General features: G+C 39.2%; 1 protein-coding gene across 1 annotated transcript; it reads left to right on the forward strand.

Moving 5' to 3' along the window:
• The first annotated feature begins 24,067 nt into the window (after positions 1-24,067).
• On the forward strand, positions 24,068-60,486 carry Satl1 (spermidine/spermine N1-acetyl transferase like 1). Its single transcript, XM_048417850.3, has 6 exons — positions 24,068-26,488; positions 39,188-39,239; positions 58,176-58,256; positions 58,642-58,743; positions 59,403-59,443; positions 60,214-60,486. The coding sequence occupies exons 1-6, from the start codon at positions 24,410-24,412 to the stop codon at positions 60,382-60,384; spliced, it is 2,526 nt and encodes an 841-aa protein (XP_048273807.1). The 5' UTR covers positions 24,068-24,409; the 3' UTR covers positions 60,385-60,486.
• Positions 60,487-60,948: the final 462 nt, after the last annotated feature.

The raw sequence follows: 60,948 nt of genomic DNA on the forward strand, positions 1-60,948 counted from the left end.
TTAAAAAATCTTCAGAGATAAAAATTTGATGTACTGGTCCATAGATTTTAAATGCTGGATAAGAGCACTCATTATTTCAAAAGACCAAGGTTTGATTACCAGAACCCACATGGTTACTCATAGACACCCATAACTCAAGTTCCAGGGGGTCCCACATTCTCTCCTGATCTGTGTGGGCACCATGCTCTCATGTAGTATACTGACAAACATGCCAGAAAAACATACATAAATTAAAATAAAAATTAAAGTTTTAAAAGTAATAAAACATTTTACTAATTATTTTTTGTACTTTTTGTTTATTAGACTAACATACAGTCATTAAAAATAAAAAAGGATTACAATTAGACATGTTGAGATTTTCAGAGTCTGTATATAAGAGCTCAAATTTACAAACAGCTTTCAGCATTTAACTTTAGACTCGGTTCTTAAACTAGACAATACTGTCACCTTGTGGCAGAGACTGGCTATGGAAACTTTTGGTTAAGCAAATTGAAAACTGTTTATCACCTGATTGTGTATCAATAATAGTGGGATTTTAAATGATTGACAGATGTAATATCATCCAGTATTTCTAAGGTGGGGTAAATTGCACTAAGTAATTTTCTGTGAGAACATATAGCAGTTTATTTTTCAATTCCATTCAGTTGCAAAGTATTCAAACCTACTTTTCCAAAAAAAGGGGAATTGAACAACTAAAATAATTATACATTGCTTATTTTCCTTGCAATGCTAGCTGTGTGACATATGTCAAGTTATTTAGTCTCTCTGAATCTTAATTTCGTTGTCCTCACAATGCAGATATTAATATTGCCTACATATTGGATTGTGAGAATATAGTATTTCTTCTTCAAACTGTATCTGAAAAAAGAAGCATTTATTTTATTTTAACTCTTATTTGTATTACAAAATAGTAAGAAATAAAGTAGATAAACATTAGTAATATACTTATATTTAAATTTTATTAAGTTTTGCATAATTCTGTAGTATGATTCAACTGACGTTCCAGACCAGAGTCAACTATCTAGGTACCAGCAGAAGCTTTATGATATATGGACTCGTTTTACTTAACTCTTCCATTTATAAAATGGGTCTTGAACACCAGTCACATTTCAGCATTTACTAGACTTGTGGAAATCAGTTAGTATTCCTAAGCTTTACATTATGACAACATGAAAACAGTATGTCTAAAAAAGAAATGGTATGATGATTGAAATAATTCATATGGAATTTTTAGAACAGTAGGAGACTTCAACTATTTGAAGTAAGTTTCTCTGATATATAAAAATAAGTTTCGTCAACAATGTTATTAATAACTGTTATATAATATGCACAGCTGAAGTGATAAGCCAGAATATTACATAATGAGAGAAGGAATACTGTGGCAATTTTGGGTGATAGAACAGGTTTGGCCTCACAGATGTGAATTTGAAGAATTGGTAATGTGTTCGAGTAAGGAAAGTGTTGGTTGTAAAGATCCTGAAAAAAGAATAAGTGGCCTGGATTTGAGTTCAGCCCCTCTGACAGTTTCCATGAGGCTTTTGTTTATGTCACCAAAACTTTGACTGACTCTCTGAAACTATAGATGAGTCCCTAATTAAATACTTCTTCTTATAAGTTGCCTAGGTCATGGTGTCTCTTCACAACAATAGAAAAGTAGCTAAGACATTACCTGAAGCTATTTTTTTAAAAAAATATATGGTTATTTTCTGCATCCACAATTTGATTATCTATTAGGGGGCGCCTTTTCAAGCATTGTAGTTTTTTATATGCAAAAAAGAAAAAAGATACAGCAGATATAGGAAATAAATTATTCACTTGGGAAAAATTAGCCAATTGGGGCAGATGTCTTTTAACTAGTTAGTAAAATCAACAGTAACACTCAGGGGTATAGGCTTGAGAACCTTCCCAGCCTCTTTCTTCTTTTTTCTTTAATCATTCAAGCTCTGTTTTACTGAAAATTTAAACATTCTGATCATGATGTCCTCCCTGATTCTCCACATATTTCACCCATCCACTCCAATCCTTCTTTCTTTCTCTCCTTAGAAAACCAACAGGCAAATAAAAATCAAACAAACCATAATTTTAAAAATTAGGAAAAAAACACAATAAATAAAATCAGAATCAGAAACCATAATATATAAGCAAAATGTCAGTAATATAAAAAAAACCCAAACATGCCCAAACAAAGTAATATGAGATAATAAAAGTCTCCAAAGAGACCACTGAGTTTGTTATTTGTTAACCATCTACTTTTGGGTATGAATCCCATCATTAAATATGGTTTACATAACCAGGAAGACTCCATCAAATAAAATTAAATTTTCCTTTACAAGTGGTTATTTGTGGAGATAACTTCTTAGCTAGCTAGGGATGGTAGCTCATGTCCACTTCCCCCAGGCACTGGGACCCCCCCGTTTAACTTAACTGTGGGGTCCGTACATGCTGCCATAGTCTCTGTGAGTTCACATGAGCATCAGTCCTGTTGTGTCTGGAAGATGCTGCTGCTTTGGTATCATCCATCTTTTCTGGCCCTTAGACTCATTCTGCCTCCTCTTTGGCGTAGCTCCCTATGCACTGAGGGGAAGAAGGGTTTGATGAAGACAGAAACCCCATTTAGTACTATTAGAAGGTCTCTCACTCTCTTCACATAGTCCAGATGTAGGTCTCTGTAATAATTCCCATCTACTGCAAGAGGAAATTTCTCTCATAATGAATAAGCAAGGCACTGATCTATTGCTACAGCTGAATGTTCTTAGGAGCCATTTTATTGCTATATTCCTTTAGCAGAACAGTAGAATTTGGTTTTTCCCTAGACCCATAGCCTATCTAGTTTCAGCTTCTTTGCAGTGTTGTGCATAGGTTTCATCTCATGGAGTAGACATCAAATCCAGTCAGATAATGGTTAGTTACTCCCAAAATATTTGTGCCACTATGTCACCAGTATATCATGCAGACAAGTCAAATTTGTAGATCACAGTGTTTGTAGAAGAGTTGGTGGATACATTTCTACTATGGTAGTGTAGAGTTGGCAGACCTTCCTGTACCACTGACACTAGTCAGTAGGGGTGAAGACTCTAGTTAGGTGCCAACTTAACTTCTTTGTGTTCAAGGAGATAGGTAAATGTTGTCTTCAGCAATAGAACCTTACCATCAGTTTGCAGAGAGAAATCAAATAGCTGTGTTAAGAGCCTGAGTTACTGCGGGTTTCTATGAAGCTCAATTGGCCAACAACTCAATTGGATATAATGCAGTCCTGGGATTAGTGATGAAAAGATGTGTGGTTGGGGCCTTCTCTCCCCCATTATTTGGTAACTCCATTTAGATTTCTTCTACATATGTACATATTTTAAGAGGTTTATAAAACAGTATGTTTTTATATGACCTTCAAAATGGCCCTAGTGTTACTTGACCCCCCACACACCATATTTCCTCGCTTACCTACTTTCCATCCCCCTCCCTGTTTAATATTCCTATTGCAGCCTGTTCTCTGTCTTTCCACAACTATATATTCTATTCACCTTCCTTGGAGGATCCTCCCCTCCTTACTAGTCCTATACTCTCTGTGTAAGTTCTGTGATTATATGTATTTTAGTGTGCCTATTAAAGGCTTAAAAGCTGACATTCACATATAAGAAGAATATTTGTCTTTTGGGGCCTGGGTTACCTTGCTCAGGATGATTTATTTTTCATGATACATCAGTTTATCTACAAATTTTATGACTTTTAAGAAATGAATAATATTCAATTATGTAAATGTACCACATTTTCTTCATTCATTTGTTGTTAAAATATAGGATGTTTCCAATTAGTAACTATTCTAAAGAGAGCAGCAATGAACATAGATGGGAAAGTGTCTCTGAAGTAACATATAGAGTTCTTTGAGTACATGTCAAAGAATGGGATATCAGAATCTTGAGATAGATCTATTGTCAGCATCAGCAATGGATGAATATTCTCCTTACTCCACATCCTCTCCAAGATGAGTTGTCATTTGCCTTATTGAACTTGGCCATTCTAACTAGTGTAAGATAAAATCACAAAGTAGTTTTGATATGCATTTCCATGATGACTAACGATATTAAACATTTCGTTAAATCCTTCTTGACCATGTTTCCTCTTTTGAGAATTCTTTTTAGATATGTATACAAATTTTAAATTTGGTTATTTTTTATGTTCTATTTTGAGTTCTTCATACATTTTATGTTATCCCTCAACCAAATGTGTAAAAATCTTTTTCCAATCTATAACTTTTGCTTTTGTCAAATAATAGTGTTCCTTGTTATTGTGGTGGCTTGAAAAACATGCTCCCAAAAGGAAGTGACACTATTAAGAGGTGTGGCCTTGTGGAAAAGGTGAGGTTTTCTTAGAGGAAGTATGTCACAATGGAGACAGGTTTTGAGATCTCATATTTGCTCAAGGTTATCATTTAATATCTCAGTCCACTTCCTATTGTCTGAAAGATATGTAACTCTCAGCTTCCTCTCTAGCACCATGTCTGTCTGCATGCCTCCATGTCCCAACATGCTGCTAATGGACTGAAATACTGAACTATAAGTGAGCCACCACAATGAAACACTTTCCAATTATAGGACTTGCTATAGCCATGGTGTCTCTTCACAGTAGTAGAAACCCTGAGATAGAAGTTGGTACCAGGAACTGTGGTATTGATGTTATAGGCCTGGCCATTCTTTTGTTTGGAGAAATTTGGACTTTGGGAGCTTGGTTTAGGAAAGCAGTGGAATGCTTTAAGTGTTGTTTTATGGGTCACACTAGTAGAAACATGGAAAACAATGGTGCTGAGGATAATTTGAACTATGAGGACCTGACTTGAGATTTCAGAAGAGAAGAATTTTAGTATGTGATCAAGAGATTATTCTTATAATATTTTGTTGAATAATGTGACTGCTTTGGGCTCTTGTCCAAAGTATCTGCCTGGGACTAAATTGAAGAGATTTGGATTAATTCTTTTGACAGAGGAAATCTCAAAACAGCAAAGTATGTACTCTATCTAGTGGTATATTAATGCTAACTCTATTGAAGATTTGTAATGAAACAGAACAAGCTGAGCAAGGAAAATACAATATATATGATTTGTGGAGGGAAAGAGAATCAGGAAGTGGAATGGAGATAAATCCTATATTCAAGAAGATAAATGGATTAAAAACTGGAAAAAAGGGAGTGGTGACCTCAGTGCAAGATCCCATCCAGCTATCTTTCCAATTTGTGAAAAGGAGTTAAACAAAAGCTTAAAAGTTGGTGTGCTGGTGCACACCTTTAATCGCAACATTCCAGAGGCAGGGGCTGGAAGTTCTCTGAGTTTGAGGCCAGCCTGGTGGACAGATCCAGTTTCAGGCAGTGAAGGAAACCACCAAAAACAGAAAGTTGGTGACGATGTAATTGAATTGAGGGTACCATGTTCCAGCCCCAGTAAGCAGCAGAACATGGCAGCTTTGGCCATGTGGTTCTGAAGGATAGAAGAAAAGGGGCTATGAAATATGCCTTTGTGACTAAGGAAAGCTGCTTAGGCCAGGTATGTGTCAGGTAGGTCTCTGAATAGAGAACTAGATAGTGCATTGTGTGAAGTTTTGAAGGTGAAGCCTGGATTGCCTTGAAGACTCCAAGATGTTGGAGATGCCAGAACCAGGCGATACTTTCTAAGGAGCGCTGCTAACAGAGAGTGGAACCAGTTCAAGAGAAAGAAGTGTGTTGTAGTCAACAAAGTTGAAAGGATTTGAAGATTTTAAGAGTGCTTTAACCTGAAACATTGAGATATAGAGATTGGAGTTTGCCCAGTTGGTTTTTGGTCTTGCTTTGATCCAATATTTCCATACTATGCTACCTTGTTTCTATTTTCGAACAGTATGTATAAATATATATATATATATATACATATATATATATATACATATATATGTACATACTGTGCCATTATATATTGGAAGTATGTGAGTTGATTTTTGATTTTGATTTCACAGGGGACTACAGTTAAGAGATTTCATGAATCTCAGAAGAGACTTAGAACTTTAAATTTTCAAATAAGTTTGAAACTGTTATATGAAACTGTTATATGATGAGGATTTTTAAATTGGATTGAATGGATTTTTGCCTTACAATATGGCTACAAGCCTTTGGGGGCCTTGGAGAGGAATGTGATGGTTTGAAAGAAAATAGTCCCTAGGTCGGGTGGTGGTAGTGCAGGCCTTTAATCACAGCACTTGGGAGGCAAGGTCAGGAGGATCTCTGTGAGTTTGAGGCCAGCCTGGTCTACAAACCTACAGCAGGCTCCTAGGACAGGTTCCAAAGCTACCCTGTTTCAAAAAAACCAAAAAAGAAAAAGAGAGAGAGAGAGAGAGAGAGAGAGAGAGAGAGAGAGAGAGAGAGAGAGAGGAAGGAGGAGGAAGGAAGGAAGAAAGGGAGGAAGGGAGGAAGGAAAGAAGGAAAGAAAGAGAGAAAGAAAGAAAGAAAGGAAGGAAGGAAGGAAGGAAGGAAGGAAGGAAGGAAGGAAGGAAGGAAGGAAGACAGGACAGAAAATAGTCCCATAGAGAGTTGGAGAAAGTGTGCCACTAGAAAGATCTGCTTTGTGGCCTCCTTTTCTCAAACTATGCTCAGTATGATACACAGTGGCTTCTGCTGTCTGCAGATCAAGATATAGAACTCTCAGCTCCTTCTCCAGCAACATGTCTTCCTGCATACCACCATGTCCCACCGTGATGATAAGGGACTGAACCTCTGAAAATGGAAGATAGCCCGAATTAAATGTTTTCCTTTATAAGAGTGTTCATGGCCAAGGTGTCTCCTCATAGCATTAGAAACCTAAGACAGGTAAGGATCACCTCAAAATTCTCCCTCCTGCAATAATTCACCCAAGCCCATACCATCCCTGTTACTCCTTCGCTCCATGGCTGGAAGTAGGATCCCGGGTTTTCCCCCTGCTCCTTGAGGTGCAAATCGCAAGGACTGTTTTGGCCAGTCAGCTAAGCTTCCTGCTAGTTTCTGTTATCTTTGCTATAGCCTGGTGATTTAGCTGAAGGAGTTTGTTTTATCTTTGGTATGGCAATTTCCCACCTGCCCAGGAGAGTTCCTACAGGTGCCAGTTTCTCTCTCCTCTTGGCCCACTGTCTGTCGCTGCTCGCCCTGTCTCCGACCCCCTGCCTGGGTAGGAATTCCCACACAGCGCAAAGTTCCTTGTGCTGTGCTTTCCCATCTGGCTGGGAGGGGATTCCTCTACTGGGGCAAAGGTATATTAACCTTGCAGAAAGCTAAATAAAGTGGCATTCGGCTATCTCTTGACGAATGACCCAGGTTTCTTTGTATGTGTGTCTTTATTTCAATCCCCAGGCCTTTGCCCCAAGCTCGTGATCGCTAAGGAAGGTGTGCAAACCATGCCGGGAGAGGGTGACGCAGAACCGGGTGGTTACAGCTGGACCCTACTCCTAACCCCAGAAATCTTCCACCAAGTGAGCCCAGGCCATATGAAGCAGAATGGGTGTTTGAGAGACCTGTCTAGCAGCAGAACTGTTCCCTGCCCAATTCTATCCACTGTGACACTTCCCTAGGCCAGTGCCATCTCAGATCATCCATGTCCCTGCTGACACTGGACTCCGTACACCCAATCCAAGTGGACTTCTACCACTGAGGCACAAAAACACACCAGCCAGAACTGGTGAGTGACCAGCCTACCAATAGAACTGCACCCTACCTGAATTCTGCACCTGGTGACCACTCCCCAAGCCCATGCCTTCCCAGCTAGTTCCCAACCCTGCCAGTGGCCAGGCCCTCCTCCCAACCTTAAAAGACTTTTGCCAGCAGGCTCAGGCCACACTAGTCACAATCGTGAATGACACACCTAGCAACAGAATTATTCCCCTCCCTGAATTTTGTTCACCACCACCCTTCCTCAGGCCGATGTCATCCCAGCTTCACCCTGGCCCTGATGTTTCTGGTCCCCCAGTCCAGTCCCAGCTGGCTTCCACCACTGAGACACAGAACACACCAGCTAGAGTGTGGCTACAGTAGGTCCAGACCACACAAGCCAGAACCAGTGAGTGACCTGCCTACCAGTAGATTGGTACCCCTCCCTGGATTTTGTCTCCTGTGACCCTGCACTGTAACATGAGGGCCGACTTGTTGGGGTTTCTGTCCCGCCCAGTACCCCACAGCCTGCAACTCCCAAGGAAAATCACTCACAAGACTCCATAAGATTATAAACTGATTGGCCCATTAGCTCAGTATTCTTATTAACTAATTCTTACATCTTACGGTAACCCATAATTCTACTCTGTGTTAGCCATATGGCTTGGTACCTTTTTCAGCTGTCAGCTCACATGTTGCCTCTTCAGTGATCTGGGCAGGAGTGACAGAGGAAGCTTCCTGCTTCCCAGAATTCTCCTGTTCTCATTGCATCACCTCTACTTCCTGTCTGGTTTTCCCGCCTATACTTCCTGCCTGGTCAATCAACGTTTTATTAAAATACATGATTGACAGAATACAGATAATTCTCCCACACCATTTCCTTCTTTTTTTTAAAACAAAGGAAAATACTCATAGCCCATTTGTTGGGAATGTGGGCGTAGTATTCCAGGCTACTTCCTGCTGGTTGGGGGCACTGATATCTTATGGGGACCTAAAGAAAATTTAGAGTTATAATCAAGTTCTGACTGGAGGATCCTGTGAGTCTTGATCATCTCAGGCAGCAGTCTTGAACCTGTTCTGGATGAAGAACTCTGTCATCTGGGCCATCTGTTCCTATCGGAGATTTTTCAGGTGGTCTTCCTTTATCAAACCTGATTTTTCTTAACTCAGAATGAATCCACAGCCTCTCATTTTCTGTGGAAACAAAAGCAAAATCTCTTCTCCAAAGTATCATACATTTTGACTTCAATTTTGAAGCCAAGGTATTTTCAAAATACCTATCTTGGGTTAGTTCAGCAGCATTTATAAACAAAAGTCTTTGAGCAGCTGTTGCTCCTTCCTCAGCATTCAAACAATTCAAAGAGAGCATAATAGCATACAGTATCAAGATTCTCTGTGTATTTTCCATCTTTCTGTGACTTTATTATAACCTCTATTTCTTTTATTTTTACTTTTACTTTTTGATACAGGTTCTCTGTATGTCTTTGTCCTGGAATAACTCTGTAGACCAGGCTGTCCTTGAACTCACAGAGATCCCTCTGTCTCTGCCTCCCCAGTGCTGGACTCAAAGGTCCACGCTATCACACCTTGAACTCACAGAGATCTGTCTGTCTCTGTCTCCCAGGCATTGGGATTAAAGGCGTGTGCTACCACACCTTGAAGTCACAAAGGTCAATCTACCTCTGCCCCTTGAAGTCACAGAGGTCAATCTACCTCTGCCTCCCAGGCATTGGGATTAAAGGTGTATATCACCACATCCTACTTCTCTCTTTTTTATTTTTAATGACTTTAACCTTTAGCCTGCATATATTTTTAACACACTGTAAACCATTTAGAGGTTTTCTTTTCTTTGAATCTCTCTTTACTGTTTATCTCTCTTTTTCTGACTACACGAGTCTTTAAGGAGAGGGTTAAAGCCATGGCTTTGATGGCTGGATCCAGCCCATTCCTTAGCTCCCCAGCCTCGTGGCAGAGGTACCACTGGAGCCATTTTTGTTGCCACAACTCTGTGGCGTTTCAAGGTCCTTGCCAGCAAACAAACTGCAGCATTCTGCTCACAGACCACACTCAGTCGGACTGCCTGCCTGAAAGAGAGTTTGTCCTGGCAGGACAGCCCAGAAAGCTGGTATTTTAAAACAGCACAGCTTTTTTTTTTCTGCTACGACTGAAAATTGAAAAGCATGTGTTTAGCTTTTCATCAACACCGTTTAAGTGTTTAGTGGCAGGACCTCTTAAAAGAGCTGCAGGATTTTGCAGCTAAAGCTGAGTCAGGAAGCCTCTCTTAGATGAGAGCACTTGCTTGCCTCTAACAAGCAGAGCAGACCCGAGAAATTGCTGTAGGCACTCGCATTCCACAAGCCCGGCTCCACGTCAGCGAGCCGAGCTTCTTACCCATTTAAAGTTTGAGAATAGGTTGAGATTGTTTCGGCCCCAAGACCACTAATCATTCGCTTTACTGGATAGAACTGTGTTCACCTACCAAGAAAACATGCTGTACTCTATTCTTTTCCAAGATTTCTCAAGCTTTCTGTGGATTCAATTATCCACATTGGGCACCATCTGTAACATGAGGGCCGGCTTGTTGGGGTTTCTGTCCCGCTCAGTACCCCATAGCCAGTAAGTCCCAGAGAAAATCAATCACACAGAGATCTCTATAAGTTCTAAAGCTGATTGACCCATTAGGTCAGGCTACTTATTAGCTCTTATAACTTATGTTACCCCATTATCCTTATCTACGTTAGCCACATGGCTCAGTACCTTTCTCAACTGGGCAGCTTACATCTTTCCTCTCCGGTGGTCTGGGCAGAACTGCAGAGGGAGCTTACTCCTCCCTAGCCTTCTCTTATTCTCATTGCATCATCTCTACTTCCTGTCTGGTTTTCCTGCCTATACTTCCTGCCTGGTCAATCAGCGTTTTATTAAAATACATGATTGACAGAATACAGATAATTCTCCCATACCACTGCACAAGGTCAATGTTATACAAGCTTGTACCTGGCCCTACTGCTGTTTGGATTTGCCTCCAACACCAGCAGACTTCCTCCACTGAGAGTCTGACCACATCAAACACAACCCCCCACCAAACACACCAGTTTGCTGCCATTCCTCAGAACTCCAGCAGACTCCATAGACCCAGACACAGTCCACGCCAGTTGGAAAAACAGTCCCATAAGCTCTACTGGGGGTCAAGCTGGTCCTAGGTAACCCAAGAAGAAGACTCAACCTTACTGGAAGCCAGGCCAGATTTAGAGATCCAAGAAGACTTAGGCTTTACTAAAGGCCAGAACGGATCAAGGGACTCAAAGCCCCAAGACACCACTGGAGATAACCTACTGGACCTGAAGGTTCATCAGTCTCCAGAACTGTTGGCCACTTAGGCCAAAAGACCAGAGAGGAAACAGAGTCTGAGGAACAAGCCACCAACCCAAAAAAGACAAATAAGGGAATCAACACCTAAACCTATAATCAGCCCATATCCAGATGCCTAAACACCAGTGTAAGAACACAGTCAATAACAGAAAGGGCAATATGTTACCACAAGAATCTATGACAGCAAGAATGGAACATTCAAAAACAGCTGAAGCATAAGAAAACAACCTTAAAAATAATTTTATGAAGATGATAGAGATCATTAAAGAGGAAATGAAAAAAAATCCTTAAAGAAATGGAGGAAGCCAGACAGCTATGGTACATGCCTTTAATCCCAGGACTCAGAGGCAGAGATAGGCAGATCTGTGAGTTCAAGGTCACCCTGGTCTCCAGAGCTAGTTCCAAGACAGTCAAGGTTACACAACAAAACCTTGTCTGGAAAAATTAAGAAAGAAAGAGAGAAAGAAAGAAAGAAAGAAAGAAAGAAAGAAAGAAAGAAAGAAAGATGGGGGAGGGAAGGAGGGGGGAAGGGATGGGGGAGGGAGGGAGGGAGGAAGGAAAGAACAGATAGCCAAAATATTGGAGGAAATCAATAAATCTCTTAAAGAGTATCAAGAAAACCAAGACAGGGTGAGTGCAACTGGGCAGGAGTTCCTTTGTTTCACTGAGCCTGCACACAGCAAGCCCGCCCTTTGGTCTTCAAGGTCCCTGGCAAGCAAGTGGTCCGATCCTGTACCAGAAGATCCATTGGAGAAGTGAGTGTGTTCCCAACCGGCAGGCAGACACCCAGGAAAAGGGAACACAGATGCCCCTCAACCCTCTAAACTTCCTAGCCATCCAGCAGGGGCTTCTCTCCCTGTCTACTGCCTCTCTCTTCCTATACCATTCCAGCTTGCTCCCAGGCACCCCTTCCCTTCTGTGGCGTCATAAGATGCCCCAACTCAGCCTGCTTTGGGGCTAAGAGTCTGGGGACAAAGTGGTGAGTGCAACTGGGCAGGAGTTCCTTTGTTTCACTGAGCCTGCACATAGCAAGCCCACCCTTTTGTCTGCGAGGTCTCTGGCCAGCAAGTGGTCCCAATCCTGTACCAGAAGATCCACCAGAAAACATTTGAAGGAAGAGATGGGTAGGCGCCAATGCAAGAATTCCTCCAACAATCTGAAAAACAACATGATAACACCAGAACCCGGCGAACATACAACAGGAAGACTTGAACACCCTAATCCAGAAGAAGTAAAAAAAAATGATGAAAACTCATATTAGAGACTTAACAGCTAGCTGAAAGCTGTAGAAAAAAGAAGCAAACTAACCCAGGAGGAGTAGAAGACTGGAAATAATCAAACTGAGGCTTGAAATCAACAAAATAGAAAACAGCCCAAAGAATCAATAAAACAACAAAACTCAAGTCCAAATGGATTAAAGACCTCAATATATATCCGACCACACTGAACCTGATAGAAGAGAAAGTGGGAAGTAGACTGCAACACACGGGCACAGGAGACCACTTCCTACGTATAATCCCAGTAACACAGACAATAAGAGCAACATTGAATAAATGTGATCTCCTAAAACTGAGAAGCTTCTGTAAAGCAAAGGACATTGTCAGTAAGACAAAAAGGCATCCTACTGAATGGGAGAAGATCTTCACCAACCCCACATCAGACAAAGGTCTGATCTCCAAAATATATAAAGAACTCAAGAAATTAGACTTTAAAATTCTAATTAACCCATTTAAAAAATGGGGCACTGAATTGAACAGAGAATTCTCAACAGATGAAGTTCAAATGGCCAAGAGACACTTAAGGTCTCTTTTGAACTTCCTTAGTGATCAGCTAAATGCAAATCAAAACAACTTTGTGATACCATCTTACACCTGTCAGAATGGTTAAAATAAAAAACACCAATGAAAGCCTTTGCTGGAGAGGATGTGGAGTAAGGGGAACACTCATCCATTGTTGGTGGGAATGCAAACTTGTGCAGCCACTATGGAAATCAGTGTGGCGGTTTCTCAGGAAATCGGAATCAACCTACCCAAGGATCCAGCAATTCCACTCTTGGGAACATACCCAAGAGAAGTCCTATCATACCACAAAAGCATCTGTTCAACTATGTTCATAGCAGCATTATTTGTAATAGTCAGAACCTGGAAACAACCTAGATGCCCCTCAATGGAAGAACAGTTAAAGAAAGTATGAAATATATATGTATTAGAGTACTACTCATTGGGAAAAAAAAACAATGACATCTTGAATTTTGCATGCAAATGGATGGAAATAGAAAACACTATCCTGAGTGAAATAACACAGATTCAAAAAGATGAATATGGTATGTACTCACTCATTTGTGGACTTTAGCCATAAACCAAGGTCATAAACCCTATCGTTCACAAGCCCAGAGAAGCCAAATAACAAGGTGAAGCCAAAGGAAAACATATAGATCCTCCTGGAAATTGGAAGCAAACAAGATTGCAGGGCAAAAGTTGTGAGCATGGGGGTGGGGGCAGGGGTGGGAATGAGGTTGGGGGAAAGGGAAGAGGGGGAGAGGGAAGGGAAAAGGGAAGGACTGAAAATAGCTTGGGAAAGTGGGAGGGTAGAGATTGAGGAAGGGAGGATATAAGAGCAGGGAAGAAGATACCTACATTAAGGGATCCATTTTAGTGTTGGTATGAGACTTTGCTCTAGAGGGGATCCCAGGTGTCCACGGGATGTCCCCAGCTAGGTCCTTGAACAGCAGAGGACAAGGTGCCTGAACTGTCCTTGCCCCACTATCACGCTGATGATTATCTCGAATATCACCATAGAATCTTCATCCAGCGATGGATAGAGATAGAAACAGAGACCCTCATCAGAGCAACAGACTGAACTCCCAAGGCCCAGTTGAAAGGCAGAAGGAGGGAGAAGATGAGCAAGGAAGTAAGGACCGTGAGGGGTTGGTCATAACCAACTGAGGCAGTGTGCCTAGTCTAATGGGAGCTCACCAAATCTAGCTGGACCAGGTCTGAATGAGCATGTGATCAAACCGGACTCTCTGAGTGTGGCTGACAATGGGGGCTGACTGAGAAGCCATTGATAAAGGCACTGGGACTTGTTTTTACGGCATGTTCTGGCTTTTTGGCTCCCTAGTCTATATGGATGCACAGCTCTCTAGGCCTGGATGTAGAGGGGAGGGCCTTGGACTTCTTACAGGGCAGGGTTCCCTGCACTCTCTCAGAGTGGAGGAGGTAGGAGGAGATGTTGGGGAGTGGGAAGGGATTGGGAAGAGGGAAGGAAGTGTAAATAATTTAATGGAAAAAAGAAAAAAAGAAAAATCAAATAAATCAAAAATTATGCAAAAAAAGAACAAAAACCAACACAAAACAAATGGTTGACAAAAACAAAACTGTTCAAGACCTAAAAATTAGTACAGAAAAAAATCCCAAGGAAATTCTGGAAATGGAAAACCTAGATAAGTGAACAGAAACTACAGATGCAAGCATCACCAACAGAATACAAGACATGGAAGAGAGCCTCTTGGGCATTAAATATAGGATAGAGGAAATAGATTCATCAATATGTGGAGTTTCTCTTTGTTTTGGCAGTTGCTCCAAAACAAACATTTAGAGACTTATTATTAATTATAAATGCTCAGTCGATAGCTCAAGCTTTTTATTACTCAAGGATAACTCTTGCATTTTAAATTAACCTATATTTCTTATTTACCATCTGCCATGTGGCAGTACCTTCTGTCAACATTGTACACTCATCTTTCTTCTTTCTGTGTCTCTTCTTTCTGTGTCTCACTACCTCTGCCTTCCTTCTTCCCAGCATTCTCTCTGCCTCAAAAAGCTTTTCTAGCCATTGGTCAATCAGCGTTTTCTTAACAATGAGAGGAACACATATTTACAGTATACCAAGATTGTTCCACAGCAAATAACAACAGTAAATAACAGGAATTAACAATAACTGATCATTAATATCTCTCAATATCAATGAACTCAATTCACAAGTAAAAAGACACACGCTAACAGAATGGATATGATTCCAGAATCCATCCTTCTGCTGTATACAAGAATCACATCTCTACATCAAAGATGAACATTACCTCAGAGTAAAGGGTTGGAAAAGGATTTTTGAATCAAAAAGACCAAAGTAGCAAGCAGGTATAGCAATCTTAATATCTAACAAAATAGACCTCAAAAAATTAATCAAAAGAGAAGGAAAATGATATTTCATATTCATAAAAGGAAAAATCCACCAAGGTGATGTTTCAATTCTGAACATCTATGTTCCAAATACAAAAGCACACACATTTGTAAGAGAAACATTACTAAAGTTTCAATCACATATTAAACCCCACACATTAATTGTGGGAGACTTCAATTCCCCACTCTCAACAACTGGCAGGTCATCCAGACAGAAATTAACAAAGAAATAATGCAACTAACAGATTCCATGAATCAAATGGACCTCACAGATATCTACAGAATGTTTCACCCTAACATCAAAGAATATATCTTCTTCTCAGCATCTCTTGGAAAATTCTCTAAAATTGACCACATACTCAGTCACAAAGGAAGTCTTAACAGATATTTAAAAATTGGAATAATCTCTTGTATCTTATCAGAACACAGAGTATTAAAAGTATTAAGTTGTTCAATAACAATACAAACTACAGAAAGCCTATAAACTCGTGGAAACTGAACAACTCTCAACTGAACTACCTTGAGGTGAAGGAAGAAATAAATTAAAGACTTCCTAGAATTCAATGAAAATGAAATCACAACATACCCAAACCTATGGAACACTATGAAAGCAGTGCTAAGAGGAAAGCTCACAGCACTAAGAGCCCACATAATGAAAGAGGATACTATCACTCTAGCAACTTAAAAGCACACCTGAAAGCTTTAGAGAAAAAAAATCTCACCCAGAAGGAGTAGATGGCAGGAAATAATCTAATTAAGATCTGAAATCAATGACATAGAAACAAAGAGAACACAAAGAATCAAGGAATCAAAGAATTGGTTCTTTTAGAAAATCAACAAATCAAAACTAATCAAAAGGCAGAGAGAAAACATAAACATCCAAATTAACAAACTCAGAAATGAAAAGGGGGACATAACAACAGATAGTAAGGAAATCAGAGAATCATCAGATCATACTTTAAACAATGTACCCCACAAAATTGGAAAATATAAAAGAAATGGACAATTTTCTTGATGGGCACCACATACCAAAATTAAATCAAGACCAGAAAAATAATTTAAATAGACCTATAGCCTCCAAGAAAATAGAAGCTGTCATTAAAAGTATTCCATCCCCCGCCCCCAAAAAAGCCTAGGGTCAGATGGTTTCAGTGAAGAATTCTATCAGAACTTTAAAGAAGAGTTAATACCAATACTCCTCAAGTCGTTATACACAACAGAAACAGAAGGAACATTGCCAAATTCTTTTTATGAGGCTACAGTTACCCTGATATCCAAACCACAAAAAGATGCAGCAAAGAAAGAGAATTACAGACCAATCTCCCTCATGAAAATTGATGCAAAAATACGCAATAAAATACTGGCAAACCAAATCCAAGAATACTTCAAAAACATCATCTGCTGTGATCAAGTGGACTTCATCCCAGAGATGCAGGGATGGTTCAACATACATAAATATGTCAAAGTAATTCAACATTTAAACAAACAGGAAGACAAAAAACACATGATCATTTTATTAGGCACTGAAAAAGCCTTTGACAAATCCAGCACTCCTTCATGATAAGAGTCTTGGAGATCAGTAATACAATATTTAGATCATACCAAAATATAATAACAATATACAGCAAGCTGATGGTCAACATCAAAATAAATGAAGAGAAACTCAAAGCAATCCCACTAAAATCAAGAACAAGACAAGGCTGTCCACTCTCTATATACCTATTCAACATAGGACTTGAAATTCTAGCTAGAACAATAAGACAACAAAGGGAGATCAAGGGGATGTAGTAAGATAAAAGAAGATCAGAAGATGGAAAGATCTCCTATGCTGATGGATCAACAATTAGGATTAACACAGTAAAAATTGTCATCTTACCAAAAGCAATTCAGTGTAATCCCCACCAAAATTCTAAGACAATCCTTTTCAGACCTTTAAAGAACAATACTCAACTTTATATGAAAGAACAAAACAAAAATATAACCCAAGATAGCTAAAACAATCCTGTATAATATAAGAACTGCTGGAGGGATCACCATCCCTGATCTTAAGATCTACTTCAGAGCATGGTATTGGTGCAAAAAGAGATATATTGATCAGTGAAACTGAATTGAAGGTACAGACATAAATACACAGACCTATAGACACTTAACTTTTGACAAAGTCAGAACCACACAATGGAAAAAGAAAAGCATCTTCAACAAATGGTGCTCATATAACTCGATGTCAGTATGTAGAAGAATACAGATAGATTCACATCTAACCATCCTGCACAAAACAAAATCCAAGTGGATCAAAGACCTCAACATAAACCCAGCTACACTGAACCTGATAGAAGAGAAAGTGGGGGATAGACATTGGTACAGGAGACAACTTCATGAGTAGCACAGACAGAAAGATCAACAATTAATAAATGGGACCTCATGAAACTGAAAAGCTTCAGTAAGGCAAAGAACACTGTCAGTAGGACAAAGCAGTAGCCTCAAGAATGGGAAAAGATCTTCCCCATCCCCACATCAAATAGAGGGCTGATCTGCAAGCTATATAAAGAACTCAAGAAACTATACATTAAAAAAATCCAGTTTAAAAATGGAATTTTTAAATTTTTACTTTTAAATTCATAATACAGAGAATTCTCAAAAGAAGAATCTCAAATGGCTGATAAACACTGAAATATTCAACATCCCTAACCATCAGGGAAATGCGATTTAACATGACTCTGAAATTCCATCTTACACTTGTCAAAATGGCTAAGATTAAAAAGACAAATGACAGTTTATGCTGGAGATGTGGAACGAGAGGAACAGTCCTCCACTGCTGGTGGGAGTGAAAACTTCTACAGCCATTTTGGAAATTAATCAATATGACAGTTTCTCAGAAATTTGGGAATAAATCTAAATCAAGATCCATCAATACCACATACCCAAAGGTGCCCAATCAAACCAGAAGACACTTCCTCAACTATGTTCATAGCAGATTTATTTGATTTAGTGAGAACATGGAAACAACCTGGCTTTCCCTCAACTATGCAATGGATAAAGAAAATATGGCATATTTACATAATGAAGTGTTACTCAGTGATAAAAAAAATGAAATCAGGAAATTTGAAGGCAAATGGATGAAAATTTAAAAAGCAATCATCCTGATTGAGGTAACTCAGACCCAGAAAGACAAACATGGCATTTACTCTTAAGTGGACATTAACTATAAAGTAAAGGATAACAATAGTACAATCCACAAACCCCAGAGAGGCAGGGTAACAAGGGTGGATACATAGATCTCGCTGGGAAGAGGAAATAGAGATATCCTGGGTAGATTTGGGGCAGGTGGGAATGGTAACTTGTGGGATTGGGTTGGGATCCCTAGGGAGCGTGCTGAGAGATGACTAGAAAGGGAGCTTTTACTGGGAGTCCCGTAGAAGCTGAACTGATGTAAGAGAAACTCCCACGCATCTACAAGGTTAGCCCTAGGTAATACTACAGGCAGTAGTGGATACATAGACTGAACTGGCCATGCTTGTGAATGGATTTGTGACTACCATGGTTGTCATTAGGGAAAATTCATCCAGTGACTAATGGTGGAAGATTCAGAGACCCATGGCCAAGCATTGGTCTGAGCTTGGAAATTCTTGCTGAGAAGAGGGAGAAAGGATTGTTAGAAAGACAGGCGGGGGTGAGAGACATCTCAAGAAAACACACAGAAATGGCTAGCCTTGCTGATGGGACTCACAGAGTCTGAAACAACAACCAGGGAGTCTGTATGGGACTGACGGAGGCCCTCTGTATATATGTGATGGTTGTGTAACTTGTTCTATTTGTGGGACTCTTGGCAATGGTGGAGGGGCTGCCCCTGGTGTTTTGGCTGTCTCTTGGGAACCTGTTCGTCATGCTGGATTACTTTGCCTAGGCTGAATACAGGAGAATGTGCTTGATCTTAAGGCAGCTTGATATGCCATGCTTTGCTAATGTCCATGGGAGACTTTCCCCTTTCTGAGTGGATATGGAGGAGAAATGGCTTGAGGGGGGCAAAGGAGAGGTGGTGGGAAGGACTGGGAAGAGAGGAGGGAGGGGAAACTAGACTCAGGGTGTAAAATAAATTAAATTAAAAATTAAAAAGATGGGCATGGGAGCTCTTTCCATTCTCTGATACTTTCTTTGATTTATTTCTTCAATGTCTTAAAGTTTTTAAATTATTATTATAAACTTTCATTTGTTTGGATAGAGTTATCACAAGATATTTTGTGATAGGTATTGTGAAAGGTATTGTTTTCTTTATTTCATTCTCAGTCTATTTGTTGTCTGTATATGGAAAGGTTAGTGATAATTTTGTTCCTGCTACATTGCTAAAAGTGTTTATCAGCTGTAGATGTTTTCTGATGAAGTTTTGTGTGTCTTCTATGTATAAAATCATATCTTCTGCAAATCAAGATATTTTGTCTTCTTCATTTCCTATTTTTGTCTCTTAATTGAAGAAGGATGCTAAAAAGAAATCCTGCACTAGCTCAGAATTGAGAAGTAGATGGTTATTTATTTAAGGGTAGACTCACAAATCACAATCCTCTGCTGGAACGGAAAACAGAAACTGAATCCCACAGCCTGAAAAGAGGCTGGACACATGCTCTACATTGGCATTAATAGTATAAAAGGCCACGCCCCAGTGGTTGGGTAACTACAGTTGTCCTATTGCTGTAGTTAAAACTTCAAATGCTATATTGAAGGGAGGGAGGGAGTGGACATCCTTGTCTTGTTCCTGATTTCAGTGGAAATGCTTGGAATTCCTCTTCATTTAATGTGATGTTGGCTATAGGCTTCCTATATAATGCCTTTATTATGTTTAGGTATGTCCCTTATCTCTCCAAGTTCCTGATCTCTTCAAGACTTTTATCATGAAGGGGTGTTAGATTTTGTCAAAAGCCTTTTCTGACGAGAAGATCATGTGACTTTTGTCATTCAGTCTGTTTATGTGGTGGATTACATTTACTGATTTGCATGTGTTGAATCATCTTACATCTCTGAGATGAAGTCTACTTGATCATGGTGGATGATATTTTTGATATGTTTTTGGGTTAATTTTGCAAGTATTTTATTGAGTAGTTTGCATCTATGTTCAGAAAAGAAATTGGCCTGTCATTTTCTTTCTTTGTTGGGCCTCAGGTTTGGATGTTATAGTAATTGTATCTTTATAAAAATCATTAGACAATGTTCCTTCCTTTTAATTTGTGTAATAATTTGAAACACAGTGTCGTTGATTTTTTGGAAGGTCTGGTAGAATTCTGAGCTGCCTCTTTTAGACACTAGGCAGGGCTTTGTTGGGAGACTTAATTACCACTTCTGTTTCACATGATGTTGCAGGTCTGTTTAAGTTGCTTCACTGATTCTGATCTTGATTTAACTGGATAAGTGATATATATCAAGAAATTTAATTATTTCTTTTAAATTTTCCAGTTTGATGGGGTATAGATATTTAAAGTATGTCCTTATGGTTCTCTGGATTTCCTTGTTGTCTGTTGTGAAGTCCTCCTTTTCTAATTTTATTAATTTGGAAATTCTCTTTCCATCTTTGAGTTAATTTAGCTAAGTTTTTATCATTCTCATTAGTTTTCTCAAAGAACCAACTCTTCTTTTTATTCTTTGCATTTGTTTTTTTTTTCTTTTTTGTGGTGGTGGTGGTGGTGGTGGTGGTGGTAGTGGAGATTTGTTCCTATTTTATTGATTTCTACTCTAGGTTTGATTATTTCTTTCTGCTGGCTCTTTGGGGTGTTATTTTATCCTTTTCTAGAACTCTCACCTATGCCATTGAGTTACTAGTATGAGATCCTTCATTTTTATATAGTCACTAAGAGCTAGAATCTTGCCTCTTAGAATTGGCTTCATTTTGTACCCTAGGTTTGGTTATCTTGTGTTTTCCTTTTCATTCAATCCTAATAACTTTTTAATTTCTATCTTAATTCTGTCTTGAACCATCCTTTATTCAATAGTAAGTTATTCAGTTTGCATGAGTTTGTAAAATTTCTATTGGTTCCATTGTTGTTGACATCCAGCTTTAATCTATGGTGGCAAGTTAGGACATAAGGTGTTGCTTCAATTTTCTTATATCTTTTGAGACTTGCTTTGCATATCGTCAGTTTTGGAGAATTTTCCATGAGTTGCTGAGAAGAGAGTATATTCTTTTATATTAGTGTGAAATATTATGTAAATATGGGCTAGATTTATGATATAATTTAGATCCAGCATTTCTCTGTTATGTTTTTGTCTGGAATGACCTATCTATTGGCAAGAGTGGGGTGGGGTATTGAAGTCACCTACTATCACTATGTGAAGGGAAATGTGTAATTTCAGATGTAGTAGTTTATCTTTTATGAACTTATATGCCTGTGCATTTGGTGTATAATTGTTTAGAATTGCAACATTCTCTTGGCGTATTTGTCCTTTGATGAGCATATAGTAAAATTTTCTCTATTTTCATCCTCAGTCTAGATATTTATTAACCAATTTTGTTGTTTTTAGTTCATTTAAGGATCAAGGCAAAAAATATATGTTTAGTCCAATGACAGACTTCTCTGTGTCTTTTAATTAGTTTTGGATTGAAGTTTTTTAGATATTGTCAGTTTCACCTGCTTTATTCTTAGGTCATTTGCTTAGAATACCTTTCTCCATCCCTTTCCCTGAACATGTCTTTCCTTAATAGTAAGGTGTGTTTCTTGGATGTAACAGAAAGATAGATCCTGTTTTCTTTTTTTTATCTTTTTTTTATCATTTGTTTATAAAAATTTCCACTTCCTCCCCTCCTCCCCATACCCTCCCACTCTCCCCACTCCCTCCCCTCCTTCCTCTCCAGTCCTAAGAGCAGTCAGTAGATCCTGTTTTCTAATCCAGTCTCTTACTCTGTTTTTATAGGGGAATGGGGACCATTAATATTGAGAGTTAGCAATTACCAGCACCTCTTGATTCCTGTAATTTTGTTGTTATAGTGTGGGCTTTCCCCCTTCTTTTGATTTACTGGTCTAAGATCATTTATTCCTTGTTTTATAGTGGGTGTGGTTAACATCTTCAGATTGAAATTTTCCTTCTAGTACCTTCGGTATTTATAGATCAATATTATTTAAATTTGACTGTATCAAGAAAATTTTTTTCTTTATCTATTGTGATTGATAGTTTTGCTTTGCATAGTAGTCTGGGTGGATATCTGTGATCTCTTAGATTTTGTGAACATCTATTCAGGCCTTTTTGGCTTTTAGAGTCTCCATTGAGAAATTGGGTGTTATTCTAATCTGTTTGCCGCTATATGTTGTTTTTTTTTTCCTTCCCCTGGAAGTTTTTTATTTTTTCTTTTTTTCTGTACAGTTAGTGGTTTGATTATTATGTGTTGTGAGGAATTTCTTTCCTGGTTCAGTTCATTTGTTATTTTTGTATGTTTCATGTACCTTGATAGGTAGATCCTTCTTTAGGTTAGAGAAAATTTCTTCTATAATTTTGTTGAAAATATTTTCTGTGCCTTTGACCTTGGTTTCTTCTCCTTCCTCTAGTGCTATAGTTTGTATATCTGTTTTTTCATAGTGTCCCAGATTTCCTGGATGTTTTGTATCTGTATATTTTTATACTCAACATTTTCTTTGAATGAGGTATGCATTTCTTCTACTTTCTTCAGTGTCTGAGATTTTCTCTCTCAAGTTTTGCAAGATGTTGATGAGGCTTATCTCTGAAATTTTTATTTGACTTCCTAAATTGTTCATTTTCAGTTTTACCTTAGTTTGGGTTTTCTTCAGGGATTCTATTTCTATTTTCATGTCTTGAACTGTTTCTTCATTACATCTTACTGATTGTGCTTTCACAGAGTTTATTAAGTGATTTATACATATCCTCTTTAAGGTCCTTAAACATATTCATAATTGATACTTTGAAATTCTTGCATTGTATTCTATCTACATTGTATTTATCAGTGTCTACTGTTATAGGGCTACTGGATTCTAGTGGATACATATTATCTTGGGTGTTTTTATGTTGGTGTCTAGGAATTTGGAGTTAGGATGGTTGAGGTGATTCTAGGTATTGATATCTGGTATTATCTTTGTTGGGTGGGTGTTACATCACTTGGTTTCTTTTGCCCTCTAAGGATCTTAGGAAAGTGTGGTGACTGTGTTGCCTGATTTAGAACACTTACGCAGGTTCGTGGATGGCAGAGTAATAGAGATGGGCTCAGAGAAATGGCTGTGTGTGACTGAAGGAACAGACTAAGGAGATTCTGTTCCTACCAAGAATCAGTGTCCTTAGGTAGTTCAAGGTGTGATAGGAAAGCCTTCTTCAAGTGGGTTGCAGTAAGGCAAAGAATCATCTGCAAAGACAGGGATCAAAGACCAAGGGAATCCTCAGTCTATATTCAGAGTTGTAATTTGCAGTAAATGGAGATGAGGTAGGAGGTACTGTGCCTACACTAAGACTGATACAATGATGGGGGTGAGGATGAAGAGATTGTAATGAAGGAAATGAAGCAGAGTAAAAATCCCCTGTCTGAACCCAGGTCTGGTGTGGTCACTGGAGATCCCAGATAGAGATGTTTCTCAGTATCCTTGGCTCACACAAAGAAAAGGGAATGGGCTAGAAAGAGGTTGAGAAGGTCCACAGGAAGAGGGAAAGCTATGTCCACAGCAAATTTCAGCAAAGTTCATAGAGAATGGAGGTAGGGTGGGAGGAGGGACACTTGCAAGCATACAGCTACAGTGCAGGGGTGAGAATGGAAAAGCAGGTACTTGCTCTTAAAACGGAGCAATGAAGCTGTAGTCAAGCAGCTCCTGCCCTGCCCCTACATCACCACTTGGAAGAGCAGCACATAGGCACAGAGACATTGGCATTGTGACTTCATCATTATGATGCAGTCCTGTGTGGACCGCGGGAGAAGTAAGGTAGTAATAGTCTTAAAGGATAATTTTGTTCTCCCTCTTTTCTGGCCTTTTGGCAGGGAAAGGCCGGATGGCAGGCTGAAATTCAACTAAGCTTGTAGTTGCGGTCTCTAGTGAAGTCAACTCCAGCAAGTCAGAGGATTCAATAACCTTCCTCAGGTAGACATCTCTGTTTCCTATTCCACCATGATGGAGGACTATTTCCCAGTGTGAGTTGTGACAAACTGGAAACAGCTGACAACTTTTCGTAACAGCATTATAAGTCAAAAGATCTTGTCTATCAAGAACCTTACAGGCCAGTCAGTTGTTTAATAAGCCATCATCTGCCAAAGAGTCATGGACCAACCAGGCATAAGACAAGCAGGCCAAAGCGAAACAGACATGAATCAACCAGTTATGAGTCCACCAGGTGAAAGTCCATACAATACAAACCATCCAGGCCCAAGTCAACCAAACATCAACCAGCCAAGCATGAGCCAACAAGGCATGAACAAACCAGATGTGACAAGACCAGATGCAAGGCAACCAGATACGAACCAACCAGGGCCAAGCAAGGACCAGCCAGTCATGAGCAAACCAGACATGAGTCAACAAGGTTTGAAGCAGCCAGATCCAAGCCAACTGAATATGAAACATCCAGGCAAAAGCCAACCAGGAATGAGTCAAGCAGGCCTGAGCCAAACAGGCATATGGCAGTCAGACCCTCCTCCTCCCAACATAAAGCAAATGAACTCACCACAATTGGGTTCAACATACCCAGGCAGGAGATCACCAGAAATGTGTCAAATAGACCAAAGCAATCAGGGAATGAGACAATCAGACATTGTCCAACGAGACACAAGCAATGCAGGACAGAGACAACCTGATACAAGGAAAACAGATCCAAGTTATCCAGGAATGAAACAATCAGAACCATGGCAATGGGAGCCAGGCTCTTCAAGCTTGAGACAAACAGATGCAAGTCAATGGAACCCAAGCCACTTAGGCAAAAGAAATTCAAATTCATGGCAAACAGGCATGCATCACCCAGTCATCAAGCATTTAGAATTCAAAGAACCAAGTCCCACTGAACGAGGTATGAAACAACATGACCCATCACCACCAGGCACTCCTAGTCATTCAGGTATGAGACTGCTAAGCCCAGGGCTACCAGGTCCCAGCCAACCTGGATTGAGACAACATGACATATGGCACTCAAGCCCCAACCAACAAGGCATGAAACAGTTGAGTACTTGGCAACCAGGCCCCAGCTCACTAGGCAAGAAATTGTCAGGCACATGGCAAACAGGCCTTAGCCAACCAGGCATGAGACAATCTGACACATATCAACTAGGGCCTACTCATCCAGGTACGGAATGGTCAGATACACAACAACCAGGTCCTAGACTACCAGATATGACACAATTAGACACAAAGCAACTTGGCCACAGCCATCTAAGTGTGAGAATTTTAGAAACACGGCAATCAAGCCTCGGTCAATCAGCCATGGCAAAATTTGACACTTATCAATCAGGCCTCAGCCAATCAGACATGAAAGAGTTGGACTCTTGGCAATCAGGCACCAATCAACAAGGCACTAAACAGTTGGATTCATGGCAATGGGGTCCCAACTTCCCTAGCAGGAAACAGTCAGGCAAATGGCCAGTAGGCCCCAGCCCACTAGGTATGAGACAATTGGATGCATGGCAACCAGGCCCAAGCCAACTGGGCATGAGATATTCAGAATCGTGTCCATGGGGTCCAAGCCACTCAGCCATGAAGCACTCAGATTTATCGCAACCAAACCACATCCAGTCAGGCACAAGACAATCAGATGCATGGCAGACATGCCCAAGCCACCCTGGCATGAAGCAATTGGATACATGGCAATCAAGTCCCAGTATCCCTGGTGTAAGACAATTATATACATGGCAACCAAGCCCCAGTTGCTCAAACACTAGACAATTAGAAAAATGGCCCCCAGGTCCCAGCAACCCAGACATGAGACAAACAGATACTTGGGAATCAATACTAAGACAATCGAAGACAAGTCCCAGCCATCTGGGTACATGGCAAGAAAGCATGGAACAATATGAGTTATGTCAACCAGAAATCACTCAATTAGATAAAAGTCAACCAGACACCACCCAACCAGGCCTAGGAGAAATGATACCATCAGATACATCAGAGCCAAGTCTAAGCCAGCCAGGGTCAAAAGTCAGTCCATCAGATAGTATCAGCCAATCAGAATCCATTCAAGTAGGTGAAAGTCAACAAGGTGAAAGTCAATTAGAGCCAACTGAATCAAGCATGAATGATTTAAGTACAAATCAACAAGGAATGCTCCAATTACCCATGAGAAAAACAAACTCTGTTCCTTTCAAAATAAGACCTGCTGAGCCTCAAGACTGCCCGGATATTCTGCGACTGATCAAAGTAAGCCTGTATTATTTTAATTCTTAGAAATTAATACAGGGCTGAAAGAACAAAAGGAATGCAAAACTTAAACGAAAGTCTAAATTTGAACCTAGCTCTGTTATTTATGATCCATAAACCTTTACAATATTCATTTTTCATATAAATCAAGATTATAGTAATTGCTACAAGAGATTGTTGTGATGTTTTCTTTATATACAGAATACAAATTTTAAAAATTTGAGATTTGGTAAATCATATCCAGAAGTCTGTTCACAGATATATCCCATGAGTCTGAAGAACTGACTGAAAATTTTCTTATGCACCTGTTCCTTTTAATATCTTTCCTAGAAACCATACAAGTACAGTAAAGGTGACAATGTAATAACTATAGTTACTGTGATAGAACTTTGATGTACTGATGGCAGTCATTCATGTGATACAAATGTGCATGGAGTAGGTCTCATTGGACTTTATGTTCTTTAATATATTTCAACCTGTCCCAATACCTCATCATTTCCAAATTTAGAAAAATACTCTTTGTAAAGGAATTTATTAGTTTCCCATAAAAATTCCTTAACTCAAAGACATCATTATGAGGTCTTGTGTAGTTATACACTAGCATCATTGTAGCAGTATAAGTCTTTTTATATGCTTGATCTTAAAAATTCTAATGTTTTCGGTGTTTAAATGTTTTGCAGATACATATCAGACTAAATGACATCTCCTTCATAGGAACTATATGATTTTTTAAAGTTTGTATACATATATTTATGTTATAAATCCAGAATATACTAGTATTAAATAAAGTATGGAAGCAAAGCAGCTAATTTCTCAAAAGTAGTTCAGCACAATAAAATACTGCAACCCAGAGTTTTTATTAACATAATTTGAAAATTATTAATATACTCACTGAACATTTGTTCTATTCAGGGATAAACAAACAGTTAAGATTTAAGCACATTGTTAATGCTGTGAGTTAGACTGAGTTTACAATTCCTTAGTCAAATATAGTGTCTGTATTTATATAAGTATTTATATATACTTGACCATTGTAATACATAAAAATTAGATGGTACTACATTATTATCAATACTAGGAATAATGTTTTTATATGCCAAAAGATAACACTCCTCACTTCAATTAATGGTCCTTTTATTGTGGTTTCAAGATTTTACTTTATTTGGAAACTTTACTTAACGTTTTCTCCTTTTAAGAAATTAACTTAGGTTTGTTGTTGATTTTCTATAGTAAAACAAATAATGCCTCTCTGCCATAAAAAAAAAACCTGTCAATGGATATTATAATTTAACATTTTGGATCACAGGTCTAAATAATTTCAAAAGAAATCAAATATTACTTAAGCTTACATATTACAAATAACTATGCCTTAGTACAAATTTAGATTTTATAGTTATCAGAATCTTCAATCCTTGTGAGAATTCTAAGGTTTTAATTTTCTGTGAAACACTGAAAATTAAATAAAATTTTGGCATGTTCAGAAATACTTAAAACTTCTTTTATCTAACTATTTGGTGTTGTTTTGTTTTGTTATGTTGTGTCTTATTTTGAGACAAGGTCTCTCTGTAGCCCTGACTGTCCTGAGATGCACCTGCTTCTGCCTCCCAAATGCTGAGATTAAAGGTATGTATCCCAAAACAGATCTGATAGAAGAGTTTGAATTTCCATTTTCTGTATATGTGTTTGCTTAAAGCCAAGTATTGTACAACATAGGCCAATGATTATAAACTATTATTTTTAACTGATTAAAAACTAATTGAAAGTATTTATGTAAAATGAGGTTTTAAAAATTGGTCTCTGTTGCAGACATTAAAATAGCAATGATTTGATGTAAAATTGTCAAAATCCAAAATAATAGTAAAAATTATTAATTTGAATGTATATGAACTATATGTTGATTAGAAAGTTTGAAAACAAAAGAATATAACAAAATCATAATAGTATAAGAAAAGTTTTTAAATTGTTTAATGTATAAGCACATAAGTATTTTCATGTGACTGACATGATTGGATTTGGCATTGTAAATTGAAAATTGATGCATAAACATGTAAGACTTTATTGTTGTATTTGTTCAGCTCATGTCTAGGCAGTCATTTTGGTGAGAATTTGTGACTAACTTTTGACATTGCTAAGTAAGCAAAAAATATATGGGAGGGAATGGAGGGAGAAATGATATAAATATAGTATAATCTCAAAAAATAAAAACTGTTTTCATAAAATTTTCAGAGCTAGCACAATGAAACGTTTTATAAGAAATTTTAACAAAATTCATAACAAATATAAATTTATTATTCGAAGTATGAAACATTATAAAGATTTTTATTGTATTGAAATATATGGTGTACCTCCAGAAAAGGAATGTTCAGTGAGTTTAATTGCCTGGAATTTGTCAAAAGCAAGATAGTGTGTAAATATGAGAAGCAAACTTCTGAAGCTATTTCAAGAACAATGGAGTTCTTTATTTTTTAATAAATAATTTTAATATTTTATTTTATTTTTTAATTTCATTTTACATTCCAACTACAGTTCTTCCTCCCACCCTTTTTCCCACCCTCCCCTTTAACTTCTTCCCCCAGCCTACCTCTTATTCACTCCCCTCCCACAGGGCTCCTATGGAGATGGAACAAAATCTAGCACATTAAGTTGGAGCATGACCAAATCTCTCCCCTCTGCATTAAGGCTGATCATGGAATCCCACCATAGGGTATGGACTTCAACAAGCTAGCTCATGCACCAGGGATAGATCCTGGTCCTACTTCCAGGGGCCCCTAAGATAGTTCAAGCTTCACCACTGTCTCCCACATATGGAGGGCCTAAGTCAGTCCCATTGAGGCTCCACAGCTTTCGGTCTAGAGTTCATGATTTTTCACCAGCTTGATTCAGCTCTCTCTGTAGATTTCTCCATCATGATCTTTACCTTTCTTGATCATATATTCCCTCCTCCTTCTCTTCAATTGGATTCCCAGCGCTCGACTTGGTGCTTGGTTGTGGATCTCTGCATCTGGTTCAATCAGTTTTTGGATGAATGCTCTATGATGATACCTGGGATATTCACCAATCTGATTACAGAAGGCCAGGCCATTTCAGGTAATCTCTCCACTATTGCTAGGAGTCTTATCTGGTGTCATCCTTGTGGAGTCATGGGAATTTCCCAAGCAACAGATTTCTCCTTAACCACATAGTGATTCTCCTTATCAAGATATCTCTTTCATTGCTCTCCCACTCCATCCCTCCCCACCTCAACTATCCTATTACCTCATGTTCTCATCCCCTGGATATGACAGATAGATATGAATCTATTTGCAATCTTCTACATGTTGACATCCTATTATGCCAGAACCGTTTGTTAAAGATGCTTTTCTTTTTCCATTACACTATTTTGGCTTCTTTGTCAGCAATCAGATGTTCATAAGTGTGCTAATTAATGTTAATGTTTGATTCTATTCCATTGATCTGTGTCTGTTTTTATGCCAGTATGAAGCTGTTTTTATTAGTATATCTCTGTAATAGAGTTTGGAGTCAGGTATGGAGAAGCCTCCAGAAGTTCTTTATTATATGGAATTATTTTAGCCATTCTAGTTTTTTTGTCTTTCCATATGAAGTTGAGTATTGTTCTTTCAATGTCTGTGAAGAATTTTGTTTGGATTTTGATGTTGCATTAAATATATATATAAGATTGCCATTGTTATTATGTTGATCCTTCCTATTCAAGATTATGGAAAGTCTTTCAATTTTCTGGTAATTCTTAAATTTATTTCTTTAGAGATTTAAAGTTCCTCTCATACAGGTATTTCATTTGATTGTTTAAAGTTACCCCAAGATATTTTATATTTGTGACTATTGTAAAGAGTGATGTTTCTCTGATTTCTTTCTCAACCCCTTTATCATTTGTATATAGGAGGGGTACTGATTTTTTGAGTTGATCTTTGTATCCCACAACTGAAAGATATTTATCAGTTGTAGAAGTTCCAGGGTAGAGTTTTTGGGGTCACTTACATGTACTATCATATCATCAGTCAATAGTGATAGTTTGACTGACTTATTACATTCCATTTCATATCTTCTTGATTTCTTTTTGTTGTCTTATTGCTCTAGCTAGAACTTATTACTCTAACTAGAACTAGAACTAGTACTATTTTGAATAGACATGGAGAGAGTAGACAGCCTTTTCTTGTTCCTGATTTTAGTGGAATCACTTTGAGTTTCTCTCCACTTAGTTTGGTATAGGCAGAGCAACCAGACTAGGAATATTCTGGGAAGAAGAAAGGCAGAGAGGCAGTCACCAGCCAGATGCAGAGGAAGTAAGCTGAGAATGCCTTACTGATAAAAGGTATGAAGCCCCATGGCTAAACATAGACAAGAATTGTGGGTTAATTTAACTTGTAAGAGCTAGTTTATAATAAGCCTGAGCTAATAGGCCAAAAAGTTTAAAATTAATATAAGCCTCAGTGTATTTATTTGAGACTAAATGACTATGGGAACAGGCTGGACAGAAACATCCATGTACAAATGGCACCCAAACATTTGGCACATAAGACCTGAGAAAGTTTACAAAATAAGAAAGGGTTCTAAACAGACAAGAAACACAGCTTCTTGGTAATCATCTTTTTTCCAGTAGGCTCTGTTTTCTGGTAGCAAGATAAGGTGTAGCTCATATAAGAGAGACTTCCTGACTCAGTAGTAGTGGCAAAATCCTTGCAACTCTTTTAAGAGGCTCTGCTACCAAACACTTAAATGGTATTTATGAGCTGCTGGCAACAGGCTTCTTGGTGGTGGCATAGACCTTGAAATTCCACAGGCTTGTGGCAATAAACATGGCTCTGGCCAATATCTCCACCAAGAAGCTAGGCTCTCAAAAAGCTAAGGAATTGGGTACAGTCTCCCACCAAAGCCACAGCTTTAATACTAGCCATATCACTTAGCAGATTAAAGACTCATGTGGTCAGAAAAAGAGATACACAGTAAAGTCTGATTCAGACTAAAAAATTCCTCTAAATGGTTTATAGTGTATTTAAAGATAGATAGATAGATAGATAGATAGATAGATAGATAGATAGATAGATAGATAGAGAAAAAGGAAAAGAATAGAGAAAGTTCTTAAGAAAAAGAAATAGAGTAGTTAGGTGTGGTTCTTCATGCTGTAATCCCATCACTTGGGAGGCAGAAGTAGATGGACCTATCTGAGTTTGAGGCCTACAGAGTTCCAGGCTAGCCAAAGATACACAGAAAAACCCTGTCTCAAAAATCCAAAAAAAAAAAAATAAAAAGAAAAGAAATAGAGTAAAAAAATACACAGAGCATCTTAATACTGTATGTTATTGTGTTGTCTTGGAATTGACTGTTGAGGAAGGAGCAACAGTTCCTCAAAAATATTTGCTTAGAAATTCTTGATTAATCCAACTTGTATATTTTGAAAATGCCTTGACTTCAAAATTTAAGTCAGAAGATACATTACTTTAGGAAAGAGGTTATGCTTTTATTTCCACTGGAAATGTGGATTCATTCTGGATTTAAAAAATCAGGTTTGATCAAGGAAAACCCCCTGAAAAAGCTGATAAGAGCAGATGGTCCAGATGATACAATGTCTCAGAGCACCTCTGTTGCAATTTCTTCTGAGTTCTGCATCCAGAACAGCTTCAAGCCTGCTTGCTGAAAGGATCCAGACTTATAGAATACTCCAGTCAGGACTTGACCATAATTCTAAATTTTCTTTGGGTCCCCATAAGATTATCAGTGCCCCCAATCAACAAGAAGTAGCCTACAAAACTATGCCCACATTCCCAAAAATGGATTAGGGATGTTTGTTTTTGTTTAGAGTGTTGGTTAGAAGTTCTTATGGATAATGATCAAGAAAAAAGATAACCAAAGGAAATGAGATTCAGAGTTCTTGTTTTGAAAAGAAAAAAACCAGGAAATTCTGTGGGAACAATGCTCTTGTATGCTGTAAAGATTTATTACTTGCATTAGTTTAATTAAACGCTGGTTGGCCAGTAGCTAGTCAGTAAATATAGGTGGGGCAACAAGACTAGGGGAATTTTGAGAAGCAAAAAGGCAGAGAGTCAGTCATCAGCCAGATGCAGAGGAAGCAAGCTGAGAATACTTCACTGAGTAAGGTACTAAGTCATGTGACTAAACATACATAAGAATTGTGAGTTAATTTAAGTTGTAAGAGCTAGTTAATAGTAAGTGTTTCTTTGAGACTGAATGGCCCGAGAACTGGGTGGCACCGAATCTTCCATCTATAGTTTGATGTTGACTGTCTGCTTGGTATAAATTGCTTTTATTATGTTTAGATATGTTCCTTTTATACCTGATATCTCTAAGACCTTTATTGTGAAGGGATGTTAAATTTTGTCAAAAGCTTTTTCAACATCTAATGAGATATTGTATAGTGTGAGAGTTCAGCTTGTTGGGGTTTCTGTCCCGCCCGGTACCCCACAACCAGCAAACCCCAAAGAAAATCACAGATGGAACTCCATAAGATTATAAACTGATTGGCCCATTAGGTCAGGCTACTTATTAGTTCTTATAACTTATGTTACCCCATTATCCTTATCTATGATAGCCACACGGCTCAGTACCTTTCTCAGCTGGGCAGCTTACATCTTTCCTCTCCGGTGGTCTGGGCAGAACTGGAAGAGGGAGCTTCCTAGAATACTCCCAGTCTCTTTGCTCCACCTCTACTTCCTGTCTGGCTTTCCTGCCTATACTGCCTGCCTGGCCAATCAGCGTTTTATTAAAATATGATTGACAGAATACAGATAATTCTCCCGCACCAATATTGTGTGTTTTTTTTCTTTCAGTTTGTTCATATGATGGATTACATTGATAGATTTATGTATGTTGAACCAAACATCCATTTTGGGATGAAGTCTATTTGGTCATGGTGGACGACTTTTTTTGATGTGTTCATGAATTTTGTTCACCAGTATTTTATTGAGTATTTTTTGCATCAATGTTCATTAGGGAGATTGGTCTGTAATTCTCTTTGTATGCTGCATTTTTGTGTAATTTGAGTGTTCATGTAACTGCAGCCTTGTAAAAGGAGTTTGACAATGTTTCCCTTCTGTTTATATTGTGTGAATCAATCTGAGGATTATTGGAATTAGCTCTTCTTTTAATTCTTGTATAATTCTTCACTGAAGCTTTCTGGTCCTGGACTTTATTTGATTGGAAGACCTTTAATGACAAAGTCTATTTCCTTAGGGGCTACAGATCTATTTAAATTGTTTATTTATCTGTTCTTAATTTAATTTTCGTATGTGGTCCCTTTCCAGAAATTTTTAGCTTTTCCAATTTTGTGGAATACAGGTTTTTAAAGTATGACCCAATCATTCCATGGATTTCCTCAGTGTCTGTTGTTATACCCCCCTTTTCATTTCTGATTTTGTTAATTTTGATGTTCTCTCTCTGCCTTTTGGTTAGTTTGGATAAGTGTTTGCCTGTCTTGATTTTCTAAAAGAACTAACTCTTTGGGTTTTTTTGATTCTGTGTAGTGTTTTCTTTGTTCTATTTTATTAATTTTGGCCCTCATCTACTCAGCATGGGTTAGTTTGCTTCTTTTTCCTCTAGAACTTTCAGGTGTTCTGCTAATTTGATATTGTGGGATTGTGGGATTTCCCCAACTTTTTATGTAGGCATTAAGTACTATGAACTTTCCTTGTAGTACTGTTTTCATAGTGTCCCATAAGTTTTGATATGTTGTACCTTTCATTTTCATTGAAACCTAGGAATTCTTTTACTTTTTTATTTCTTCCTTGAACCAGGGGTGATTCAATTGCACATTATTCAGTTTTTATGAGTTTGTAAGTTTTCTGGTATTTGTGTTGTTGAATTCTAACTTTAAGCCATGGTGATCTGCTAAGACACTCAGACTATTCCAATTTTTTCTATCTTTGGAGATTTGCTTTGTGACTGAATATGTGGTCAGTTTTAGAGAAGTTTCCATAAGATGCTGAGAAGGTAGTATATTCTTTTGTGTTTGGGTGAAATGTCCTGTAGATATCTGCTAAGTCCATTTAAATCTTAACATCTGTTAGCACCCTTATATCTCTGTTAAGTTTCTGTCTATGTGACCTGTCCAATGGATTGAGACTTCATTTTGATGGATTTTTTGTAATGACAATGAAACATCCTTCTTCATCTCTTTTTACCTTTATTTTGCAGTCTAAATTGTTAGCTAATCGAATAGCTATGTGAGCTTGCTTCTTAGGTCTGTTTGGTTGTAAAGTCTTCTCCCAACCCTTTACTCAGAGAAACTATTGATCTTTTGTTGTGCCTATCTCACAAGACCCCCAAACAAGACCACCACAGAGCCTGTATCTGATGCAAACACAAAGAGTTTATTGAAGCAAGTTCAGCCTTGGGCAGCAACTCAGCACTCAGGAGACTCAGAACAGTCCTGAGCATTTACAGGGTAGGGTTTATAAAGGAAATAATCACAAAGGAAAACCACAAAGTAGATCCCAAGCCTTTTCAGAAGGTTTTGAGGTAGCTGACACCTAACCTGATTGGTTGTGGATGTAAAAAAATACATCTGGCATGGTTAAGGCTGTCACTATCCATGTTGTTAGTGACTGTCATCAATAATACCCATATCAGTCATACATACGATGGAATTCAACTCATTTTGAGAACTTGTGATCACAGAGGGTGCATAACATGGGTGGTCTAATTTTAGTTCAAATTTGACCATCACACTTTGAAGTTGAGGTGTGTTTTTTGTATGCAGCAGAAGGATGGATCCTATTTTCATATCTGCTCTGTTAGCCTGTGTCTTCTTATAGGTGAGTTAATTGGAGTGATATTAAGGGATATTAATGACCAGTGATTGATAATTCCTGTTATTCCTTGGTGGTAGTGTGTGTGTATTTCCCTTTTTTAGGATTTGTTGGTGAGGGATTATCTATTGCCTGTGCATTTTCTGTGTAGAACTAACTTCCTTGGGTTGGAGTTTTTCTTCTAGTGTTTCTGTAGGGCTGGATTTGTGGATAGGTGTAGTGATATTTTGTTTATGTTTAAACAAATAAAGTTTGCATGAAAATTAGAGTGCAAAACTAAGCCACTAGAAGCCAGGAAGTGGTATCACACACCTTTAATCCAGGGACTCAGAAGACAGGCAAAGGGATCTCTGTTAGTTCAAGGCCATCCTGTGCTTTACAAGATTGAATTTGGCCATTCGAACTTCTTCTGTTGAGAATTATCTGTTCAGTTCAGTACCCCATTTTTAAATTGGGTTAATTAGAGTTTTAGTGTCTAGTTTCTTGAGTTCTTTGTATATTTTGGAGATCAGACCTTTGTCTGATGAGGGGTTGGTGAAGATCTTCTCCCAATCAGCAGGTTGCCTTTTGGTCTTAATGACAGTGTCCTTTGTTTTACAGAAGCTTCTCAGTTTCAGGAGGTTCCATTTATTCATTGTTGCTCCTATTGTCTGTGCTACTGGGATTCTACCTAGAAATTGGTCTCCTGTACCAATGTCTTGTAGACTACTTCCCACTTTCTCTTCTATCAGATTCAATGTGGTCAGATTAATATTGAGGTCTTTAATCCATTTGGACTTGAGTTTTGTGCATGGTGATAGATATGGATCTATTTTCATTCTTCTACAGATTGACATCCAGTTATGCCAGCACCATTTGTTAAAGATACTTTATTTCTTCCATTGTATAGTTTTAGCTCCTTTGTCGAAAATCAGGTGTTCATAGGTTTGTGGATTAAGATCTGAGTCTTGGATTCGATTCCATTGCTCAACATCTCTGTTTTTTTGCCAATACCAAACAGTTTTCATTACTGTAGCTCTGTAATAGAGTTTGAAGTCAGGGATGGCAAGGTCCAAATGAGGAGCAGAAGGAGGGAGAACATGAGCAAGGAAGTCAGGACCACAAGGGGTGCGTCCACCCACTGAGACAGTGGGACTGATCTAATGGGAGCTCACCAAGGCCAGATGGACTGGGACTGATGGAGCATGTGATCAAACTGGACACACTGAATGTGGCTGGCAATGAAGGCTGACTGAGAAGCCAAGGATAATGTCACTGGGGTTTGATTCTACTGCATGGACTGACTTTGTGGGAGCCTGGTTTGCTCACCTTTATAGACCTGGATGGAGAGGGGAGGACCTTGGACTTCCCACGGGGCAGGGAACCCTGACTGCTTTTAGGACTAGAGAGGGAGGGGGAGGTGGGGAGGAGGTGGAAATTGTTAATAAATAAATAAAAATAAAATAAAAAATACAAGATTGAATCTGTCTAAAAGAGAAACAGAGATCACACAAAGGTGATCCCAGCACTTGGGATTACACACTTTTAATCCTAGTACTAGGAAAGTGGAGACAGGACTAATATGGCTGGGTAAAGAGAAGAGTATAAGTTGGAAAGAGACAAGGAGAGTAGTGAGTCTGAGGTTTGGTGGAAACAGACACAGTCTGGAGATGCAATCTAAGAACAGGATCACCCCTTCGGCCTGACAATTGGTAGAGGTAAAAGAACTCTCTAGTGGTTGGCCTCTCTGCTTCTCTGATCTTCAGCATTAACACTTATACCTGACTCTGGATTTTTATTATGAAGACAAACTAGAATTCATGTTACAAATTGGTATTGTTTAAATCTGGTTTTGTCATAGAATATCTTGTTTTCTCCATCTATGGTGACTGAAAGTTATTTTGGCTATAGTTGTCTGGGTTGGCATCCATAGTCTCTTGGTGTCTGCAGAACATCTGTCAGGGACCTTCTGGCTCTCAGAGTCTCCATTGAGAAATTGGATATTATTCTGATGAGCCTGTTTTTATATATTACCTGACCATTTTCCTTTGTTTCTCTTAATATTCTTTCTTTATTATGCGTATTTTGTGTTTTTATTATTATGTGGTGAGGAGATTTGGGGGAGTCTAGCCTATTTGGTGTTCTGTAAATTTCTTGTACTTTCATAGACATTTCTTTCTTTATGTGGGGAAAGTTTTCTTCTATGATTTTGTTGAATATATTTTCTGTGCCTTTGATCTAGTATATTCTTCTTTTTCTACCTCTATTATTCTTAGGCTTGATTTTTTTCATGGTCTCCCAGATTTCCTTAATGTTATGTGTTATGACTTTGTTGGTTTTAATGTTTTCTTTGACTGATGAATCTATTTCCTTTATTATATCTTCAACATCTAAGATTCTCTCCTCTATCTCTTGCATTCTGTTGGTTATGCTTACACCTGTAGTTCTTGATCATTTACTCAGATTTTTCATTTCTAGAGTTCCCTTGGTGTGTTTTCTTTGTTGCTTCTATTTCAATTTTCAAGTCTTGGCTTTCTTTGAGAGATTTATTGATTTCTTTCTATTTTTGTCTTTTCCTCTATTTTTTAAGGGATTTTTTTTTCATTCCGTCTTTAAGGATCTCTATCATTTTCATAAAGTGATCTTTAAGGTCAGTTTCTTCTGCTTCTTCTGTATTGGGGTTCAGGTCTTTGTACTATAGGACCACTAGGTTCTCATGTTATTATATTACTCTTTAGGTTGTTGAATGTATTCTTGCATTGGAGTCTTCCCATCTCTTCCTCCTGTCGGTGCAGTCTCTTGGTCAAATTGTTGCATTCAGTGTTTGTGTCTCAGTAATCCTCTCTTGGAAGAATCAGTGCAGTGGCTGTCTCTGTCTCAGGGAGCTACTGAGGTCACATGGGATAGTTAGGTTTGGGGATGGAGTGGGATTTAGAGGTTAAAGGGCCAGATGAGGGGGTGGTAGGACAGTTTGCCCACAGGAGCCTTGCTGGCTTATTGGCTAGTGATGCTGAGATGAGTGGGGTAGAGGCCCAGGGTTTTGTCCCAGGGCCGAGGGCCCAAAGTCTGGGCTATCCAGCTGGGTGGTTGGTCACTCACCTCTTGGTCTACCCTGTGCTGTCTCTGTCTCACACAGTGAAATTTAGAGTCTAGAAGTTCTCTACAATACATGTGAGAATGTGGTAGTTGAAATAAGGGGAATTTCAAATCACAGAAAAAAAGAGGGGTTATTCAACTAATGGCACAGGATTGACGGAGTAGGTTTGATGGTGACATTCTATCTCAGTGTTTACAGTCACAAAATAAACACACAAAGCAATTAATAAGAATGTAAGAGGATAAAACCCAGAACTTTGTACAATTAATGTCCTCAACAAAATAAAGAAACAGACAAAGAAGAACAAGAGTAAATATTTTATAACTTTTCAAGCATGAGATAAATATCACAAAAGAAATAATTTGAATGTATAATAATAATAGTAATAATAACAATAATAATAATAATACATGGCATAATTTTAAAATTCTGAAGTTACACTAGCCAAAGCTAGGCAAAAATATGTCACAAATTTTCCTGTAAAATAATAAAAATAAACATTGTGATTGTGACTGCCCAGAAACAAGTTTTTCTTTACTTTCCAGATTCCTACTGAACCCAAAGCTTAACCCAGAAAGTTAACCTTCACAAAACTGAGATATCAAATTTATCATGTTTCTGTAGTCTCTCTTTAAGTCTGACTATCATTTAGCTGCCAACTACTTATCTACCTAATTTGTGTTGCATTGCTGCTTCATATTTTAATTTCTAGATAACTATAATCAAGTTTGACTTCTTTTTAACACATCACAGGATACCTGTGTGTATAATGTTCAATAAATATTTTAAATATTATAATATTTACTAAATCATCAGCTGAAAGTTTTTTTTATACTTTGACAGGAATTGGCTTCCTATGAAGGTATGCAAGGAGAAGTAGCATTAACTGAAATGGGTAAGATGTTTTCTGCTAATTTTCGAGCAGATAAAAACTGTGAATGCATGCACACAGAATAAATACTTAGATACACAGAAGCTGCTGCAATTGTTACAAAAAAGTGATCCTATTAGTAATAGTGAAATAAACAATATACAAATTCAATGGCCTTTTCAATGTTCTACTACTTTTCATTTCCCCTCTCTTTAGCATAAATGTATACATAATGGCTCATCCATTACGGATACCATAGACTGTCAATGCATTTCAAAACATAAAATATGTATGACTGGTCAAAAAGAGTTACTTAACATGCAATATGTTGGTAAGAGCCTTAAAAAAGTTATTTTTGTTATATTTGATAACAAAATATTAATAGATAATGTAGAAAATTATCATGAATTAGAACTTTTTACATAATAATAGGAAGGCTAAAAGATGGTGAAGCATCATGATTTGCAAAGATCAAAGAAAGAAGGTCATTTATTAAACATTATAAGAATCTACTGAAGAATAGCCATTTAACATTGAATATTTAAGAATGTACATAATCTATTAAGAACTCTCAACAAAAGAATTTCTTATACTCTTTGGAGATACTTTTTGCTACTTTTATAGCATGCTATTTTTTTGAAGTTTAGTTTTTCTATTTTTCCTTTTACTGTTTCTTTTATTATGCTTTTGTTGTCAGATAAACCTAAGAAAGCATTGCCACATAAAATGTCTTTACCGATTTTCTACATTTTCTTCTGACAGTTTTCTACTTTTACATCTACACTGGGGGTTTTGATCTATTTCAAGTTATATTCTGAATATGATAAATATAAGGGTTCAACTTTGTTATTTTATATATGGAAATATAGTTTTCACAAGATGATTGATTAGAAAGTCAGTCTTTTCCTCAACTAATGGTTTTGGTACCCTGATAATAAATTGGTTATCTTTATAAGTTTGTATTTTTTTCGTGTGTGTGTGTGTGTGTGTGTGTGTGTGTGTGTGTGTGTGTTTGGTTTATCGAGATAGGGTTTCTCTGTAGCTTTTGGAGTCTATCCTGGAACTAGCTCTTGTATACCATGTTGGCCTCAAACTCACAGAGATTTTCCTGCCTCTGACTCCCGAGTGCTGGGATTAAAGGCGTGCACCACCATTGCCCAGCTAAGTTTATATTTATTTTAAGGCCCTGTTTCTGCTTGGTGGGTCTATATATCAGGCCTCTTTTCAGTATCATACTGGTTTAATTACAATAACATTATAGTGAATGTAAAAGGAACGGCGGGCAGCTTCCCACCACCCGCCCGGCTAGCTTTACCTGAAATAATTACACGGAAACTGTATTCTTTTAAACACTGCCTGACCCATTAGTTTCAGCCTCTTTTTGGCTAATTCTCACATCTTGCTTTAACCCATATTTAGTAATCTGTGTAGCACCACGAGGTGGTGGCTTACCAGAAAAGATCCTAACCTGTGTCTGTCTCGGAGAGGAGAATCATGGTGACTGCTTCACTGCCTTCTTCCTCCCAGCATTCTGTTCTGTTTACTTCACCTACCTAATTTTCTGTCCTATCAAAGGGCCAAGGCAGTTACTTTATTAACCAATGAAAGTAACAGATAGACAGATGACCCTCCTCCATCATTTCCCCTTTTTCTGTTTAAACAAAAAGAAAGGCTTTAACTTTAACATAGTAAAATAACATATAATAAAACAGTTATCAAACAAGAATTACAGTTACAATATTTATATCTATTTTATCTTTTATTGTAACTAAGGAAAACTATAACTATAATTAACCATTCTTCAACTCCATCAAAGACTCCAGAAGGATATAATATTACCCAAGTAAACAAGAAATAAGCAACTTCCAAAACTCTAGAAATGACAGAGACATCTCGCTGCCTGGACAGTCACCCAAAGTTCCTCTGTACCGTTGGGGCATTCATCTTCAGTCTTCAGGCCCATAGTATCTAGCAGACATTTCCATGAAGCAGGAAATTTCAAAGACAGTTCAGTCACTATCTGCTGTGTCCTGCAGAATGTCTCGCAGACTCTTTAATAAATCAGGAACCCCGAAAGACCATCTTACCTTTAGGCAAGTTCAGCTGTCCTCTCTCTCTGCGGGTTCTCTGTGTCCAGTTTATCCAACAGTCCAGGCAAGAGCAGTTTCTTGCCCAAATGGCTATCAAACTCCATAAGGAGCCTCTTCGATGCCCATCTTTCTCTTGAAGTAGATTGGTGCTATCAGGAGCAGATGTGTCTCATTGTCATGAAAAACCCTCAGTTATTAAAATATTTAAAATGCCATATTCTGTGGTCTTGGAAAATATGAAGAATGCCTATCTAACTGAAATATATCTCTATATATCTAGAAAATCTAACATGACTAAAAGCTTGATTATTATTGGTGATTATCCATTAACAACCTATATTTCCTAATTATACATTACATTTTTAAAATGAACTACACAATCACAATACCTTAATCAAGATCAGAAATACATATACATATAACAAAATAGACATTGAAATCCATACCAATGCAAATTATTCTTATCTATATCATATCCCCCTTTAAGTGTAAAAGAACATTTATAAACACTATTTGGAAACATGGGTGAAGTTTTTTCTCTCCAAACTGCTTCCTGCTGTATGGGGGCGCTGTTATTCAGGTCTTTCATGGTATAACCTTTCTGCTAGGTTCATCTCAGTCAGCAGTTGAGCAAAGTAATTTTCTGAAGGTGTTCATGGTGATCTTTCAGGAGGTCTATCATACCATATTGGGACAGAAGCAATCCACAGGGTCTCATCCTCTGTAAAAACAAAAGAAGGACCTCCTTTCCAAAGCATCATATTCTTAGACCCAAATTCTGAAGTCATTATTCCCTTATGATATCCATTCTGGTTTAGCTTGACAGCTCATATAATGAAATGTCTCTCTGTACTTAGTTCCTTCACAATCAACAATTTTAAAGAAAACACAATGTACATAATCCAGACTTTTTGCTAATTTTCCATTTTTACATGGCTTATTTTTCTTTATTTCATTTAATCTGTAACTATCTGTACTCTGTCTCTTTAAAGACTTTACCTCCTTTTTTTAAAAGGCATTAACTTTATTCTTTATATTCTTTTTCTTCTCTCTCCCAAGCCTACATACAGTCATCCAACAATATGACCCATTTAGAGATCTTTTGTCTGAATCTGTCCTATTGTGAATCTGTACTTCTTTACTGTCCAGGAGCATTTCTTAAAATGTTAAGCAATTCTTAAAAACTTAAGTTGCGCCATGCAGAGGTAATACAGTACCACCTGTTTACTGCCAGTCTAAACCTTAATTGTGCTTTTATTAAGATAATTATGATAGTTCCTGCCTGAGACCAGCACAGTTCAGCATGGCAGAGAGCCATTTGGTGCCCCTGAGTCGTGCACAGTTCCAGGCACACAGCAGTCCACATTGTCATCAAGCAAGCGTTAGCACTTTACTCCAAATGCTCCATTGAAAAGGTCTGTCTTTTGCAGGAGCCAGATGGAGATTGTGATGGTGGCACAGCCAAGGAAGTGGCGTTTTAAAACCGCAGCTTTTTTCCTGTTGCGGCTGCTGAGTCAGGGAAATTTCTCTCCAGCATGCCCTAGCAAACAGGAAAAAGCTATGTTAAACTCTGTGGGTTTTTTGTATTTAAAATTAAGCTCTCTCCGGTTTTTAAGTGGATTTAATTGGCTACATTGGGCGCCACTCTGTAGAAGGAGAGGCAGGCTGCATTCTCGCCTGGCTCCCGCATGTCCAGGCATGTCCAGGCAGTGCATCCCACATGTCCAGGCAGCAAGATATCTCTCTCATTTCTAGAGTTTTAGAAGTTGCTTACTTCTTGTTTACTTAGGTAATATTATATCCCTCTGGAGTCTTTGATGGAGTTGGAGAATGGTTAGTTATAGTTATAGTTTTCCTTAGTTATAATAAAGATAAAATAGATATAAATATTGTAACTGTAATTCTTGCTTGATAACTGTTTTGTTATATGTAATTTTACTATGTTAAAGTAAAGCCTTTCTTTTTGTTTAAACAGAAAAAGAGGAAATGATGGAGGAGGATCATCTGTCTATTTGTTACTTTCATTGGTTAATAAAGAAACTGCCTTGACCTTTTTGATAAGCCAGCCCTTAGGTGGGTGGAGTAGACAGGACAGAATAGTGGGAGAAAGAAAGCAGAAGCAGGCAGTCGCCGTGATTCTCTGACCCGAGAAGGACGCAGGTTAGGATCTTTCCTGATAAGCCACGACCTCGTGGTGGCACACAGATTACTAAATATGGGTTAGTCAAGATGTGAGTTAGCCAATAAGACGCTACAGATAATGGGCCAGGTAGTGTTTAAAAGAATACAGTTTCCGTGTAATTATTTCAGGTAAAGCTAGCCAGGCGGGCGGCAGGAAGTGGCCTGCCGTTCCATATTAGTACAAGTGAATTTCAAAATTAAGCAATGTATATCCTCCAACTTTACTCTTCTCTTTTAAAGTTGTTTTGGATATTTGGAGTTCTTTGGAATCTGTATCAATTTAAGAAAAAGGATGGTGGATATGGTCATTTGAATGAAAGTGGCCTCTAGTTTATAAACTGTTTAGGAATGACTAGGAGATAAGGTCTTTTTGCAGGAGGTGTGTCACTGGGGATGGGCTTTGAGATTTCAAAAGCCCATGCCAGGCTCAGTGACTCTCTTTCTCTCTCTGCTTGCTGCCTGTGGATCAGAATGTAAAGTTCTCAGCTACTCACTGCTCCAGTGTCCAGTTCCATACTTGTCCACTTCCCACCATAATGATCATGGACTAATCTTCTAAATTGTCAATTAAATGCTTTCTTTTGTAAGAGTTGCTTGGTCATGGTATTTCTTCACAGCAATAAAACAGTATCTAAAACAGAAGTTGTTGCCAGGCACTCGATCATTGCTGGGATAGGCCTGAGCACACTGTTGTTTAGAAGAATATGGAATATTCTTGGACTTTGAATGAGAAAAGTTGTTGAATATTTTAAGTGGAACTTTGGTACATTGAATAAGAATGACCCCATAGGCTCATATATTTAAATGCTTAGTCACCAGTGAGTGACAATATTTTTAAAGGATTAAAAAGATTAGGAGGTAATATCACCGGGAGAAAGAATATCACCGGGAATGGGCCTTGAGGATTCAAAAGCCCATGCCAAGACCAGTCTCTTTCTCTCTCCTCTCCTTCCTTCTTCCTCTCCTCCACTCCCTCATTTTCTCTTCCCCTTTCTCTCCCTTCTCACTCTCCATCTCCCTAACTCTCTCTGTCTATGTCTTTCTCTGTCTCTCTCAGCCTGAGGATCAGGGTGTAGCTCTTAGCTACTGCTCCAACATCACCCATCTTATGTGCCATGCTCCCTGCCACACTCCCTGCTATACTCCTGACATGCCCCTGACACACTTCTGCCAAACTCCCTGCCACACTCCTGCCATGCTCCCGGCCATGGTACTGCCACGCTCCTTGCCATGTTCCCTTCAATACTCCTCCCATGCTCCTTATTACATTCCCTGCCATTTTCCTGCCATGCTCCTACCCTGCTCTTGTCACTCTCCCTGCCATGCTCTTGCTATACTCCTGCAATCCTTTGGCCACATCCCCTGCCATGCCTTGCCAAGATCTTGACCCGCTCTTGCCACACTCCTGCCACTCTCCTGCCACACTCTTGCCATGCACTTTCTTTAGTGCCAGAATGCTCCCTGCTATGCTCCTACCATGCTCCCTGTCATGCTTCTTCCTATGTTCCTGGCTATGCTCTCGACATATTCCCTGCCATGCTTTTGCCATGCTCCTGCCATGCTCTTGCCACTCTCTTGCCATGCTCCTGCCACAATCTTGCCATGCTCCCTGTCACACTCATTATCATGTTCCATGCCACATTCCCTGCCATGTACTAGCTATAGTTCTGCCATGCTCTTGCTATACTCCTGCCACACTCCTTACCACATTCCCTGCCACACTCTTGCCACGTTCTGTCATGCACTTGCTGTACTCCTGCCATGCTCTTTGCCACGTTCCCTGATATTCTCTTGGTATACTCCTGACACGCTCTTTGCCACGTTCCCTGCCATGCTCTTGGTATACTCCTGCCACGTTCCCTGCCATGCTCCCATTACATTCCCTGCCACATTACCTACTATGTTGCTTACCACATTTCCTGCCACAAGCCCTGCCACATTCCCTGCCATGCTCCCACCATGCTCCTTTTCATGATCTTTTTTTATTTTTTATTATTATTTATTAAAAATTTCCACCTCTTCCCCACCTCCCTTTTCCCTTCCCCTCCCCACCTCTCCCTCTCCTCCTTCCCCTCCCCACCTACCCCTCCCTCTCTAGTCTTAAGAGCAGTCAGGGTTCCCTGCCCCGTGGAAAGTCAAAGGTCCTGCCCCATCCATAAAGGTTTTTAAAGGTGAGCATCCTAACAAACCAGGATCCCACAAAGTTAGTCCATGCAGTAGAATTAAATCCCAATGCCATTGTCCTTGGCTTCTCAGTCAACTTTTAAACCAAGGAAGATCCATGCTGCATCTTCGTTAAACGACTTCTAGACTTTCAATGTTATCGATAGCTTGATTTCAAAACTTGAAATTCCATAAATGCATTTTCATTACTATTATTATTATGACTGGATAAAAGCCACTCATTGTAAAACTGTCACTTGATCATGACCGTCTGGTCTCCAAACTTGTGAAAGAATAAGATTCAAGCATTTGACCTCCTTGGTCTGGTTGTGTTTTGTGATGGAAAAGTTGGATGAACTCTTCCACTAGCTCTTTGTGTCTCTAACCCATAATTCCATGCAGAACACATTCTCTCCGTCTGTAACACAAATAGCATGGTTAGAGTTTTAGTCTTTGCTCTTCTGAAAGATGAGCACCCACCCCTTCCTAAGACCTGCCTTCTGTCTATTTCCTGTATCATCACACTCACACACAGTCTCATGAAGCCTCCCAACAAAACTGTTTTCTCAGGATAAATTTTGTTGTTGCAGGTCATTGAATATATCTCTATTTCTTCTTCATTCATATAAACAGAATTAAAAATTGAAAATAATTTTCTCTTAGAAAATTCCTCACATATTAGTGATAAAATAATTGTGTATTTTCTGTTTCTGTGTTTGCCTTGTTTCCTGATTTTATTGTTGTTCACCTGGAAGTTCTGAGGCTCTCTTTGGAAGGTCTTAAGTTACAATATTGTTCCCATGCTTTGGTGTTTTTCTGTCTATATTTCGCTTTATCTCAAGACATGTCATTCATAGGGAGCAACTTGCAGGGGCTTTCAGAAGCAAAAATTAGGATAATCAGACCTTCTAAGCAAAAATGACAATAGTGGATAACAGTATATTGAATAACATTCATATATATATATATATATATATATATATATATATATATATATATATATATATATATATGTCATTAGTATTACCTAAAGGGTTAAAGGACTTGGCAGAGATGAAAAGTCAGTGGTGAACAGGCAAACATCACTTACTATTTTTTTTGTAATTTTATTAAATTATAAAAGTTTCCATTTCCGCCTCTCCTCCCACCACCCTCCCACTACCCCCACTCCCTCTCCTCCTCCCTCTCCATCCCTAAGAGCAGTCAGGGTTTCCTGCCCAGTGGGAAGTTCAAGTTCCTCCCCCCTCCCTCCAGGTCCAGGAAGGTGAGTGTCCAGAAGGACTGGATCCGCAAAATCCAGTATATGCAGAGGAAACAAGTTCCAGTGCCATTGTCAATGGCTTTTCAGAAAGACTCCGGGCCAGCCACATTCAGAGAATCCGGCCACATTCAGAGAATCTGGTTGGATTGCGTCCTCGTTCAGTCCCAGTTCAACTGGCCTTGGTAAACTCTCATTAGATCCGTCCCCTTGTATCTGTGGGTGATCGCATCCCTTGCAGTCCTGATTTCCTTTTTCATTTTCTTCCTCCTTCTGCTCCTCATTCGGACCTTGGGTGGCTCAGTCCGGTGCTCCAATATGGGTCTCCGTCTGTATTGCCATCCATCGTCGGATGAAGGTTCTCTCTGATCTTGCCTTCTTTGCTCACGTTCTCTTTCCTTCTGCTTCTCATTTGGACCTAGGGAGTTAAGTCCAGTGTTCCAATGTGGGTCTCTGTCTCTATCTCCAGCCATCGCCAGATGAAGGTTCTATGGTGATAAGCAAAATATTCATCAGTATGGTTATGGGCCTAGGCCGTTTCAGGCACCCTCTCTTCTGTCCAGAGAACAATCTGGGGATCTCTCCTTGGACCTGGTATCCCATTTATAATCAAGTCTCCTGTAAACCCTAAAATGACACCCTTAGTTGAAAAATATTCTTCCCTGATCCCATATCCATCCTTCCTCCCTCCCCCCATCCCGGTCCACCTAGCTTTCCCCATTCCTCCCCTACTCCCTTCTCTCTAACCCTCTCCCCTTTCAACAAACCTCTCACCCCCCCCATGCACCAGAAGTTACCTGGGACTCTTGTCTATTTCCAATCTCCAGGCAGATAGCTACATGATTTTCATCAGGTTCACCTTCTTATTTAGCTTTTCTAGGATCACGAAAAATAGGCTCAAAGACCTTTAATTATGGTTAGAATCCACATATGAGTGAATACATACCATATTCCTCTTTTTGGGTCTGGCTTACCTCACTCAGTAAAGCAGTTTCTATTTCCATCCATTTGCATGCAAAATTCAAGATGTCATTGTTTTTTACCGCTGAGTAGAACTCTAATGTGTATATGTTCCACACCTTTTTTAACTATTCTTCTATTGAGGGGCACCTAGGTTGTTTCCAGGTTCTGGCTATTACAAATAGTGCTGCTATGAACATAGTTGAACAAATGCTTTTGTAGTATGATAGGGCATCTCTTGGGTATATTCCCAAGAGTGGAATTGCTGGGTCATGAGGGAGGTTGACTCCCAGTTTCCTGAGAAACCACCACACTGATTTCCACAGTGGCTGCACAAGTTTGCATTCCCACCAACAATGGATGAGTGTTCCCCTCATTTCACATCCTCTCCAGCATAGGCTATCATTGGTGTTTTTGAGTTTGGCTATTCTGACAGATGTAAGATGATATCTCAAAGTTGTTTTGATTTGCTTTTCCCTGATCGCTAAGGAGATTGAGCATGACCTTAAGTGCATTTTGGCCATCGGAGTTCATCTGTTGTGAATTCTCTGTTCAGTTCAGTACCCCATTTTATACTTGGGTTAATTAGAGTTTTAGTGTCTAGTTTCTTGAGTTCTTTGTATAATTTGGAGATCAGACCTTTGTTTGATGAGGGGTTTGTGAAGATCTTCTCCCAGTCGGAAGGTAGCCTTTTGGACTTACTGACAGTGTCCTTTGCTTTACAGAAGCTTCTCAGTTTCAGTAGGTCCCATTTATTCATTACTTCTCTTATTGTCTGCGCTCCTGGGGTTCTGCTTAGGAACAAGTCTCCTGTGCCTACATCTTGTAGACTACTTCCCACTTTCTCTTCTATCAGGTTCAAAGTGGTCGGATTAATGTTGATGTATTTAATCCATTTGGACCTGAGTTTTGTGCATGGTGATAGATATGGATCTATTTTCATTCTTCTACAGGTTGACATCCAGTTATGCCAGCACCATTTGTTAAAGATACTTTCCTTCTTTTATTGTATACCTTTAGCTCCCTTGTCAAATATCAGGTGTTCATATGTTTGTGGGTTAATACCCGGGTCTTCTATTCGATTCCATAGGTCGACTTCTCTGTTCTTATGCCAATACCAAGCTGTTTTCAATACTGTAGCTCTGTAATAGAGTTTGAAGTCAGGGATGGTAATGCCTCCAGAAGTTCCTTTATTGTATAAGATTGTTTTGGCTATCCTGGGTTTTTTGTTTTTCCATATAAACTTGATTATTGTTCTCTCAAGGTCTGTGAAGAAGTTTGATGGAATTTTGATGGGAATTGCGTTGAATCTATAGATTGCTTTGGTAGAATTGCCATTTTTACTATGTTGATTCTCCCAATCCAAGAGCAGGGAAGGTCTTTCCATTTTCTGGTATCCTCCTCAATTTCTTTCTTCAAGGACTTAAAGTTCTTGTCAAATAGGTCTTTCACTTCCTTGGTTAGAGTTACCCCAAGATATTTTATGCTATTTGTGGCTATCATGAAAGGTGATGTTTCTCTGATTTCCCTCTCTGCTTCTTTATCCTTTGTGTATAGGAGGGCAACCAATTTTTTGGAGTTGATCTTGTATCCTGCCACATTACTAAAGGTGTTTATCAATTGTAGAAGTTCTTTGGTAGAGTTTTTGGGGTCACTTATGTACACTATCATATCATCTGCAAATAACGAAAGTTTAACTTCATCCTTTCCAATTCGAATTCCCTTGATCCCCTTATGTTGTCTTATTGCTATTGCTAGGACTTCAAGTACTATATTGAAGAGGTATGGAGAGAGTGTACAGCCTTGTCGTGTTCCTGATTTTAGTGGAATGGCTTTCAGTTTCTTCCGTTCAATTTGATGTTAGCTGTCGGCTTACTATATATTGCTTTTATTATATTTAGGTATGATCCTCGTATACCCAATCTCTCCAACACCTTTATCATAAAGGGGTGTTGAATTTTGTCAAATGCTTTTTCAGTATCCAATGAAATGATCATATGGTTTTTTCTTTCAGTTTTATTTATATGATGGATTACATTGATAGATTTGCGTATGTTGAACCAGCCCTGCATCTCTGGGATGAAGCCCACTTGATCATAATGGATAATTTTTCTAATGTATTCTTGGATTCGGTTTGCCAATATTTTATTGAGTATTTTAGCGTCAATGTTCATGAGTGAGATTGGTCTGTAATTCTCTTTCTTGGTTTGACAAGATTGACAAACCCCTATCCAAATTAATCAAACGGCAGAGAGAGAACATGCAAATTAATAAGATCAGAAATGAAAAGGGGGACATAACCACACACACAGAGGAAATTCAGAGAATCATTAGATCTTACTATGAAAGTTTATATGCCACAAAGTTGGAAAATGTAAAAGAAATGGACATTTTTTAGATAAGTACCATATACCAAAGTTTAACCAAGAACAGGTGAACAATCTAAATAGACCTGTTAGTCGCGAAGAATTAGAAGCTGTTATCAAAAATCTCCCTACCAAAAAAAGCCCAGGACCAGATGGTTTCAATGCAGAATTCTACCAGAACTTCCAGGAAGAGCTAATACCTATACTCCTTAACATATTCCACAATATAGAAACAGAAGAGTCATTGCCTAACTCCTTTTATGAAGCTACAGTTACCCTAATACCAAAACCACACAAAGACACAACCAAGAAAGAGAATTACAGGCCAATCTCACTCATGAACATCGACGCGAAAATTCTCAATAAAATACTGGCAAACCGAATCCAAGAACACATTAGAAAAATTATCCATTATGATCAAGTCGGCTTCATTCCAGAGATGCAGGGCTGGTTCAACATATGCAAATCTATCAATGTAATCCATCATATAAATAAACTGAAAGAAAAAAACCATATGATCATCTCACTAGATGCTGAAAAAGCATTTGACAAAATTCAACACCCATTTATGATAAAGGTGTTGGAGAGACTGGGGATACAAGGATCATACCTAAATATAATAAAAGCAATATACAGCAAGCCGACAGCTAACATCAAACTGAATGAAGAGAAACTCAAAGCCTTTCCACTAAAATCAGGAACGCGACAAGGCTGCCCACTCTCTCCATACCACTTCAATATAGTGCTTGAAGTTCTAGCAATAGCAATAAGACAACATAAGGAGATCAAGGGGATTCGTATTGGAAAGGATGAAGTTAAACTTTCGTTATTTGCTGACGATATGATAGTTTACATAAGTGACCCCAAAAACTCTACAAAAGAACTCCTACAGCTGATAAACACCTTTAGTAACGTGGCAGGATACAAGATCAACTCCAAAAAATCAGTGGCCCTCCTATACACAAAGGATAAAGAAGCAGAGAGGGAAATCAGAGAAACATCACCTTTCATGATAGCCACAAATAGCATAAAATATCTTGGGGTTACTCTAACCAAGGAAGTGAAAGACCTATTTGACAAAAACTTTAAGTCTTTGAAGAAAGAAATTGAGGAGGATACCAGAAAATGGAAAGACCTCCCCTGCTCTTGGATTGGGAGAATCAACATAGTAAAAATGGCAATTCTACCAAAAGCAGTCTATAGATTCAATGCAATCCCCATCAAAATCCCATCAAACTTCTTCACAGACCTTGAGAGAACAATAATCAAGTTTATATGGCAAAACAAAAAACCCAGGATAGCCAAAACAATCTTATACAATAAAAGAACTTCTGGAGGCATTACCATCTCTATTGCTTTCATAATGGCACATTTTTCCACTTCTTCTGGGTTAGAGTGTTCAAGTCCTTCTATTGTAGGGTCGTTGGGATCTGGTGTTTTCTTTTTTTTTTTTTTAAATATTTATTTATTTATTATGTATACAATATTCTGTCTGTGTGTATGCCTGCAGGCCAGAAGAGGACACCAGACCCCATTACAGATGGTTGTGAGCCACCATGTGGTTGCTGGGAATTGAACTCAGGACCTTTGGAAGAGCAGGCAATGCTCTTAACCTCTGAGCCATCTCTCCAGCCCAAGGGATCTGGTGTTTTCATGTTGTTTTCCAGATTGTTGGAGGAGGTCTTGCCTTGGTGTCTGCCCATCTCTTCGTTCAAATGCTCTCTATTGGAACTTCTGGTAGCGGGTCACGTTCCCTTGTTGGGCAGGGAATTCACTGATAGAATGCCTACCTTTCCTCAGGCAGGCTATTGAAGCACAGGCACTCCCTCTTTCCGGGATGCGCCTACAGAGCAGACCCAGTGTGCAAGGCAGCTGAGGTGGGGAAATTTTATGGCCCCAGTGGGAAGGGAGAAATATAGGAATTTGTACCTGGATGGAAGCTGGGATGGCTGGCGGGGGGAGCTTAGCAGCATGGAGCCAGCAGTGCAGGGTGACCTGGGAGTCTATGGGGTCGGGGAAAGTCTGAGCTCCTCCTTGCCGGGCCCCTGCCGCGGGCCTGAAGCAAACTCACCCCTCCGATGGCCCTCTGGATGGAAGCTGGGATCTCCTTTTCATGATCTTGTCCCACTCTCTTCCACGCTCCCTGCCACCTGTTGCTATGTTTGCTGCCACATTCTTTGCCACCTTCCCTGCTACGCTATCACCATGTTCTTGCTATACTCCAGTCATGCTCCTTACCATGTCCCCTGCCATGCTGTTACAACATTCTATGCAACGTACTTGCTATACTACTGCCACTCTTTCCATGTTTCCTGCCACACTCTTGCTATACTCCTCCCCACTCCTTACCATGTTCCCTGCCACGATCCCTGCCATGTTCCCTGCTATGCTCTTTGCCATGCTCCTTACCATGATCCCTGCCATGTTCTCTGCCACATTCTTGCTATACTCCAGCCATGCTCTTTGCCATGTTTCCTTCCATGTTCTTGGTATACTACTGCCACGCTCCTTGCCATGTTCCCTGCCACATTCCCTGCCACACACACATTCCCTACCATGTTCCCTTGCCATGTTCTCTGCCACGCTATTGGCCACTTTCCCTGACATGCTCGTGGTATACTACTGCCACGGTTCTTGCCACATTCCCTGCCATGCTTTTTGCCATGTTCCCTGCCACACTTTTTGCCATGTTACTTGCTACACGCTTTCTATACTCCTGTCACACATCTTACCATATTCCCTGCCACGCCCTTTGCCATGTTCCCTGCCATACTCTCGCCATGCTCTTGCTAAATTCCTGCCATGCTCTTTAACATGTTCCCTTCCACACTCTTGCCACGTTCCCTGTCAGGCACTTGCTATACACCTGCCACGCTCCTTAACAGTTCCCTACCACATTCTTGCCATGTTCCCTACCACGTTCTTGCTATACTCCTGCCATGTTCTTTGACATGTTCTCTGCCACACTCTTGGTATTCTCCTGCCATGCTCTTGGTATACTCCTGCCACGCTCCTTGCCACATTCCCTGCCACATTCTCTGTTACGCTCTCTGCCACATTCCCTGCCATGCTCATGCCATGCTCTTTGACACATTCCCTGCCACACTCTTGGTATACTCCCACTATGCTCCTTGTAATATTCCCTGCCACATTACCTGCCATGTTTCTTACCATGTTTTCTGCCACATTCCCTGCTTTGCTCCTGCCACGTTCCTTTTCATGATCTTGTGATGCTCTCTGCCATGCTCCCTGCCATGCTGTTGCCACATTCCCTTCCATGCTCTTTGCCACATTCTCTGCCACGTTCCCTGCCACTCTCCTGCCATGCTCTTGCTATACTCCAGTCACGCTACTTACCACGTTCATTGCCATGCTCTTGCCACATTCTATGCAATGTATTAGCTATATTACTGCCACTCTTTCCATGTTCCCTGCCATGCTCTTGCTATACTCCTTACCACGTTCACTGCCATGCTCCCTGCCACGCTAATGGCCATGTTCCCTGGTATGCTTTTTGCCACGTTCCCTGCCACACATCCGCCATGATATTTTTATACTCCTGCCATGCTCCTTACCACACACTCTGCCACACTCTTGTTATACCCCTGCCACACTCCTTGCCACGTTCCCTGCCATGCTCTTGGTATAACCCTGCTATGCTCTTTGCCACATTCCCTGCCACGTTCTTTGCCATTTTCCCTGCCATGCACACATTTCCTGCCACATTCTCTGTCACGTTTCCTGCCACGCTCTTTGCCATGTTTCCTGTCACACTCTTGCTATACTCTTGCCACACTCCTTACCATGTTCCCTGCAATGCTCTTGCCACATTCCCTGCCACACTCTTGCTATACTCCTGCCACACTCCTTACCATGTTCCCTGCAATGCTCTTGCCACATTCCCTGCCACACTCTTGCTATACTCCTGCCACACTCCTTACCATGTTCCCTGCCATGTTCTTTACCACATTCCCTCCCCGCTTTTTGTCACGCTCCTGTCACACTCTTTCTATACTCCTGCCTCACTCCTTAGCACATTTCCTGCCACGTTCCCTGCCATACTCTTGTCATACTCCTGCCATGTTCTCTGGCACAGTCCCGGCCACGCTCTTGCCACATTTCCTGCCACACTCTTGGTATACTCCTGCCATACTCCTTGCCATGCTCCATGCCACTCTCTCTGCCACGCTTCCTGACATGCACACATTGCCTGCCATATTCCCTGCCATGCTCTTTGCCATGTTCCCTGCCATGCTCCCTGTGACGCTCTCTGCCATGCATTAGCTATACTCCTGCCACTCTCCTGTCATGTTCTTGCCATACTCCTGCCATGCTCATGCCATGACCTTGCCACGTTCCTGCCATGGTCTTGCCACCCTCATGCCATGATTTTGCTACGTTCCTGCTATGTTCTTGCCATGCTCTTGCTATACTTCTGCTATACTCTAGGCCACACTTTTGCCATGTTCCCTGCCATGCTCTTGGTATAATCCTGCCTAGTTCACAGCCACGCTCCCTGCCACACACTACCTATACTCCTGCAATGCTCCTGCCATTCTCCCTGCCACAATCTCTGCCATACTCTTGCTATGTTCTTGCCATACTCCTGCCATGATCTTGCCACATTCCCTGACATACTCTTGCCACATTCCCTGTCATGCTCTTAATATACTTCTGCCATGCTCCTTACCACATTCCCTGCCATGCTCTTCGTGTACTCCTGCCGTGCTTTTAGCCATGCTCCCTGCCATGCTCTTGGTATACTCCTGCCACACTCCTTGGCACATTCCCTGCCACGCTCTTGCCACGTTCCCTCCGATGTTCCCTGCCAAGCTCTCTGATATGCTCTTACCATGTTCTCTGCCACACACCTTGCCACTTTCCTTGCCGCACTCTTGTCACATTCCCTGCCACACTCTTGGTATACTTCTGCCAAAGTCCTTACCACGTTCCCTGTCACACACTAGCTATAATCCTGCCATGCTCCTGCCATGATCTTGACATGCTCCCGGCCACATTCTTGCCATGTTCCTTGCCATGCTCTTGACATGGACCCTGCCATGCTCTTGGTATACTCCTGTCATGTTCTCAGCGACACTCGCTGCCACATACTAGCTATTGTCCTGCCATGCTCCCACCATGCTCTTGCTATATTTCCGCTACACTCCTTGCCACTCAGCTTCCACACCCCTGCCACGCTCTTGTCACGCTCTTGTCACGTTCCCTGCCACGATCCCTGCCATGCTCTTGCCACATTCCCTACCAAGCTCCCTGCCATGATCTTGCCATGTTCCCTGCCATGCACTTGCTGTAGTCCTGCCACGCTCCCTGCCATGCTCTTGCCATGCTCCTGCCATAATCTTGCCATGTTTCCTTCCACGGTCTTGCCACATTCCCTGCCACAGTATCTTCCATGCTTTTGGTATACTCCTGTCACACTCCTTGCCTTGTTCCCTGCCATGCTCTTGGTATACTCCTGCCACACTCTTTGCCACGCTCCTGCCACTTTCCTACCACACTACTGCCACAATCTTGCCACACTCCTGCCATGTTCTTGCCACATTCCCTGCCACTCTCCAGCCACCCTCCTGCCACACTCTTGGTATACTATTGCCATGATTTTTGCCATGTTCCATGCCACGTTCCCTGCCATGCTCTTGCCACATTCCCTGCCACCCTCTTTCCACGTCCTTGCTATAGTACTGCCACACTCTTGCTATACTCCTGCCACGCTCCTTGCCATGTTCACTGCCACACTCTTGCCACACACTTTCTATACTCCTATAATGCTCCCTGCCATGCTCTTGCCATACTCCTGCCATACTGCCACGCTCGCTGCCATACTCCTGCAACACTCTGCCACACTCTTGCTATAATCTTGCCATGATCCTTGCCACATTCCCTGATATGCTCTTGCCATGTTCTCTGCCACAATCTTGACACTCTGCTGCCACACTCCCTGCCGTGCTCTTGCCATACTTTTGCCATGCTCGCTGTTGTGCTCCTGCCATGTTTCTGCCACGCTTCTGTCATGCTGCCTGCCATGCTCCTGCCATGCTCTTGTCACAAGCTTGCTATACTCCTGCCATGCTCCCTGCCATGCTGCTGCCACTTTCCATATGAAGTTGAGTACCATTCTTTCAAGATCTGTAAAGAGTTTTGCTAGGATTTTGATGGACATTGTGTTCAATCTGTAGATTGCTTTAGGTAAGATTGCCATTAATGTTAATTCTGCCTACCCAAGAGCATGGGAGATCTTTGCACTTTCTAGTGTCTTCTTCAATTTATTTCTTCAAAGATTTAAAATTCTTGTCATACAAGTCTTCCACTTGTTTGGTTAGAGTTATTCTGAGATATTTTATGCTATTTGTGGCTATTGAGAAGGGTGTTGTTTGTCTGATTTCTTTCCCAGCCCTTTTATCATCTATGTATAAGAGGGCTACTGATATTTTTGAGTTAATACTGTATCCCGCTACATTACTGAAAGTGTATATGAGTTGTAGAAGTTCCTTGGTAGAATTTTTGGGATCGCTTTGTAAACTACCATATCATCAGCGGTGAGAGTTTGACTTCTTTTCTGATTTGTATCACCTTGATCTTATTTTGTAGTCTTATTGTTCTAGCTAGGACCTCAAACACTATTTTGAATAGATATGGAGAGAGTGGACAAACTTGTCTTGTTCCTGATTTCAGTGCAATCACTGGGGGTTTCTCTCCATTTAGTTTGAAGTTGGCTGTTGGCTTCCTGTATATTGCCTGCTCTATCTTCTAAGTGATTTAAATTGTTATAATTACACAATTCCCCTATCTCCTTAAGTAATCTATAATTTTCCAATAGTATAGTTAACCAAGCTTTCTTTTACCTACACTGGCATGGAATCTTTTCTATCCTTTCATTTTTTAACCTACTTGTTTCTTTGAATCCAAAGTATTTCTTGTAAGAATATAACTAAATCTTTTTGTTTAATGTATTCGGATCTGGAAGATGGAGCTGTGAGTAAAGACCTAACTTGAGTTTGATTACTAGGACCAACATGGTGGAAGGAAAGAACTAACTCTTGCCAGTTGTACTCTGACTACCACCCTCTACACACACACTAAAGGCAAAAATGTAAAAGAAGAGTATTCATTATGTTCAACATTGTATTTTAATGGAGTAATCTTTTTATAATTACTCAAGAAAGTCACTTCTGGATTTGTATGTTCTTTTTTTATCCTTCATTAATTTCTTTTGCACTTTGTTAATTTTCTAAAAAATATTAAGTGTATATTATTATTGTAGGTTCTTTGTAACAGGGATTACAAGACTGAGTTGAAATTTAATAAAATTCTTTCTTTCCCTCACACACAAAAAGAGAGGGTGGAGGGAGGGAGAGAGAGACACACATACACAAACATACACGCAAAAAAAAAAACAGAGAGAGAGAGAGAGAGAGAGAGAGAGAGAGAGAGAGAGAGAGAATTCCCACAGAAACACAAAACAGGAAATTAAATTCACTTAAATTCCAAGAAGTCACTTCAGTTGGTGGAGGTTGGAATAACAACAATCAGTCTCCATGTCTTTATTTCAACAAGCTGAGTCGAAGTCTACTTAAAACATAAAACCACAGTACATTATGGACAAGAAAGTTATTGGTCAACCAGGCTTCAATAAATTACTTCAACAAATATGACCTGTAATTCCTACAGATACATGCTTGAAAACTCAAAGGGAGATAGGTAAGTAACCACATGCAAGGCTACATTTAGCCAAAATTAACAGCAGATTAACAGTATAGTCAGACTCTCCTGAAGTTCTAAAGATTGAAACACTCACTTCAGATGGATTTTTACTATGTAGCTACTATGCAGCTAGAAAATGTGTTCCCGCTGATTCCTATTTTGCAGCCCATCTTTGTTTGCTTATAAACTTTGACATATTGTATGTGAATTGATATTTCAGATTTATTCAGGGATGGTTTTGGAGAAAATCCACTTTTCTACTGCCTAATTGCTGAAGTACCCAGTCAACAGACAGAATTGGGTAAATATTTCTTCTCCAGCTTAATCTAGAATATATTTTCTGCATCTGAAAGCAGAATTAACAGCTAATAAATACAAAATTTGTAAATAGTATTAAGCACAGGAGTACAATATGCAAGCCTGGTATACTTTTAAATAACTGCTGTCGCTCTGCTTATAAAAGCATTAAAAATTATAAGAATGCATATCTAATCATACTTTCTTTTAAATGCTATTTTATAAGAAAAGTACTTTCTACATTATAAAATTATATACTTATAATTTGTCCAGCAACCACTTATTGCTTTAATAGTTAAAACAGCAAATACCCTTTTAAATTCTAATTGAAGACATATACCTTTTCATGAATTAAAGCATTAGCCCTTTTGTCCCTTTCTTCTCCCCAGAAGTAAAAACTATTGGATTTGCCATGTACTACTACACATATGACCCCTGGGTTGGTAAAACACTTCACCTAGAGGATTTTTACATCAGTGAAGAATACCAAGGTAAAACTACAATCAGTAGTATTTACAAACCTTTAAAAGTTTCTAAGTTACATGTTAATATAAAGACTATAGATATGATTTTAAGATATTCAGATAACTCATTTCTATTTTTTGAACTGGATCAGGATCCTAGTATTGTGAAGACTCAACTACAAGTTAGAAAGTATTTCAATAGTATTCATCAAGTAAGCTATGCTATCTCCAACTACTATTTTTTTATCTGTAATAATGGACATAGTTAAGAAATATATCCTGTTCTGTGAAAGCAGTGATGGCCAGCCTGGTGACATAAACCTTTCATTCCAGTATTTGGAAGACGTAGAGGAAGGTAGATCTCTGTAAATTCAAGTTCCAAGCCATCCAACAATAGATGGTGAAACCATTTCTCAAGAAGAAGAATACAAAGACAAAGATCATTTATTCACCAAGGATTTTAAGATAAAGCTAATCTCTTCTGTATTACCTTTGTCGCCATGTTACAATAAGATAAAAGATAATTTAAAGCATTCAGGAGTTCAGCTCCAACACATGATATTATGTATATAGCACAATATATGGCAACCATAAACAGAGTTTGATATTTATTGTTTTAAAATTAAATGACTACTTATGTGAAAAACTTCAATCTACAGTCTTATTTAACAATGTCTATTTTATAGGTCTGGGTATTGGGGCTGACATGCTGAAGAAACTAAGTCAGGTATGTATTATAGTTAGTATTAATAGTCTACATATTATCCTTTTCTTCATCAAGTGTTCTTTAACAGGGCATAGATTATGTAACTAATATAACTAATTAAATATAATACCAGGACTTGTTCATTTGGTAAAATGCTTGCTGTGCAAACATGAGAATTTGAATTCAACTCTCAGAACCCACATAAAAAGTCAGGAGTGGTGATACACACTTTTATGTCAGCAATAGCAAGGGGAGAGATAGAGACTTGGAACTTTTGTGCTCAATGGCTGTCACCCTAAGCTACTTAGTGAAATTTCAGGCCAGTTAGAGACTTTGCCTCAATCAAAAAGTGGAGAGCACCTGAGGGAAAACAGCTGGAGTTGCCTTCTGCTCACCACGTGCATGTACACACACGCATCCCAAACCCAAATGAACATGTGTAATCACATACACAAAACATTTTTGCAAGATGCATTTCAAATATTTATTAAAGTGTATCTTCAAGTTGAAAAATCAGATTCTGTAAGTTATTTTAATTAAATTTTATTTCTATATAATGTACACACTATATGTGTTTTTTACCATCAAGGAGAGGTAAGCATGAGGGAGAGTAGAAAGCAATTTTACTCATAAAATAGACTCACAATGTGACTCACAATAATATAAAAGATCCTTCTTGTCCAAAAATACCTATAGTATTCTGAATTATTATATACATATAGTATTATGTATTGTAGACAATGACTATATTGTCAAATAAGGACGATGTTTATTTATTTGTTTTAAAACAGATAGCCATCAACACCCACTGCAGTGCCATGCAATTTCTTGTCGTCATTTGGAATCAGGATTCTGTTGAGTACTACAGTCGCCTAGGGGCTTTAGACCTTTCCTGTGAGGAAGGCTGGCATTTGTTCAGATTTAACATCAAAGATCTCCTGGAACTTGCAGAGGAAGAATGAAAACACCTAGTAACAACTCATCCAAACATAGGCCTCAACATTTGAATGTCACCTTAGAAACATCGCTTTGACATCAAATGTTGTGAAATAAAGCAAGTGAGCAAAATATTCTTGTAGATATTTGACTTTACAGATTTTTCAGGATACAGTCAATTCTTCATTATCCAAACTAAACACTAATGGCTAGTAAAAGTTCTAACAATCTAATTCATTTCATCACTCAAATATCACTTACACTGGACTTGAAGTTTTTAGTAACTATATTTCATGAAATGTACAATGGTGATATTTTCATATTTTAACATAATTAAAATTAAGGTAAGCACAATTCTCAGATGGAATTTTCTTGATGGGTTTTATATATGATGAAGTATGGGTATATATAAATAGAAATAGGTAGGTATGAGGTTTACAATTCATTTTCTATAGTGATGCTAAGTTCTGAAGACGTTACTTGTGAAAAACAAGTGGTTCTTTATCTTGAGCATTCACTGCTATTGCCTCTTTGATACTGTTCCATAAGTAATTCCATCCCTGAACATCTAGAGCTCTTTGGTTATAGTT

This window comes from Myodes glareolus, chromosome X (genome assembly GCF_982192425.1).
Source record: "Myodes glareolus chromosome X, mMyoGla1.1, whole genome shotgun sequence".
Taxonomy (NCBI): domain Eukaryota; kingdom Metazoa; phylum Chordata; class Mammalia; order Rodentia; family Cricetidae; genus Myodes; species Myodes glareolus.

What these genes read in the sequence shown, in the direction of transcription:
- Satl1 (XM_048417850.3), top strand. Translation starts at nt 24,410, where the DNA reads ATGGACCAACCAGGCATAAGACAAGCAGGCCAAAGCGAAACAGACATG. An exon ending in AGTAGCATTAACTGAAATGG is followed by an intron (nt 39,240 to 58,175) that starts GTAAGATGTTTT and finishes TTGATATTTCAG; the next exon opens with ATTTATTCAGGGATGGTTTT. An exon ending in CATCAGTGAAGAATACCAAG is followed by an intron (nt 58,744 to 59,402) that starts GTAAAACTACAA and finishes TCTATTTTATAG; the next exon opens with GTCTGGGTATTGGGGCTGAC.